The 72,089-nt window shown below is 38.1% G+C and overlaps 1 protein-coding gene across 1 annotated transcript; it reads right to left on the bottom strand.

Annotated features, from left to right (window-relative positions):
• Positions 1–20,835: 20,835 nt before the first annotated feature.
• Positions 20,836–68,156, bottom strand: LOC131900896 (zinc finger protein 431-like). The gene is made up of 5 exons (XM_059252219.1): positions 68,130–68,156; positions 23,716–23,842; positions 23,451–23,511; positions 21,830–22,249; positions 20,836–21,745 (listed from the first exon to the last, which is right to left on the bottom strand). The coding sequence occupies exons 1-5, from the start codon at positions 68,154–68,156 to the stop codon at positions 20,836–20,838; spliced, it is 1,545 nt and encodes a 514-aa protein (XP_059108202.1).
• Between the last annotated feature and the right edge of the window lie 3,933 nt (positions 68,157–72,089).

The following is a 72,089-nucleotide window of genomic DNA, read 5'->3' as shown; positions in this document are numbered from 1 at the left end:
TAATATTCTGAGTACAAGCCAAAGGGTAGATATTGTGCTCCCAATGATTAATGTTTTCTCAAAATATTTTAAATATGTTAATGTTAAAATACTTAAAAGAGAATAAAAAAAACATTAAACATTTCATGTACATATCCAAAGATACATTTTCTTCAATCTGAAAGAGATGTAATAATTTAAGTTAATCAGTAATCAACTGTATATTTCACAATATAATTTGATATATATAGATAGATATTGATATATAGATACATATTATTTGTAATTCCATGCCTCTTCATGTCCTCATCTGTTATCCATTTGGCACTTCATCTTGAAGTATTATCTTCTAAAGGAATTATTCAGTGATGCCACAAAATGTATTAATAGTAAGATTTACTTTATAATTTTCTTGATGTGTTTGTGTGTGTGTGTGTGTGTGTGTGTGTGTGTGTGTGTGTGTAATATAGGCCATGACACAAGTGTGGAGAATAGAAGAGCACTTTATGGCATCTACATTTGTCTATCTTCATATGGTGATCCTAATGAGGTCACAGCCTTGTACAACACAGACATTTCTAACAGAGCTGTCTCATTGATGCTCAGATAAGATTAGTTGTAAAACTGTAATATATTGTTTGTTGTGTTGTAAACATGTTTTCATTGAAATATAATGGAAAATAGGAGAAATTGAATAATAAATCCTATTTGTGAATGAAATGACATACTGTTATCATCTTTGTTTTTGTTTTTATTGCATGTGGAATCAATTAGTTAGTTAATTCTGAGGACCAAACATTTGTTTATAGCACTTTCTCAGAACAACAAATGAATGTCAGAGAATAATTTCTGTGAGTAAAGATGATTGCTGCTAATCCTGATGTCCTGAGTTCAATCTCTAGGAAACCCATACGATTCATACAAAATTTTATCTTCTTTCTACATTTGTGGTATGGCATATGCACACTCATATACCAGCACATACATAAATAATTTAAAAACCCAAACAAGTGCCACTGAGGTCACTGACAACCAAATGATTTCCTGTTTCCACAGACATGTGACCAATAATAACATATATAAAATGTGAATAAACATTTATATCCTAGGATCCAAATCTCTAACAGCCCTGGTTAACATACTATTTATCTCTGGGGTTTTTTAGAGGCAGTCCTATTTTAGCTAAGTTGTTCTTTGTGTAAATTATTATTTCCTAAGCATTGGTAAATCCTTTATAACACCAATTATAATCTTCAAAGTTTGCAGCTATTAAGAGAAGTGCTACCTAGTACATAAGATGCCATTTACAACTTCCTTAAATTAACTCCAAATGAATGTTACACCTACATGTCAAATGCAAAATGCAGAACTTTCAATGTACTTGAAACTAGGCCTTTCCGAGTTTGGCAACCTGCATAAGCTTTGGGAGGTTTCTCTAAGAACCTGATGTATAAAGCAAAAACGTCTCTACTTCCAATACTAGGAATAGGCTTTGGAGACCCGGTAAAAGAAAGGATTTCTTCATATCCTCAGAACCCCACACTTTCCACACAAGGGGCTGTGGTTATCAGTCCCAACACCACTGTGGACTTTCTTTATAATGTTCGTGAGTTATGCTGTGTTCTTCATTTTCAAAATTGTCTGATTAGCCTCCTTTTGACTTGATACACTTCATTTTAAAACTGAACCCATTAATTTTCATTAGCAAGAGACTTGCTGTTGAATTTGGCACAAATCTCAGGCAGCTGGGAAATGTCTGTCCTTAGATTGCAATGCTGGTCTGGGAACCACTGTGTTGTGTTCCTTCTGCTTACCTGGTCCTGTCACTCAGTCTTCACTAGCCAATCAGAGCCTCCAGTGGATCCATCAGTCACATGGGTGTGTTCTTTCTGGAGCCAGGCATCTGGTTCAGCTATTTTCCTTCAGAAATCGGAAGTAGTCACATGTGCTGTGTCTTGGGCTCCATCTTGGAGAGAGTGAGTCAGCTCAACAGCAGCACCATGGTGAGTGAGGAGTTACTCTCCACGGATGTGGAGGAGCATTGGACCAATATGAGTGAGGGGCTGCTGTCCCCAGGTGGGAAAGTGTGGAAAGCAAAGGTGAGTAAGAGGATGCTGTCCCCATGCAGGCAGGTGGATCAACCAACTGAGGCTCTGGAGCTGGTTTGGAGGGTCCTCCTCTGGCTGGGTGGGAAAAAGCTTCCAGACTTAGAGTTCAGCATGTTCTTGTCTGCCTGTGTCTGCCTGGTCCACCATGGACCTATGTTGTCCTTGTAAGTCCCTGGGTGGGGTTGGCTGCTTCTGAATAACTTCACTCCCTGGGCTGTATCTGCACAGAGCATTGGTAGCAGATCTCTACTGAGAACTGTCCTTGTTGTTAATGCCACTGTGAAATTCTGGTGCCTGTAGTGCTTATATTGTCAAATGTGGAGAAATTATACCAGATTTACCAAACTTGGAGGACGTCATGCCTGGGAAGAGGAATAGGATGTGCTCTGGGAGATTGGTAGATTTTACTAAACTACTGAATCCCCAGATTAGCTTCTTGTCTGACCATAGTATGGAAGGACACACCTGAGGTTTTTGCTCTCTACATCATTTGATCTCTGCACACGCATTAGGGTAACTACTAATGTCCCAAAATGCCACTGGGTAGTCCTAGCTAATGAGGGACTCAGAAAGATTTAGCAATCAGTAGCACCAGTAGGAGGTAGCTTACAGGTTCTTTCCAGGATTCTCCCCTTGTTTTGTTGTAGGGAGCTTTAAGGAAGCCCACAAGCCATGCCATGGAGTGTGTGAGGGCCACTGTCCCTAGACCAGCAGGAGCAGGTTGGTTGAGCTGTCAGAGCAGCTTGGAATGGGATGAAACATGAGCCAGACTGAGGTCTGTTGCTCCTGTGGTAACCTGAGTAGTGGCCCTTGTCCTCTGAACTTTGTGGAGTATGGATTTCCTGGGGATGGGAGGCTCTGCCATCCTGGCATGGGAGAACATGAGCTTGTATTACCACTGCATCCTGCTATGTAATTGAGAATTGCTTTGACCTCCTAATCCTGCCTTTGCTGCCCAGTGTTAGGTACACAGTCCTGCAAATCCCATCAGTCTGGATAATAGAATGTGCACATAAATGACCCTGTGTTTTGGATGAGGAATATGGAGTGCTCTAGGAGAGTGGAAAATGTCTTCTAAAATACAAACTTTCTTGACTAGGCCCTGTCTTCTGGGCTGGAATGCCAGAGCTGGAAGCAGTGTACTTTCTGAATTGTTTAATCTCTGAACACCCAGTAGGGGAGCTGTTAATATTCTGAGGCCCAGGAGGACAGGCTTAGCCAATGAGGGACTCTGGGAAGGCTTAGCAATGTGGAGTCCTGGTGGCAGGTAGCTTATAGTTTAATTCCAGGATTCTTCTCTGCTTCTGCTGTAGGGAGTTGTAAGGAAGACCAAAAGCTAAGCCATGGTGGGTATAGAGTGTTCAGAGCAGGTCTGTTGATCAGTCATTTGTGCTGGAACTCACATGGACCATGAGGCAGACTGTGCTTCTGTTGGTCCATATGGTGGCCTTGGCAGTTACCTTTGTCCTCGGAACTTCCCTGTGGATGGATTTCCTTGGGAGGGGAGACTCTGTAGCCTTGGCATGAGAGGATATAATGCTTGTAGTTTCACTGTTTAGTGTGCACACATAGACGTGCTTTTGGTGTGAAGTGAGAAGGCAGATTGGAAAACTGAAGGTCTGGTTTCTAGAAGTTCTGAACATTGCACTTCTCTTTCATGATTGTCTTATAAATGCTACAAATAATTTAGAAACTGATAGAAAAGTGGGGATGTGGACCATCTTTCAGTAATATGTGATTAGAACCTTCTAACTTTCTGCTACCACCAGCTACAAAAGTGTTTTTCAGTGAAATTTCATTCTAGGGGATAAAAAAAAAATCTGAGCTGCAGAGGTTTATCAGGTGTGCATGATGTTGGATGGGTGGATAGGGCAGAATCAACTCTTGGGCCATAATTCATGTGACAGGAAGTATTCATAACTAATAGGAAGACTTTGTTTCACAATTTGGGAGCTGATTGGTAGTTCATAAGAAAGTCTGCTCCATGCCCTCAATTACTGTCTCAAAATGGTTGTTTCATTTTTCTTATTTATATGTCTATGCACAGAAATAAATATGAGCTGCTGAGTCCATTTGGTATTTCTTCTATTTATATGATTTCAGTGCAGGCCACTTTGTTTTGGATAACCAACTAGGAGGCTCATCCCTGGGAAAAAGAATTCTCCCTCTTAATAGTCATTAGTTTTCTGTAGCACATTGTCTAGGGAGAGAATCTTAGACTCTTCCCCTGAAAATTCTACGTCAGTATGTGTACTGGCCATATTTTCTCCTTTACCTAAGATTTTCTTGCAGGGCTCAGGGTCTGTCTACCTTGCCAGCTGTGACTCTGGCTTCCCAGCTCCTGTATGATTCCAGTTCTGGAGGTCCAGGACTTTATCAGGGCCCTGTGGGTATACTGCATGGACTGTCCTGCTGTCTCCACTGACCTTGATCTTAGAGCAGCTTTTCAATTTACATGACAAGTACTCCTCATCGTGTATCTATCCTCAAAACTGAGGTTATCACAGGATCCTTAGGTCCTCTGAATGAGGCTAAAAATATTATCTAGCAGGGTATTTCCAGGGAGGGGGGAATGTCTGTGAAGCATGTTTTGTGGGTTTGTCTCTGAGGGTCTTGCCTGGGAGTGCATCTGGAGATTGCTGTTCTTGTGAGGAGAGGACTGATGTAATTTCTGTTGAGTTTGCCTCAGGGAGAAGTTATGATTAGTTGGTGATCTGCAGGCATGGCCCTGAGTGGAAGGAAGGCAGGGCTGCAGAAGCTCACAGGCCCTGTGCACCAACCCATCACTTGTCTTGCCTATCTCAAATGTCTGTGGAGCTGAAGGGGCTGTTTATAGAGTGGCCCCAGCCCTGATCATTTGCAGTCCTGGAACTATTCCATGCAAATCTCTAGAACCTGAATTGAGCAGGAAAAGGTGTTAACAAGGCTGGTGATGAAATCCTGGGAGGTGGAGGTCTTAGTGCTGCTGCTGTGGATGTTTAGAGTGGCAGGATGCAGGAAATAACCCAGAAACAGCTAGCTCTGTTCATATGGGTGAGAACCTGATAAAGGCAAATTGAGGTAGATGTCTACCTACCATTTTAAAGGACCTTCCTGCTACCAGGTTACCTTCTGATTCTTTAGCCTCTAATCCACTCTCCAGACCCTTCTTTGCATCCAAATTCTTTCCAAATACTTCCTGTTGCCCAGCTGCTTTACAGAGCTTTCCATGGGTCCCCAGTTTCTCTCAGATTTCAGGTATTGATATGTAACATAATGTTCCTTGGACTGCATGAGGTAAAACTGGAAATGTTATAAAGTAATAAGCTCATAACTATTGCTTTGAGACATTTGCTATTTTGTATTTAAAACACTCATTATATTGTCTATTATGAGAATAATGGAGCTTGATATTATAAATTATTACTGTTTCTATAGATTGTTGTTTTGGTGTGTTGGAAAGAGTTGTGGTAATTGCATTAAGAATGGCAAAGACCTGCCAAACAACTGACAACAAATGTTGAAGAAGACGTAGGGTAAAAAGATAATGTCATGAGCAAGAAAGATATCTGTAGTTAGTGTGACAAAAGTTATATTTTATGACGCTGATGGTCATCACACCAAGTTCACACTCGCGATTACTAAGTTCTTAAAACTCCTTTCTCAAGGCTGCTCACCTGTTCTAAGTAGGTTTGCTGAAGGTCAGGTCCAGTCTCTAACATACATCTGTTTTGAGGATTAGGATTATGGGAGTGCAGGCAGATGAGCCACAGAAGACCCAGCACCATGTACTCATGAGCCTTGACTACAAAAAGTAGTGATGGAACAGAAAAAGGCATCCTGGGAAAGGGAGTCAAACGCATACTGATATTGGACTGTTGTAAAGAAAGGCATGCTGGGAAATGACCTGAGGGGCATGATGGGAAATGTAGTTTGTAATACACTAATACTGAGAAAGGCATCCTGGGAAATGAAGTCCAACACCTAGTGATGATCTAATGTGAGTGAACTGGAGGTTTCCTCCCAACTCCAGAGCCATGACAGGATATGCAGTTTATAGAACAATGACAACGTAAAGAGAAAAGCATGATGGGAGATGAAGTCCAGACCTGAGAGACACCTAACCCTTATCCTAACTTTGACCCTGACCCTGACCTTACCTCCTGACCCTGACTCTGACCCTAAAACTAACCCTAACCCTAACCCAAAACTTAACCGTAACCCTAAGCATAACCTTAACCCTTAAACCTAATCCTGACCTCCTGACTCTGACCCCCTGACCCTAACCCCAGGACCCTGATCCCCTGACCCTAACCCCATGAACCTGACCCCCACCCTCACACTGCTGAGGGCACAACAAACCTGCAGATAGTCACGTCCATGAGCTGAGGACTGTGACACATGCTGAGGGCCCTGGACACCTGCTGAACAAAAGAGGAAACTCCTGAGGACACAGGACACCTGGGAAATGGAGTCCAAATGTCAGGGTGCTGTGGAGAAAGGCATTCAGGGAAATGAAGTCCAAAGCATACTGATAGTATAAAGAAGGAACAGGAAGTTTCAGTCTGCCTCAACAGGCACGATGGGAAATGTAGTTTTTAATATACAATACACAGAAAGGCATCCTGGGAAATTAAAGTCAAAGCATATGATGGTATTAAGAGGAAACAGGAAGTTTCTTTTTGACCCTAGAGGCATGATGGGAAATGTACTTTCTAGAACTATTCTAACGTACTGAAAAGGAAACTTGGAAAATGGAGTCCAATCCATACTCATGGTGTCATCAAAGGCATCCTGGAAGAGGACACAAGAGGTATGATGGGAAGTGTAATTTGTAGCACACTGGCAATGTAGAGAAAGGCATCCTGGGAAATGGAGGCCAAAAAGAAATGATGATATAAAGATAGAACAGGAAGTTTCCTTCCAACTTGAGATCCATGAGGGGATATGTAGTTTCTAGAACATTGCAGATGTAGAGAGAAAGGCATCCTGGGAGATGAAGTCAAGACGGAGAGAGCCCTAACCCTGACCCTGATACTGACAGTAAACCCGGAACCTACCCAGACACCGCTGAGGATAACAAACCTCCAGAAGGTCAGTTCCACCTGCTGAGGTCGTATACATGCTGAGGGCCCTGGACACATGCTGAAGAAAAGGGGAAAATCCTGAGGACACAGGACACCTGGAAAATGGAGTCCAACATGTCATGGTGCTGTGGAGAAAGGCATCCTGGAAAATGAAGTCCATAATATAGTGATGCTGAAGAGAAAGGCATCTTGGGATATGAAGTCCACAATGTCATGGTGCTATGGAGAAAGGCATCATGGGAAATGTAGTCCAACTATAGTGATGCCATAGAATAAGATATCCTGGGAAATGAAGTACATATGTACTGATGCTGTAGAGAAAGGCATCGTGGGAAATGGAGTCTAAAATATAGTGACACAATACACAAAGGCATCCTGGGAATTAAAGCACAAAACTCTGATACAATAAGGAGAGGTATTCTGGAAAATAACCCCAGTAGCATGATGAGAAGTGTAGTTTATAATAGACATACAATAAAAAGAAAGTCATCCTGGGAAATGGAGTACAAAGCACACTCATGGTATAAACAGGGAATAGGAAGCTTGCTTTTGACACAAGAGGCATGATGGGAAACATTTTGGCATAGATAATACATAGAAAAGCATGCTGGGAATGGGGTTCAACTGGTAGCGTTGCCAAAAGGAAAGGCATCCAGGGAAATGATGCGAGTGGCATGATGAGAAATGTAGTTTGTAATATAAGGCCAATATTGAGAAAAGCATTTTGGGAAATGGAGTCCAACATCGAGCAATGCTATAAGAAAAGGAATCCTAGGAAATTATCCAAGAGGCATGATGCAGTTTCTAGAACCATTCTAATGTACTGAAAAGGAATCCTGGGAAATGGAGTCCAATCCATACTGATGGTATCATCAAAGGCATCCTGGAAGAGGACACAAGAGGTATGATGGGAAATGTAGCTTGTAGCACACTGGCAATGTAGAGAAAGGCATCCTGGGAAATGGAGGCCAAAAAGAAATGATGATATAAAGATAGAACAGGAAGTTTCCACCCAACTTGAAATTCCATGAGGGGATATGTAGTTTCTAAAACATTGCAGATGTAAAGAGAAAGGCATCTGGGAGATGAAATCAAGATGGAGAGAGAACTAACCCTGACCCTGATACTGACAGTAAACCTGGAACCTGATCCTGACCATATACCTGGAACCTGACTCTAACACTAATACTAACCCAATACCTAACCCTTACCCTAACCCTAACCCTGAGGAGCAAAGGACACACCTATCCCTAACCAATAACCCTAACCAATAATCATAGCTGTAACACTGTACAAACACTAACCCTAACACTAAATTTAACCACGAACCCTAAAACTAGCCCTAACCCTAACCACAAAATCTCCCTACCATAAAAACTCGTAATCCTTAACCCTAACCAGAACCCAATAACAGTAACCCCTGACCCTAACACTAACCCTTATACATAACATTAAACCTAACTCCCTAACCCTAACCCTAATCCTAACAACCTGACCCTAACCCCCTGAACCTGACCCCTGACCATGACCCATACCCACACACTTCTGAGGCAAAATAAACCTGCAGAAGGTCAGGTTCACATGCAGAGGCCCTACACCTGCTGAGGGACCTGGACACCTGCTGAAAAAAGGGAAAATTCCTGGGGATACAGGACACCTGGGAAATGGAGTCCAAAATGTCATGGTGTTATGGAGAAAGGCATCCTGGAAAATGAAGTCCAGAGTAAAGTGGTGCTATAGACAAAGGCATCCTGGGAAGTGAAGTCCAACACCTACTGTTGCACTCAAGTGTGAACAGGAAGTGTCCTCAAAACTCAAGAGCAATGATGGGAAATGGAGTTTCTATTCCAATGCTGATATAGAGAAAAAGGCATCCTGGGAGATAAAGTCCAAAACATAGTGACAATATAGAGCAAGATATCCTGGGAAATGAAGTCCTGATCATAGAGACACCTAAACCAAACCTAACCCTAACCAAAACCATAAAAACGCATATAATTTACTGTAGCTAGAGTTTTCTTGCCTGGCCCACAGTCAGGACAAATCTCTGTCACTCACCAGTCCCACAGCTGCTCAGACCCTACCAAGTAAACACAAAGACTTATATTGCTTACAAACTGTATGGCCATGGCAGGCTTCTGGCTAACTGTTCTTATATCTTAAATTAATCCATTTCTATAAATCTACACCTTGCCACGTGCCTCGTGGCTTACCAGCATCTTCACATGCCACTTGTCATGGTGGCAGCTGGCAGTGTCTCCCTCCACTTTCCTGTTCTCTTAATTCTCCTCTTTGTTAGTCCCACCTATAATTCCTGCCTGGATACTGGCCAAACAGTGTTTTATTTAGAGACCAATCAGAGCAATACATTTGACATACAGACCATCACACAGCAATTTACCCTTACACTAACATTAACCTAACCCAAACCCGAACCCTAACCCTAACCATAAATTTAAAGACTAACTGTAATCGCAAACTCCCTCGACCAAAATCCTGAAAACTCGTAACCCTAACCCTAACCACAACCCACTGACCATAACCTGTGACTCTAACACTAACCCTAATGCATACCCCTAAACAAACCCCATAATCCTAAGCCCTTGACCATATCCCTAAAAACTCGTAACCCTTAACCCTGACCCTAACCCCTTACACTAAACACTGACACTAACACTAACCTTGACCATTAACTTTAACCCTAAACCTAACCCCCTAACCCTAACAATAACCCTAAACCTAAGACCCTGACCCTGACCCCCATCATCACACTGCTGAGGATAACAAACATTCAGAAAATCAGGTCACCTTCTGAGGCCCTACACCGGCTGAGAGCCCTGGACACCTGCTGAAAAAATGGGAAAACTCCTGAGGATATAGGACACCTGGGAAAAGGAGTCCAAAATGTCATGGTGCTGTGGAGAAAGACATCCTGAGAAATGAAGTCCATCATAGTGATGGCATAGAGAAAGGCATCCTGGGAAATGAGGTTCAACATGAAGTTGCACTATTGAGAAAGGTATCCTGGGAATTGAAGTCAATAAAGTACTGATGGTATACATAAAGACATACAGGGAAATGGAGTCCAATATGTAGTAATGCTGTAGAGATACGCATCCTAGAAAATAAAGTCCAAATGTACTGATGCTGTAGAGAAAGGCATCCTGGGAAATGAAATCACACATGTAGTGATGTTTTAGAGAAAGGTATCCTGGGAAATTAATTCCAGAATGTACTGATGCTATAGAGAATGGCAAACTGGGAAATGAAGTCCAAATATAATGATGCTCTAGAGAAAGGCATCTTGGGAAATGAGGTCCATATGTAATGACCCTATAAAGAAAGGCAACCTGGGACATGAAGTCCAGAGTGTAATCATGCTATCGAAGAGAGAGTCCTCAGAAATGAAGTCCAGTATGTACTGATGCTGTTCTTTTGCCATGATGTGTATGTAGCTGTGAGAGGACAACTTATGTGTCTGCTATCTATTCATCCTATGTGAGTTCCAGAGATGAAAGCCAGGTAATCACTTGGTTGCCAGTTACCTCAATGGCACCTATTTCTATTTTGAAATTATTTATGTATGTGCTGGCATGTGAGTGTCCATATGCCACATCAGAAGTTTAGAAATAAGAGAAAGATTTGTAGGAGTAATATGGGATTCTAGAGTATGAACTCAGGACACCAGGCTTAGCAGCAACCACCTTTACTCACAGAAACTACTCCCTGACATTGATTTGTTGTTTAGAGAAAGTGTTATAAAAAATGTTTGGTTCTTAGAATAAACTAACTCATTACACATGCAAGAAAAAGAAAAAAAGAGATATCAGTATATCCTTTTTATTTACAAATAGTATTTATTAGTCAATGTTTCCTATTTTCCATTATTTTTAAAAAAAATGTTTTCAATCAGAAAAAAACAGTAATTTCCTGTTTTAATCTTTCAGTTAATTTTATTTCAGCATCAATGAGACAGCTCTGTTAGAAATGTCTATGTTGTACAAGACTGTGACCTCATCTTGATCACCATATGAAGATGGACAAAAGTAGACCCCACAAAGTCTTCTATTCTTCACATATCTGTCATGAACTAAAAACCTATAGTCACATTACACACACACACACACACACACACACACACACACACACACACACACCAGACTTTTTTTTAAGTAAATGTCGCTGCTATTACATTAACTGGTACCTCTATAATTCACTTAGAAGGCAATACTTCAAGATATTATGCCAAATGGATAATTGTTGAGGACACGAAGATGCACAGAATATCAAATAATATATCCATATACATAGTACATCAAGTTCTACTGTAAAATACTCAGTTCATTACGGATTAACTTAAATTATTAAATCTCTTCCAGATAGATGAAAATGTTTCTTTGTATACAAACAAGTATTTAATGTTTTCATATTCTGAATTAAGAATTTTAACATTAACATTGTTAAAATATTTTGAGAAAATAAAAATTATTGGAAGTAAATCATCTATCCTTAGACTTGTACTCAGGAGACTGACACATGAAGATCATGAATTCATATATACATATACATATCTATGACTAATAACTGACATTCATTTGTTGATCTGAAAAACTACTATGAACAAATGTTTGGTCCTTGGAATAAACTAAATAATTTCACATTCAAAAAAAGGAAAAACAAAAGAGATAGCAATATATCATTTTCATTTACAAGTAGGATTTAGCATTCAATTTCTCCTAATTTGCATTATCTTTCAATGAAAATATGTTTACAATCTGAAAAGATGCTATTTTATTGATTTAATATCACCACTAATCTTATTTGAGCATCAATGAGACAGGTGTGCTGGAAATATCTTTCTTGTGCAAGTCTGTAATGTTATGTTGATGACTATATGAAGTTGGACAAAAGTAGACCTCACAAATTAAATCTCACTGCTATTACATTATCTGGCATCTCTGGATAATTCCCTTAGAAGACAATACTTTGGGATGAAGTGCCAAATGCATAACAGATGAGGACATGAAAATGCGTGGAACTTTAAATAATGTATGTATATTCATAGCACATTAATTTTATTGTAAAATATACAGTTGATTACTGACTCACTTAAATTATTACATCTCTTCCACATAGATGAAAATGTTTTTTTGGATATACATGGAGTATTTAATGATTTTTATATTTTCTATTAACTATTTTAAAATTAACATCATTAAAATGTATTTGTAAATAAATTGGTTGCAACAACTCTGGGTTTGGTCCCAGATTTTGCCACCAAAATATGAGTTTTGCAACTCTGAGGAAAAGTGTCTTGACTACTTGGAAGTCAGAAAACACCTTGAGCTACTTAGGACAACTCTGACAGCTGAAACTGCAAGGAAACAATTCAGTGCTGAAGGGCAAGATATCCTGGACACCTCAAGCTGCTCAGAACAATAGGTCTGCCCTGAAGGCGTCCTAGACACCTGGAGCTGTTTAGCACAGCTCTGATGGTTGGAACTGCAAGGAGACAGTTCAGCCTGGAGAGAAGTTTTTTTTTTTCTACTTCCTGGGAAAGGTAGGCCTGGAAGTGCTTCAGCAGCAAAGGATATCCTAATTGTTCAGGAAAGTCAGGGTATCCTGACTGTTCAGAGAAGTCAGGCTATACCTGGTGTGATGTGGGATGGTCTTCCTGCAGGATATAGCAATCCTGTTCCTCGCCTGGAGAACCACTACAGCTGAGCTTTACTCAGCCCCCACTTAAGGGGTCTTCCTAGCAAAGTTCTGCTTCTTCTGCCTAAAAAATTGCCAATATGTAGCAATCTCCTCCAGTTCAGGAGAAAAGTGTTGCTTTTTAGCTCTCCCTTGCTCTGTCCACTGACAGACATCTCAACAATGATAGTCTGTTCAGCTCGCCTTTGCTCAATCCAGTAAGTGATGCCTCAGCAAAGTTCTTCTGTTTATCTCCTTCTTGTCAATTGACTATGGGGGAATCTCAGTGAGGTTCTTCTGTTCAGCTCCCCCTTGCTCAATCCACTATGGGATATTCAGCAAGGATCTTCTGTGCACTAGTGAATGAAGGTCTTCACACCCAAAACTATTTTGAGAAAGTGATTTATTTAGGAAGGATGAGTCCAGGAGAGTAGCTGCCTCTACCAGGGTGGAGAGAACAGCTCACAACTGACCAGGCAGGGTGGTTTACATAGGATGTCCTGGGGGCAGAGTCCACCGTGATTGGTTAGTTTTTTTTTTCCAGGGATTGGCCAGTTTTGTGGGCTAGAGACAGAGATGGCCCTGATTTCAGGGTCAAACTGTGTTTATTTCACTGGCCGTTCTTGGCTTTTTAATACTACCTCTAAGACCAGGGCTTATTTCTTTCACTGACTCTGATTCTAGGGACCAAGAGTGTTATTTTATCACTAGAGTCAGAGTCAGGATATATTTCCTTAGTTCTGGGTTTGGGGATAAAGTGTACATTTCTCTGGCTCAGGTCCCAAACTTAGGCTTTGTTTCATTCCCTGGTCATGGGCCCTTGGGCCAGGGTTCTACTGTCCTACTCTGTGAATGGTTGGTTTCACAAGTCAGTTCACCAGGGGCAGAGATGGCTCTGATTTGAGCCAAACTGTGTTTCTTTCACTGGACTTATATGAGCCACCTTTTCCTCATTCTTAGATCCAGGGTCATATTGGGTTTCTTTAGCTAGCTTTTATCCCCTACATCCCCCTTTTTTGTTTAAAAATAAGCCACTGGGTGTTGGAAACGTAATAGGCAGCTGGGATGTGGAAAGGGTAATAAGCAATTAAAAGTTGGAAAGGGTAATAAGCAGCTAGGGGCTGGAAAGGGGATGAAGTTATTATTACACTGAGTCCTACTGATTTGGAGCATCGAGGTTCTAGGGACAATCTTGATCTTCCTCCTCAGGATGTAACCAGGTTCTGCAGATCTCTGGCTTTGTCAATAGGTCACGGTAATCCTATAATATTAACTGGTTCAGAGTTGGGTTAGAAATATTTTGGATCTGTTGTTGAAGAAATCTAACCAAGAAATGTATGAGGCAGGGTGCAATTATTATGGCTAGAAAAAGGAAGAAAAGAGGAGATAAGAAAGGCAGCATCCATTTCCATATCTGACTATTAGCACTCCACTGTCTGGGGGCATCAAGCTGTTTCTAGTTTTAAGATCCATCTGGTGTTGTTGGATCTTATCTTTCACTACCCCTGATTGACATAAAAGCAACACTCTTCCCCAAGAGACAAAGATCATCTCTTTCTCCTGTTAATACATGTAATCCTCTCTGATTTTGTAATACTACAGTGGCCAGTGAGTCTATTAGTTCCTGAAGAGTAAAGATGATCTGAGCTACTCATTAGAAATCCTGGATGAATTGTGAGGAAAGCTAATGGTAAATAGCTAGAGAAGTAGTCAGTCCTGCTATTCCAGTGGCTGTGCCTGCACTTATGCCCAGGGCTGCTAAAAGAGTATTATTTGGATGGCTCATTTGTCATGCCTTGCTGCTATGAACTTGGTGTTGGGAATTGGCATGGGTTCTTCACCAGGTACCATCCCTAATTTACAAAACAGGAATACCAGGGTTGGAGTTCCAGACCACCTAGCAGGTAAAGTGATAAACATGAGTACCACAGAGAATAGAGGCATTGTGAATGTTTGGACATAGGGGATGGGTGTTAGTACCAAGGGTAATAGTATTATTGCAGTCTGCAGAATACAGAGTACACACAAAGTGTATTCCTGAGGACTTAGAGCAGTCTGTAATGCAAAAGAAAGGAATGTGAGAGAGATAAGGGGTAGAAGAGACATTTAGCTTGAAGCAAATAACAAATGATAAGGTGAGAGAATCTAATAGGACAATGGGTGAGGCCACAAATGGTGAATGAGCATTTGACCCTGGAGGGACACATAACCAGCATTCTCCAAAGCTGTCAGGCTGAGCATCATTTCACAACTGATATGTGGTAGTTACGGTCTGAAAAAAGAGATGATGTGACAAGGAGGTTTGAATAAACATCCTCAAATAAGGGTGACATTCTGGATGTGAGAGGCTTTCAGATGCTTTGGAAATATAGAAGCAGTCTATCTATTCCTAGGGGTTGAGAGAGTAGGATATATTTTGAGTGTTACCAATGGTTTCCACTATGGGATGTCTCAGCAAGGATCGTCTGTTACATACCCCTCCCCTTGCTAAATCTACTATGTGACATCCCAGCATGGCTCTTCTGTACACCAGTGAATGAAGATCTTCACATCCCAAATTCTTTTGAGATATTTATTTGGGAAGGATGAGTCCAGGAGCGCATCTGCCTCTACCAGGAAGGAGACAACAGCTCACAACTGTTTATATAGGATATCCTGTGGGCAGAGTCAAACCGTGATTGGTTAATTTTTTTGTTTTTTGTATTGTTTGTTTGTTTGTTTTTTCTGCCTAGGGATTGGCCAATTATGTAGGCTAAGGACAGAGATGGCCCTGATTCCAGGGACAAACTGTATTTTTTTTCCTCTGGCCTTTCTTGGCTTTTTGACACTAAATCTAAGACCAGTGTTCATTTCTTTCACTGACTCTGATTCTAAGGAACAAGAGTGTTGTTTTGGCACTAGTTTCAGAGTCAAGACTTATTTCTTTGGTTCATTTCTCTGGCTCAGCTCCCAAACATAGGCTGTGTTTCTTTCCCTCTTCCTGGGCCCTAGTACCAAAATTCTATTGTCCTACTCTGTGATTGGTTAGTTTCACAAGTCACTTCGCCAGGGTCAGAGATGGCTCTGATTTGAGCCAAACTGTGTTTCTTTCACTGGCCATATCTGAACCATCTTATCCAAGTTCTGGGCTCAAGTGTCAGGGTGGATTTCTTTAGTCAAACCCTTTCCCTTACAGTTTTGACAAAACAATAATCAGTAGTACATCATCTACCCTTAGAATTGTACTCAAGAGACTGACACACAAGGATCATGAATTCTAATGTATTGATGAGTAATTACTGACATTCAAGCCAGGCTGGATAAGAAATATTTCAAGCGCATTTGTGAATATTAAATATTAAAAATACAACCATGAATATTAAATATTAAAAATACAACCAATAACAAAAATCCATCACCCTTTCATGAACACCCTTTCTTGTAAAATGTGATCACATACTGCCTGACAGTTAAATAAAAATGAACCACTTAGATAACAGCCATACCATTCTATACAAGGCAGCAGATAAATACTTCTGAATAAGTGAAAGTGCAAAAGAAGATGAACAAAAGCCGCAAAAGGAATATAAGGACCACAAAATAAACTTTACTAATTGAATTTGCCACACATATCCCACACTTCAATACTTTTCACATGTTGCAAAACAGAAACCACAATGGGATCTTCACATTAGTCTTTAGTGAACTTGGTTAATAAATTACTTACTTCAAATCTACAATAAAAAGACTTCAAACAAGTTTTTTTTCCTTGAAATTGAAAACTGTGTTGTCTAAACTCTTAACCAAATTGTTACATAAATAGGGTTTTCTTTTTTTATGAGTACCTATCTATTTCCTGACAACAAGATGATATAAAAACTTTAAAACATTGACAGTTATAGAGATATGACCAAGCCATTAATACAAGTTCATTTCCTGGACTAAGATCTGGTTCTCAAAGATGTTGAGTAATTCCTGCTACAAAAATCTCCAAGGGTCTAACCTTCTTGGAAACCAGAATGCACATACATACACCTAGAGGAAGTCACACACACACACACACACACACACACACACATAGCATAATTAAAATAAAAACAAATCTTTAAACTAATTTTCAATTATAAATTTTTTTCTATTATAATTCTGTTAACATGGGTTTTGAGGCATTTAAAGGATTACAGCCTTTTTCTCCTTCATGAATTGGTCCATGTAACAGAAAGCATGCATATAGGCTTAAAGTTGGAGTAATGTATCATTTTCAGATTTAAAAAATGGTACCCTGCTAGAAGAAATCAATTTTGAGGGTTGGCCTGAGCATTAACATCTGCACACCATTTCCAATTTACAGTTTTTGCTTTATGCTGCAGGCCGGGTAGTGGTGGTACACACCTTTAATCCCAGCACTTGGGAGATAGAGTCAGGTGCATCTTTGTGACTTCAAGGTCAGCCTGGTCTACAGAGCAAGATCCAGGAAAGGCACAGAGCTACACAGAGAAACTCTGTCTCGAAAAACCAAAAAAAAATGTGGTAGCTTGAGTTTTCCTAACTGGCCCACAGTCAGGACAAATCTCTCTCACCTGCCAGTCGCATAGCCGCTCAGCCACTCAGACCCAACCAAGTAAACACAGAGATTTATATTGTTTACAAACTGTATGGCCGTGGCAGGCTTCTGGCTAACTGTTCTTATAGCTTAAATTAATCCATTTCCATTAATTTATACCTTGCCAACTAGCTCGTGGCTTACCGGCATCTTCACATGCTGTTTATCATGGTGGTGGCTGGCAGTGTCTCTGACTCAGCCTTCCACTTTCCAGCTTTATTCTCCTCCTTGTTCCACCTATATTTCCTGCCTAGCCACTGGCAAATCAGTGTTTTATTTATTGACAAATCAGAGCAAAACATTGCCATATAAAACATCCCATAGCACTTCCCCCCCCTTTTTTTTTTCAAAAAGGAAGGTTTTAACCTCAACAAAGTAAAATTACATATAATTTTGGAATTTGGGCATAGCTTCTCTTACTACTTCCTGCTGGAGGGGGGCGCTGTATCTTATGGGGACACAAAGAAAATTTTAGGATTATGGAATAGTCCATGAGGCTGTATTGTCTAAGCCAGTTGACTTCAAACTACTCTGGATGTTGGATCATCATGGCCATGGTGTCATTGGAGACCTTTCAGGGGGTCTTGGCTGGTCAAACCTGATGAATCTTAGTCTGGAACAAATCCATAGCCTCTGGCTTTCTGTGGGAACAAAAGCAGAGTCTCCTTTCCAAAGCAACACATCCTTACATCCAAATTTTGAAGTCAAGGTATCTTTAAAATATACATATTGGTTTAACTCAACATCTTTTACGATCAAATGTTTTTCTGCAGTTAAAAATCTCAAAGACAACACAATCCAGATTCTCTGTGTAATATTCATCTTTACATGGCTTATTTTTTATATTAATTTTACTGTCTCTTTAAAGACTTTATTTTTTAAAACTATGTATTTGTTTATATAACTGTATATATCACCTTTTTTGTCTCTTTCAAGCCTACATATATTTTACACACATTGTAAACTATTACATCTGAATCTGTCTTATTGTGGATCTATTTCTTTATACTGCAGCATTTGTAAGACTGAAAAGGGGCTATGGCTGCTGGAACCGCCCACCTCAGCTTCCCAACATGGTGGTGGTAGTTTACCGCCAGCTCTGGGAGCTATCCGTGGGTCTATACTTTTATCCAAGCAGCATGTAGCCCAGAAACCTCATTTTTTGTTTTGTACTAGCAAAGGCTAAATCTACCATGCAGCTTAATGTGCCACTTGCAGAGGCCTCATTCCCACCATACAGCGGCAGGTCGAGCACTCACGCTAGGAACCCGCCAGTAGCTCAAACCTGCATGCTGAACCTCATTTGAGAGAGAAAATTAGGAAGCTGTTTTTAGCTCCATTTTAGAATCTTTTCTCAGGTTTTAGGTGGAAATTCTTGCCAACACTTGGGCACCATTTGTAGCTAGAGTTTTCCTGCCTGGCTCACAGTCAGGACAAATCTCTCTCACCTGCCAGTCCCACAGCCGCTCAGACCCAACCAAGTAAACACAGAGACTTATATTGCTTACAAACTATATGGCCATGGCAGACTTCTTGCTAACTGTTCTTACAGCTTAAGTTAATCCATTTCCATTAATCTATACCTTGCCACGTAGCTCGTGGCTTGCCCGCATCTTCACATGCTGTTTGTCATGGTGGCAGCTGGCAGTGTCTCTGACTCAGCCTTGAACTTCCCAGCTTTATTTTCCTCCTTGTCCCACCTATACTTCCTGCCTAGCCACTGACCAATCAGTGTTTTATTTATTGACCAATCAGAGCAACACATTTTGCATACAGAACATCCCACAGCAGAATGTGAATTCTTAGCTGTCTGCTTTAGCTGCCATGTCTGATACTTGTTTCAATGCGACTTTTTATGGAGTTCATGTATTGCTCTGGAACCAAGGGCCAAATTAAACCCTTTTCTAAGTTCACATAGATTTCATCCATTTTCAAAGCAACAAAAAAGCAATGATACACATCTATGAAATTTTACAAAATTTATTATTTCATGTATTTGAAGAGAAGTGTCTTCTAGAAGTATGTAGGTCAGTTAGCCTTCAAAAACAGATACTCAAAAAGATCAAAAGTGATGGGCATGGTAGGGCATGCCTTTAATCTCAGTACTCAGGAGTCAGAGGCAAGTGGATCTCCATCAGTTTGAGGCCAGCCTGCTCTACAAAGTGAGTTCCAGGACAGCCAGGGATATGTAAAGACCCTGTCTCAGTTACCTTATCATTTAAATTTATAGGCCTTTTGTCCATATTAGTTGACATGTGTAAACAAAATAAGAAGAGACATAATAATGCTTGAACAGATTGTTGATACAGTTTAGATTTTTTCCAAAATAATTAATTTTGTGTAATTGAATGTAAGTATGTGGCCTGAAATCATAACAATTCATATATATTCAGATTTCCTTTGGTATGAGTTTTTTTCAGATCCTCAAAGTCTAATGTTATATTCAAAGACTTTAAGAGACTAATTACACACTAGAAATTTTACAGTTATAGGGTTGCTCTGTGTTGTGAGTAGGCATTACCACATTGATTACATTCATAGGGTTTTTCTGCAGTATGTGTCCTTTAATATACTTGAAGATGACTGAGCTGTGCTAAGGCTTTACCACACTGTTTACATTCATAGGGTTTCTCTCAATTATGTGTTCTTTCATTAAATTGAAGAGCACTATGATGAACAAAGGCTTTACCACAGTGATCACAATTGTATGGTTTCACTCCATTACGTGTTATAGTATACCTTTGAAAATGAGTGTGATGAGCAAAGGCTTGCAGAACACTGATTACATTCATAGGGTTTCTCTCCAGTATGTGTAATTTCATGTCTTCAAAGATGACAGTGCTCTGCAAAGACTTATTCCCACTGATTACATTCATAGGGTTTCTCTCCAGTATGTTCTTTTATGCCTTTGAAGATCACTATGACATTCAAAGGCTTTACCACATTGTTTGTATTCATATGTATTCTTTCATGCAATTAAAGAGCACTGTTTTGAGCAAAGACTTTACCACACTGATTACATTCATAGGGTTTCTCTCCAGTATGTGTTCTTGTATGTACTTGAAGATGACTGGGTTGTGCTAAGGGTTTAGTACATTGTTTACATTCATAGAGTTTCTGTCCCGTATGTGTTCTTTCATGCAATTGCAGAGCATTGTGTTGAGCATAGGCTTTAGCACACTGATTACATTCATAGGGTTTCTCTCCAGGATGTATTCTTTCATGCAGTTGAAGAGCACTGTGTCAAGCAAAGGTTTTACCACACTGATTACATTCATAGAGTATCTCTCCTGTATGTGTTGTTTTATGTACTTGAAGATTATGGGGCTGTGCAAAGGCTTTATCACACTGATTACATTCATAAGGTTTCTCTCCAGTATGTATTCTTTTATGCCTTTGAAGATGACTATGACATGCAAAACTTTACCACATTGTTTTCATTCATAGTTTTTTCTCCCATATGTATTCTTTCATGCAAATGAAGAGCACTATGATGAGCAAAGTCTTTCCCACAGTGATTAGATTCATAGGGTTTCTCTCCTGTATGTTTTCTTTTATGTACTTGAAGATAATCAGGCTGTGCAAAGGCTTTACCACATTGATTACATTCATAGGGCTTCTCTCCAGTATGTGTTCTTTCATGCCTTTGAAGAGCACTGTTTTTAGCAAAGGCTTTACCACACTGATTACATTCATAGGGTTTCTCTCTTGTATGTGTTCTCTTATGTACTTGAAGATGACTGGGCTGTACAAAGGCTTTACCACATTGTTTACATTCATAGGGTTTCTCTCCTGTATGTATTCTTTCATGCAATTTAAGAGCACTGTGTCCAGGAAAGGCTTTACCACACTGATTACATTCATAAGGTTTCTCACCAGTATGTGTTCTTTCATGCAATTGAAGAGCACTGTGTTGAGCAAAGGCTTTACCACACTGATAACATCCATATGGTTTCTCTCCAGTATGTGTTCTTTTATGTACTTGAAGATGACTGGGCTGTACAAAGGCTTTACCACACTGATTACATTCATAGGGTTTCTCTTTCGTATGTGTTCTTTTATGCAATTGAAGATTACTATGATGAGCAAAGGCTTTACTACACTGATTGCATTCATAGGGTTTCTCACCAGTATGTGTTCTTTTATACCTTTGAAGAGCACTGTGTTGAGCAAAGGCTTTACCACACTGATTACATTCATAGGGTTTCTCTCCTGTATGTGTTCTTTCATGCAATTGAAGATTACTATGACGAGAAAAAGCTTTACTACACTGATTACATTCATAGGGTTTCTCTCCAGTATGTGTTCTTTCATGCCTTTGAAGAGCACTGTGTTGAGCACAGGCTTTACCACACTGATTACATACATGGGGTTTCTCTCCAGTATGTGTTCTTTCATGCCTTTGAAGAGCACTGTTTTGAGCAAAGGCTTTTCCACACAGATTACATTCATAGGGTTTCTCTCCATTATGTGTTCTTTTATGTACTTCAAGATGACTGGAATGTGTGAAGGCTTTACCACATTGTTTACATTCATAGGATTTCTCTCCAAGGTGTGTTCTTCTATGCAACTGAAGAACTTTCCAATGAGCAAAGGCTTTGCCACATTGACTACATTCATAAAGTCTTTTAACGGTATGTGTAGTTTCATGCCTTTGAAGATGACAGTGTTGTGCAAAGGTTTTACCATATTGAGTATATTCATAGGATTTCTCTCCAGGATGTGTTTTTTCATGCCTTTGAGGATGATTATGACATACAAAGGCTTTACAACAATCAGTATAGTCATGTGATTTCTCTGAAGTATGACTTTTTTCATGCCTGCAAGAATAATTGAAACATTTAAAAGCTTTACTACATTCATTATATTGTTGAGTCTTTACATCTGCATGAATTAATTTTACAATTTGGTCTAAACATAAAGAGAACTGTGATCTTAAGGTTTTAACAAGTTGTTTACACTCATGTTGTTCCCCTGCATTAAGGTTGACTTTGTATATTTCAACATGCCTGTGATGGTAAGAGCCTTTATTACCTGGCTCATATTTATGGCATCATTTTTCTCTGAGGTTTTTCACATATTTGAAGAGAAATGGGAGAATTTGGACATTTACCTCAGTTATTCCATTGATAAATTTTCTATACTGTGAGTCATGCTACATTTTCAAATTTGACCAGGACAAAGAGAAGCATTTACACAGTCCTAGAACTCATGGGGCTTTTCTGAGGTGTGTTTGTTGATCTATTCTGAATGAAGCTGGAAAACAAATTTTTTGTAAACTTGAATCACATTCAACAATTTACTCAACATGGGACTACTACGTATTTTCTAATTGTTCTGAGATTGAGAGATGTAAACTGCTTCTCTCCAAATCCTTATGTTAATAGAGCTGGTATCCAGAGTGACATATAATATAACTATTAATGAAAGAATAAAAACAAGAATAAAAACATTTCATTTACAGTTGGACTTTCTGTTCCTCATTGATATATGGTATAGGGAATAGTGTTTCTCTACAACAACCTCTCCCCTTTAACTTTTGACTCTAACTACCCATCTAACTAAAATTAGCAAAGACAGAACAACCATATGAGTAAATATACTATGGACTATTTGGTTATTACAAGGTTGTGTATATATTCTTATCACATATTCAATGAGTATATCTTTTGTAATATGAATACTATGAAACAAAACAGATTGTCAGTTGTACAGAATAGCTGTGATAAAGCTATTATTCCAATGGTATTTTCTTCTAAGACATTTATTTTTTGTCAGCCTTCTTAAAAGAATCAATTACAAACACAATTCACTTACCTGCTATTGAGGTAAATGTGTTTATGAGCATTTAACGATCATTGATGCATTTTAAGCTGTGATTGTTTACATTGCTTCATTTCTTTAAAACTTCCAGATATATATATATATATATATATATATATATATATATATATATATATATATATATATATATATATATGCACAGAGGCCCATTTCTATCAGCTTTTACAAGAAAATTACCTTGCATGATTTTGAGAACTTTGACAATGTTCTTCAACTTCAAAACGTTGCCAATTGTAGCCTAAAATATAGGAGAAGAAAAAAATGTATGAAATATTACAGGAAACTGAAAATTTTACTTTACTATCTTCACTGATCCTTACAATCAACTGTGATTTATTCACCTCACACTTCCTCATTCTCAATCAGAATTGCAGAAGAGCATCAACAACCAAGAAACTATTGTCCCCTTATTTAAAATGTGAAGGAAAATTTATAGTATTACCTATAGCTGTGAGGTTCATATAGGTCTCCATCATCACATCTTTGTAGAGATTCTTCTGTGAAGGATCCATCAATGCCCACTCTTCCTGAGTGATATCGACATGCACATCATTATATGTCACTGCATTCTAAAATATGCCATATATAAATATGCCATCCATATGTATAAAACAAAAACCATGATACAACATTGTAAATGTGTGCTTCTTTGACAAATAGCCACATAATTCTGATGACTGCAACATGTATTCTATACCTCACACATTATGATGAACTCATCTAATGATTTCACAAAGAAACTGAATAGGAGGATTACTTCTATTATTTCTGAATGCTTTGAATCGGACAGCATCTTGCAAGAGAAAAGCCTATTAACCGAGATAGAGATACAAGCAAACACTTCAACAGTACTGAGCACACATCAGAGAAATTGCATGAACCATTACTAACTACAAAGAAGTTTTGTAAGCTGGATGTATTGGCTCATGCCTTTAATCCCACAACTTAGAAGGTAGAGGCAGGTATATGTGTTTCTGAGTTGAAAGTTAGCCTAGTCTATGTAATCAGTTATAGGACAGAAAGAAGTAAATATTAAGAACCCATCTGCACTGTAAACTTTCATCAACAAACAAAAAGATAAGATGAACTCAGAGATTGTTTTACTGAAGTTTCTACAGAGTTAAGCATTTACTCTAGTTCTGTATTCATCTTCCAGAAATCTGAATTGTTCCAGTTTAAACTGTACTTGTATAAATAAAAAATTGACCACATGCTTGGTCACAAAACACATCTCAACAGATACAAAAATTTTGGAATAACCTCCTGAATCTTTTTGGACCATCATGCTTCAAAGTTAGATTTCAACAACAACAAAAATTATAGAAAGTCTATAATCTCATGGAAACTGAATAATGCCCATGTGAAACACCAATGGGTCAAGGAAGAAATAAAGTAAGAAATTAAAGATTTCCTAGAATTCAATGAAAATGAAAGTACAACATACCCAAATTATGGGACACTATGAAAGCAGTGCTAAGAAATTTCATCACTCTGAATGCACACATGAAGAAGATGGAGAAATATACCAATGACTTAACAGCACAACTGAAATCTCTAGAACAAAAAGAAACAAACTCACCCAGGAGAAATAGATGCCAGAAAAAAATCAAATTGAGGGATGAAATCAATGAAATAGAAACCAAGAGATCAATACAAAAAAAATCAATGAAACAAAAAGTTGGATCTTTGAAAAAATCAACACGATAGACAAACTCCTAACCAAAATAACCAAAAGGCAAAGAGAGAGCACCCACATTTACAAAATCAGAAATGAAAAGGGAGACATAAAAACAGACAACAAAGAAATCCAGAGAATCATCTGGTCATACTTCAAAAACCTATACTCCACAAAATCTGGATAGGTACCACAACCCAAAGCTAAATCAAGACCAGATAAACTTAAAAAGATCAATAACCCCTAAATAAATAGAAACAGTCATCAAAATCTCCCAACCAAAAAAAAAATCCCAGGACCAAATGGTTTCAGTGCAGAATTTTACCAGACTTTCAAAGAAGTACTAATTCCAATACTCTTCAAACTGTTCCACACAATAAAAACAGAAGAAACATTACCAAACTCTTTTTATGAGGCTACAATTACCCTGATAGCCAAACCACACAAAGGTACAACAAAGAAAGAGAATTACATACCAATCTCCCTCATGAACATTGATGCAAAATTACTCAACAAAATATTGGCAAACTGAATCCAAAAACACATTAAAAAATTATCCACCATGACCTAGTAGGCTTCATCCCAGGGATGCAAGGATGGTTCAACATACAAAAATCTGTCAATGTAATACACCATATAAACAAACTAAAAGAAAAAAAAACACATGTTCATCTCATTAGATGCTGAAAAAGCCTTTGACAATATCTAACACCTCTTCATGATAAAGGTCTTAGAGAGATCAGGAATACAAGGAACATTCCTAAACATAATAAAGGCAATTTACAGCAAGCCAACAGCTACCATCAAACTAAACGGGGAGAAATTCAAAACAATTCTACTAAAATCAGGAACAAGACAAGGTTGTCCACTCTCTCCATATTTTATTCAATATAGTACCTGAAGTTCTAGATAGAGCAATAAGACAACAAAAGAAGATCAAAGGGATACAAATTGAAAAGGAAGAAGTCAAACTTTCACTATTTGCAGATGATATGAAAGTATATATAATTGACCCAAACATTCTACCAGGAAACTCCTAGAGCTTATAAACTCCTTCAGAAAAGTGACAGAATACAAAATCAACTAAAAAAATCAATATCCCTCCTATACACAAATGATAAAAGGGCTGAGAAAGAAGTCAGAGAAACATCATTCTTTACAATAGCCACAAATAATATAAAATACCTTGGGATAACACTAACTAAACAAGTGAAGGACCTTTTTTGAAAAGAACTTCAAATCTCTAAAGAAAGAAATTGAAGAAGAAATCAGAAAATGGAAGTATCTCCCATGCTCTTGGATAGGTAGGATTAACATAGTAAAAATGGCAATCTTATCAAAAGCAATCTACAGATTCAATGCAATCCCCATTAATATACCAACACAATTCTTCACAGACTTTGAAAGAAAAATACTAAACTTCATATGGACAAACAAAAGATCCAGGATAGCTAAAAAAAAATCCTGTATAAAAGCAACCTCTAGAGGCATCACTGTCCCTAACTTCAAGCTCTGATATAGAGCTACAGTAATAAAAACAGTTTGGTATTGGTATAAAAACTGGCATACAGACCAATGGAATCAAATTGAAAACACTGACATTAATCCATGCACATATGAACACCTGATTTTTTACAAAGAAGCCAAAACTATACAATGGAAAAAAAGAAAGTATCTTCAACAAATGGTGCTGGCATAACTGGATGTCAAAATGTAAAAGATTACAAATAGATCCATATCTGTCTCCATGCACAAAACAAAAGTCCATGGGGATCAAAGACCTCAAAATAAACCCAGTTACACTAAACTTAACAGAAGAGAAAGTAGGAAGTACACTTGAACACATTGACAGAGGAGATTACTTCCTAAATATAACACCAGCAACACAGACACTGAGCATAACAATTAATAAATGAGACCTCTTGAAACTGAGAAGCTTTTGTAGGGCAAAAGACATGGTCAATAAGACAAAAAGACAGCATAGAGAATGGGAAAAGACCTTCATCAACCCCACATCTGACAGAGGACTGTTCTACAAAGTATATAAAGAACTCAAGAAACTACACATCAAAATACTGAACAACCCAGTTAAAAAATGGCCTAGAGAGCAAAACAGAGAATTCTCAAAAGAAGAATCACAAATGGTTGAAAGATATTTCAATAAATGCTCAACCTCCTTAATGATCAGAGAAATGCACATCAAAACCACTCTGAGATACTACCTTATACCTGTCAAAATGGCAATGATCAAAACCACAAATGACAGTCAATGTTGGTGAGGATGCAGACCAAAGGGAACACTCCTCCACTGTTGGTGGGAGTGCAAGCTTGTACAACCACTGTGGAAAACAGTATGGTGGTTTCTCAGAAAATTGGGAATCGATCTACCTCAAGACCCAGATATACCACTCTTGGGCATAAACCAAAGAATGCTCAATCATACCACAAAGATACATGCTCAACTATGTTCAAAGCAGAAGCTGGAAACAATGTAGATGCCTATCAACTGAAGAATGGATTAAGAAAATGTGATATATATACACAATGAAGTACTACTCCTCAGAGGAAAAAAAAATGACAGCATGAAATTTGCAGGCAAATGGATGGAACTAGAAAATATCATTCTGAGTGAGGTAACCCAAACTCAGAAGGAGAAACATGGTATGTACTCACTCATAAGAGGATTCTAGATATAAAGCAAAGAACAATCAGACGGCAACCCACAGAACCAGAGAGGCTCTATAGCATCAGGGACTCTAGGATGACTGTGACTTAAAATAAGTTTTGATCTTACTCAATTACTGGGCAAGCCTAAATGAAACATTTCACTCTTAGGATAAGACTTTATACTGTATCAAGCTGATAATAGAAAAATAAATAAATATATATGTATTTATTTATATATATAATTTATATATTATTTACCTATATATAAATAATATATATTATATAAATACATATGTATATTATTTATTTATTTTTCTATTATCAGTCTACCAAACTACATTATCACTGAATAGCAATAGCTTCTATTGTATGTGATTTTGAGAAAGTCTATAATGTTGGTAAACGCATTGTAGAACAAGAAGGAAGCTGGCTGATTAATTTTAACCACAAGACAGTACACAGAACAAACAGGAAATGTGCTGAAACTATAGAGATGCATATTACACTCCTAGTGAAAAATTTTATCCAGAAAGGCTCCTCCTACTAAAGGTTTCAAAACAATAGAAAGAAATAACCAAGGAGAAACATGTGTCCAAATACAGTATCTTATCTGGGAGGGTTTTTAATCAATTACATTTTGACCCAAGTCATTAAGGCTTACGGTCATTCATGAAGAAAATGCATTTAGTTACTTCAGTGATCCTCATAGTCTGCAACAGCTCTGACACTGTTCAAATGTCCAAAGTCTCTCCTGACACTCATGATGATCTCTTGACAGTGACATCTTGTAAAATTAGTAGAGTTACATCTTTTTTTTTTTTTTTTGGTTTTTCGAGACAGGGTTTCTCTGTGTAGCTTTGTGCCTCTCCTGGAACTCACTTGGTAGCCCAGGCTGGCCTCAAACTCACAGAGATTCGCCTGGCTCTGCCTCCTGAGTACTGGGATTAAAGGCGTGCGCCACCACCGCCTGGCATGTTACATCTTTTAAACATACAATGATACATAGTCCCATTCACATTCCAAAACAGTGAAATGGAGACACAGTGAGGGAAGGTTGAACCAAGGAAAGACTGAAGCACCACAAGACAAACAACAAATCCTGTATCTCTGTCTCAGATGCAAGGGACTTCAGTTCCAAAGGGCTTAGATGGCCCTTTCCCTGCAACTTCCCATACATCTCTCTCTCTCTCTCTCTCTCTCTCTCTCTCTCTCTCTCTCTCTCTCTCTCTCTGGTTACTTCTACTCCCCATATGCAGCTAAGTCTACATGGAAGATGTCTCATAGCTGAGGTATCTAAACATCTTGTGGTCACAAAATGTAACCCAGGTGTGTGGAATACTATTTTAAGATGTGTTGTATTTGTGTATGCTGTGGAACATTTGTTTTAATGATGCAAAGATGTTTTGCATTTTTTATGTTGCATTTGTTTAACTCTGTGAAGCTGTGTGCATTGCCTTTCTAAAATACTTGATTGGTCTAATGAAAAGCTGAATGGGCAATAGCTCAGCAGGAAAGGATAGGCAAGGATGGCTGTCAGAGATAATAAATGGGAGAAAAAAATCTGCATAGAAAAAAGGAAGAAGCAGCAAGAAAAAATAAAGAGAAGACACCAGGAGCGATCTACTCACCTACACAGCAAGCAATAGAATAAGAAGTAAAGAAAGCTAAACAGAATAGAGAAAGATAAACGCCAAAAGGTATATGGGATAATTTAAGGTGAGAAAAGCTGGCTAGAAACAAGCCAAGTTAAGGCCAGGCAATTATAAGAAAGAATAAGCCTCTATGGGTGTGATTTATTTTAGAACTAGGTAGCTGGACACCAAAAGAGTAATGAGTTTAAAAAGAATAAAAAACATCAAGCCTCATTGTCACAACTTTATGAAGTGAACCCTCCCAATATCCTCACTTGGTTTCTGTCTCTGCCAATCATAGATTCCTCCAAAAATGCTGTACTGTAACCAGAGGCTAAGAATCCATGACATTAAATATTGATTCTCTCTTGTTTCCAGGACTAGCAGATGATTGGGGATCCTGCAAAGTTTGACTTCTTGATTGGGATGGACATTAACATGCTTGGACCACAGGTGAAGCCTGTTTTGTATGAAGCTGCTTGCTGGGACTAGAAACCACTTTGCTTACTCATTTCATAACTTGAAGCAATAGGTAAATAGAGCATTAAACTTAGGGCACCTTCCATTACCCTTCATGCTTCCATTATCTGTATAATGGTGATAAAGTCTTTGAAAACCCTTGCCTGTTTCAACACTTCACTGCCCTCTGAAACTACCTTCTCATTTTCAATTGTTTCTGCCTCTCTTGTTTTCTTCCACTGTTAACCTGAATGAGTCTATAAAAACACTCCAACATATTCAATATTCCATTTAAGAAACTAGCACATTATTTTTTAATTCTGCATTAATAAATATCCTGGGCATTGACAGAATAAGAAATGATTTGGAGCCAAAATATGACACAAGTGACTCTTAGCCTAATTTTTACTGAGTCATTTTGACTGAAATTCAATAGCCTCAATCTCCATTTTCAGCCATTACTCTTAACATTCCCATATTCCTAGTCATACACAATGGACCAATAATGTTCTGTGTGTAACTTTCTATGGTGTTTGCCAACTAAGGTCCTGATATCTTCCACATTCTTCCAAAAGACAACATTCTCAGGTTCTACCTAGCAACAAAATCACTGTTGGTGTTACATATTTTGTTCTAACTTTCTTTTATCTTGCTACGATTAAAGCCTCTAATCAAAGACATATCAGGCAATGAATGGGTTTATTTGGCTGATTGTGTCAGATCACACTCCATCACCTTGAGAGATGAGGATAAAAACCCATGCTAAAAATTGAAGGCAAAACCCACAGGCAAAGATTGCTTTCCGGTGTTCTCTCTTGGCAGTAACTGTCTCATGCTCAGTTGGCTCCCTTTTCTAGCCCAGGCCCACTTTATTAGGGTTATTGTCACTGTAAGGAACATGTAAGATGTAGGGTGAACTGGAGTGATAAGCAATAGAATGACTTAAGTAAACCACAAATGGAGTAGGGATGAGCTATAATCTATGTGTGGAAGTTGGGATAAGACTAGAAACCTTGCCAGAAAGAGATATAAAATGAAGCCTCAGACCTGATCAACAGATCTCATCAGACCCTTGCATGAGATGTGAGATCCTGTCCCCAGTGAAGACATGGCTAACTGGAGGAAGGCTGACCCAAGATCCAAATAACAGATGTGGCGAGTCCGGACCTGTACACCTGGAGAGGTACTCCATTTCCATTTGGAAGACAGGATAAATATTACTTGTAATCTTAATGTGTGAATAAATGAGTGTTATACCATGTCTGAATCAAGAATGATTATTCCTCTCCTGTAACTTGGGTATGTTCTTGCTACAGTCACCCTAGATGGAATAGCCATTCCTGCTACCCTAGGTGGAGGAGCCTTCTCATTTTAATCATCAATCAGCAAAATCTCTCACAGACATAACAGTTTCTGGGTATTATAAATAAAGCCTCTATGAATCTAGTTGAGCAATTGTCCTTGTGGTAGGGTGGAGGACCATCATTTGGGTATATGCCCAAGCTGGGTCTTCATGTAGATTGACTACTCATTTTCAGAGGATTGCATATTTATTTCCCACAGTGGCTGTACAAGTTTGCACTTGTCAAAGCAGTGACTCCCCTGGCTCCATGTCCTTGCCAGCATTAACTATCATTTGTATTATTGATCTTCTCATTCTGGCAGATATAAAATGAAATCTCAAAGAAGTTTTAATATGCATTTCCCTGATGGCTAAGAATGTTGAACATTTCTTCAAGTGTTTCTCAGCAACGTTAGATTCATCTACTGAGAATTCTGTTTAGAGGTATATCCCATTGTAAATGGATTATTTAGTTTGATGTTGTCAAGATTCTTTAGTTATTTATTATCCTGAGTGAGTCAAACATGGTATGACAAACATGGTATGTACTCACCTATAAGTAGATATACGGTTGAGCCGGGCGGTGGTGGCACACGCCTTCAATTCCAGCACTCGGGAGGCAGAGCCAGGCGGATCTCTGTGAGTTTGAGGCCAGCCTGGGCTACCAAGAGAGTTCCAGGAAAGGAGCAAAGCTACACAGAGAAACCCTGTCTCGAAAAAGCAAAAAAAAAAAAAAAAGCAGATATAAGTAGTTCAGTAAAGTACAATCACAGTAATCACAGTTAATCACAGTAAAATTCATAGATGCTGTGGGGCTAAAGAAGAAACAATGGCCCTAGGAGAGATTTGCATCTCTCCCTTGGAAGAGGGAATAGAATAGATATTTTGGGTGCACTGATGGCAAGTTGGGATGGGAACAGGAAGGATCAGGTGAGTAAGGAAGAGACAAATGAGGAGAAGGTAGGGAGAGATAACTGGAATAGGGGAGCTTTTAGCAGGGGTTATGAAAATAGTACAATGTAAACAACCTGGAACCTGGGCTGGGAGATGGCTCAGTGTTTAAGGGCATTGACTGCTCTTCCAGAGGTCCTGAGTTCAATTTCTGGCAACTACATTGTGGCTCACAACCACTTGTAATGAGATCTGGTGCCCTCCTCTGGCCTTCAGGGACACATGTAGGCAGAATACTGTATAGATAATAAATAAATCTAAAAAAAAACATCTTGGAACCTATAAGGGTGACCCTAGTTAGGATTCCAAACAATTAAGAATATGGAGGCTGAACTAGCAATTTTCTGTAACTACATAAGGCTCCAGTGATGGAACTGGGACACCAAGACAGCCACAGAACATTCAACTGAAACTTGACCTGCCTATAATGTATGCTGGATCAAGGAGCCAGGCCACCAGCACATGAAATTTTCACAGTCCCTCCATTCCAATTAGTCTCGTCTGTCTTAATTCCCAACACTTCAATTAGTAAATGCTTAGAAATGACAAAATCACTCCTCCTACTATAATCAAGTTCTGTTTTTTTTTAATAATGGTGACTTCAGCAGCTTATTATCTACCCTCTTTTCTGCAGTAGTGTGCACAATATACTATTCCTTCTATTCTAGTCTGAATTAAAAATATGTCCCCAAGTTCGCCCTGGCCTTCTTTGAATCAACCAATGGGAACCCTGTAACTATGCTTCTCACTTCTGTAACCGTGCCTCTGCCCCTGGGATCCTATAAAAAGTCCCCTTTACCCAAGGAGGGCGCGCAAGTCCTCCGAGAGACTTTGTCGCCCCAGGTACCTGTGTGTCTGAATAAACCATCTTGCTGCTTGCATATGATCCATGGTTTCGGTGTGTTCCTTGAACTTGGGGTCTCTCCTGAGGGAAGATCTCCTCCGGGGGTCTTTCAAAAAGAGCACCTCCCATAGGGTTAAACTATGCTTAAAAACACAGTACAATAATTCCTAAGCCTGCCTTTCCCCAGACACAAAGATATTTTCTAAATCAGCAGATATCAGCATTTCAATAGCACTTGCCCCTGGCTCCAATAAAAACCCTGCTATCTTATTGCACTCCATAGGCACCTTCCCTTCTTCCCCCTGGACACAATGTCACTAGCTAGTGTGCGCAGCTCACTGTACTGTGTGGTGTGGGGTGATTCCCTGTCACACAGGTGGAAGGTTTTCCAGAATATTAACAATTAAAAAAAGATTTAAAGATAAAAGGATGTTTGTAAAACAAATTGCTAAATTGTCATATTAATAAAAATTCCAGAGCCAGATATTGGGGAGAAAACTTAAACATCATCAAAGCAGAACAAGCCACAACCAACCTTACCTCATCAACACCTCACACGATCCTGTTTCCACAAATCCTCACACTGAAAGCCTGTGAATCCTCACTCCTGAGGGGCTCAGTTGAACTTCTTAAAAGCATCTAGTTCCTTGTCCTCATGCCTTATAAAACTCTCTGCTTCCTCCCATTGCTTCCTGGGATTAAAGGTGTGTGCCCTCCCCAGGCAAAGACATGAGACCATAGGTGTCAGGATTAAAGGTGTGTGCTATCATGCCTGCCTCTGTTTGCAGTGTGGCCTTGAACTCACAAAAATCCAAATGAAATGTTGTTTGCTGAGTGATAGCATTTGTGTGTCCCAAAACTGTCTGGCCTCTATGTCTAACTAGTAGATGGCTCTGTCTTCTGATCTCCAGATAAGTCTTATTTACTAGAGAACAAATAAAATAATTTCATAGATGTTTGTTCTGTGACTTCACATTGAGTTCAGGTGAACTGAATGTACTTTTTGTCTGGTGGTCACAGGGAATTCAGACAACCAGGAAAGAAAGCAGGAACCAGATCACAAACAAGAAAATAGGTCTTTCTCCCAGCAGAAACCTGGGTGATGGCTCCATTGTTTTAGGAGATTTATTCCTAAAATTCAGAACAAACTCTTAGCAAATGCATAATAATAAAGATTAGTCTTCATGGAAAGTTGAATGTTTTAAGCATAGTTGAGCTAGGAAGGAATGTGTTTGCAAGCACTATTGTTAGCCAGGACATCTTCTTCCATGGGCAGGTGAAAACAAAACAAAACACTGCATTATTCAAGGTTCTCTGCATGAACAGGACTGGTAGAATGAACCTTCCATGTATGTAGAAAGTGGATTTATTAGAATGTCTCACAAGCTATGGTAGAGATAGTCAAACAATGGTTGCCTACCATAGAAATATGAAGAGTTCAGTAGTTGTTCATTCCATGAGGCCAGAGATCTAACCTGGTCTTCAGTATAAACCAAAATTCTAAGGAAGTAGCCTCCAATGTTAGTAAAAAGTGAAGTTGTTATCCAGATCTAGGACAAGCAGGCAAAGAAAGAACTTCCTTCTTTAATACCCTTTATATATGTAGGCTGACACCAAGAGTTGCTATCCAGATTAAAGGTGCATCTTATCCTTTGTTGTGAAAGGACCAAGCAGACATCATAACCACCTTCTCTGTCTTCTCTCAGGGATCAGATCTCAATTTCAGTTTCTTGAGAATTAAGCAAGCAGTTTCTGGGAGAGCTATGACTTATCCCTTTCTGCACATACTCTTACTGCTCAAGGTTCAGTCAACTGTTTAATGTCTGGGACCCCTCACCAACTTAGAGCTTTGTGCATGGGTCAAGGTGAATGTGCAAGGCCAGCCAGCCTCCATGGCAGCTCAAGGATAGAGCCTGGGCCACTGAGTCAGCCCCCACAGTCAGTAGGTACAAGGCCAGAGAGCCCCCATGGGAGCTCAAGGAGAGAGCCTGGAACTTGTTCAAGCCTGCCGAAAAATGATAACTGTATCTCCCAACCAGTAAATTCAAAGATTACACACTCTCATCCAATCATATGATGTTAAGGCTTGTACCACCATGATTGTGGTTTTTCCAATAAAAAGCCCCTCCCTCCCCATGCTCCTTCACCTGGTTAGCCTGTGTGTTAGACATGGACCAAGCTTGGGATTCCTTGTTATCAATAAATTCGTGTTTGTTTTGCATGAGATATTGGCTTTATGGTGGTCTTGCTGGGGTCTCACAATGCGGCCACAACTGTTGATTGGATTTTTGGTGTTTTCAAGACAGGGTTTATCTGTGTAGTCCTAGAACTCAGTCTGTAGACCAGGCTGGCCTCAATCTCAGAAAATCAAACTGCCTCTGCTTCCTGAGTACTGTCATTAGAGATGTGCATGACCACCAAGCAGCTGAAGGTGGATATCACCTGAAATGATTCAGATTAAAAATGGGTCTTTGTTGTTTTTGTTTTCAAGACAGGATTTCAATGTGTAGCTTTTGGAATCTATTCTGGAAATCATTCTGTAGACCAGGTAGGCCTAGAACTTACAGAGATCTGCCTGCCTCTGCCTTCTGAGTGCTGTGATTAAAGCGTCTTTAACTTTAAACCTTTAATAAAATCCCCTTACATGTGCACCAAACTCTTTGGGTTTTAGTTATTCCAGACTTAGTCTGTTTGATTACCAAGAACAGCCATCACAGCAGATGGGACAGATAAATTGAAAAAGATTTCTTACCTGCAGGAGGCAAGGTGAGAATGGGAGTTATTTCTAAAACAATGCTTTTCTAAACAAAGAATTGTGGGGACTTTAATTAGGTAATCTGGACTTGTTCATGTAGGGTTCTCCCTCTTTCAAGCATGCTCAGTTAACAAATACACTTCTGAACATTATCACAATGTACAAGTAAAGACACTGTTACTTCAAAGTCATGCAGAAACATAAATTATAAAAATGATCAAAAGAAAAGTCTCTGACATGTTCATCTTGCACCACAAGGTCTTACCTGAAAGTCAAGCAAAAGCCATAGTGAAAATAGATGGTTTTGGAGCCTATGTGACTGTCAATCTTGATATTTAATCTAAAAGGTAACATACCAATGCCACAATTCTCCCATACATGAAAGATAAAGAACACAAATACAGAAAGCATCAAGGAGAAGTCACCTAACAGCACTGTTTGCTCTGCTGCTACATGAACAGTTATGATGAGCTCTATTAACCTTAGAACAAAGGCTTGGGAGAAGGCCACAACTGCTTCCGTGCAAGACAAAAAGAGTTCATTTTAACTAGCCCTGGCTGCTGTGTGTCTCAGGGCTCTGACATTAATGGAGAGAAACCCATTCTTTCCTTACTTTTAAGAGATCCACCTGCCTCTGTCTCTCAAGTGCTGAAATTAAAAGCATGCACCACCACTGCCTGGCTGGAAGTAATTTTCAAAATTGGAAAAATGACTCATGTAACCCAGAAATTCTTTCTTCAGTGTCTGATCTCATGATTTCATCATGTACATGTGACTTTTTAATCTCTTTTTAAAATTGATGAAAGTTTAATTTATTTTAATGAATAAGGTATATTGTATTATTGATTATTATTATATTATTGATATAACCCTAACCTCTAACACTGACACCTTGACCGTGACCCCCACCCTCACACTGCTGAGGCACATCAATCCTGCAGAAGGTCACATTAACCTGCTGAGGCCCTACACCTGCTGAGGCCCTGGACACATGCTGAAGAAAAGGGAAAACTCCTGAGAATACAGGGCACCTGGGAAACGGAGTCCATGGTGTCATAGTGCTGTTGAGAAAGGCATCCTGGGAAATGAAGCCCATGTGAAATGATAGTTATAAAGGAAGGCAAGCTGAGAAATTAAGTCTATAATGTAGTGATGCTCTAGGGAAAGGCATCATAGGAAGTAAATTCCATACATAATGATGCTGTAGAGAAAGGCATCCTGGGAAATGAAATCTATAATGTAGTAATGCTATTGAAAAAGGTATCTTGGTAAATGAAGTCCAGATTGAAGTGATGCTCTAGAGAAAGGCATCCTGAGAAATGAAGTTCAGATTGTAGCGATGCTGTAGAGAACAGCAGCCTGGGAAATGAATTTCCACATGTAGTGATGATTTAGACAAAGGCATCCTGGAAAAAGATATCTATATGTAACGATGCAATACAAAAAGGCATTTTAGGAAATGAAGTTGATAACAGAGTAATGCTGTAGAGTGAGTTATCTTGGGAAATAAAGTAAAAAAGGTTGTGGTGCTATGGAGAAAGGCATCCTGGGAAATGGAGTTGAAAGCATGCTAATGTTATAAAGTTGAAACAGTAAGTTTTTTTTTTCTGACACAAACAGCATGATGGGAAAAGTAGTTTGGAATAGAAAACAATACAGGTAAAAGAATCTCAGGAAATGGAGTCCAAAACAGTAATGATATAAGGAAATCATCCAAAAGAATGATGGGAAATGTAATTTCTAGTAGACGTCCAATATACAGAGAGAAATCTTTGGAAAAGAAGTCCATCATAATTATACTATTGAGAAAGGGATCCTGGTGGAAAAAAGTCCAGAATGTACTGATGCTGTAGAGATATACATCCTGGGAAATAAAGTCCCACATATAGTGATACTGTAAAGAAAGGGATCCTGGGAAATGAAGTCCAAAATTTTATGGTGCTACAGAGAAAGGCATCCTGGGAAATGGAGTTTAAAGCATACTGACAGTATAAAGAAACAGTAAGTTTCCTTCTAACCCAAAAGGCATGATGGGAAATGTAGTTTGGAACAGAAGGACTATACAGGGGAATACATCCTGGGAAATGGAGTCCAACACAGAGTGATGCTATAAGGAAAAGCAACTTAGGAAATCGTTGAAGGGGTATGATAGGAAACATATTTTCTAGTACATGACCAAAACACAGAAAGGCAACCTGGGAAATGAAGTCCAAAAAGTAGAGACACATAACCCCAACTCTGACCCTAAGCTAACTCTATCCCTAATATAACCCTAATGCCTGACCCTAACCCTAATGTAACCCTAAATCCTGAACCTGACCCCCTGACTCTGACACCCACCCTCGTACTGCTGAGAGCCCAAAAAACCTTCAGAAATTCAGCGTCACATGCTGAGGACACTGGACACCTGTTAAAGAAATCGGTAAACTCCCAAGAACACAAGACACCTGGGAAATGAAGTCCACAGTGTCATGGTGCTGTGGAGAAAGACATGCAGGGAAATGAAGTCCAAACCTAGTGATGCAATAGAGAAAGGCATCCTGGAAAATGAAGTCCATAGGTAGTGATGCTGTAGAGAAAGGCATCCCAGGAAATGAAGTTTTTATGTAGTGATGCTATAGAGAAAGGACTCCAGGGAAATTTAGTCCAGAATGTAGTGATGTTGTAGAGAAAGACATCCTGGAAAATAAAATAGTGATACCCTAAAATAAAAAATACTGGGAAATAAAGTCTAAAATGTAATGGTGAACTAAAGAAAGGTATCCCGTGAAATAAAGCTGAAATGTCCTGATGCTATAGAGAAAGTCATCCTGGGAAATGAAATCCAGAATGCAATGATGCTCTAGAGAATATCAAGCTGGAAAATGAAGTTCCACATGTAGTGATGCTGTAGAGAAAGGCATCCTGGGAAATAAAGTTCAAATGTACTAATGCTACAGAGAAAAACATCTTGAGAAATCAAGTCCAGAATGGACTCATGCTATAGAGAAAGGCATCCTAGAAAATGGGGACCAAATTGTACTGATGCTGTAGAGAAAGGCACCCAGAGAAATGAAATCCTACATGTAGTGGTTTTGTAGTGCAAGGAATCCTGGGAAATGAAGTACAAATGTAGTGGTGCTGTAGAGATAGACATCCTGGGAAATGAATTCCAGAATGTAGTGATTGATGTTCCAGAGAAAGGCACCCTGGGAAATAAAGTCAATATGTAATGGTGCTATAGAGAAAGGCATCCTGGGAAATAAAGTTCAGAATATAGTGATATGCTCTAGAGATAGGCATCCTGGGAAATGAAGTCCAGAATATAATGATGCAGTAGAGAAAGACATCATGTGAAATAAAGTGCAAATGAACTGATGCTGAAAAAAGGCATCCTGGAAAATGAAGTCTAGAATGTACTGATGATGTAGAGGAAGGCATCTTGGGAATAGAAGTTGATATGTAGTGATGCTGTAGAGGTAGGCATCTTGAAAAATGAAGCCCTGAATTTATTGATGCTATAGAAAAAGTCATCCTGGAAAAAGGCGTCCACATGTAATGATCCTGTAGAGAAAGTAATCCTGGGAAATGAAGTCCGACCAGTAGTGATGCTGTAGAGATAGTCATTCTAGGAAATGAGGTCCAAATGTACTGATGCTATATAGAAAGGAATCCTGGGAAATGAAGTTCAGAATGTAGTGATGTAGAGAAATCCATCCTGGGAAATGAAGTCCAGTTTGTAGTGAATCCATAGAGAAAGGGATCCTGGGAATGAAGTCTTAATGTACTGATGCTATAGAGGAAGGCATCTTGGGAAATGAAGTTCAAAAAGTACTGGTGCTGTGGAGAAAGGCATCCTGTAAAATGAAGTGCAGAATGTAGTGATGCTCTAGAGAAAGGCATCCTGGGAAATGAAGTCCAGAATTGAGTGATGCAGTAAACTAAGGCATTCTGGGAGATGAACATACAGTGATGCTCTAGGAAAAGACATCCTGAAATATGAAGTGCGAATGATATTCAGAAAGACATCCTGAGAAATGAAGTACAAAAATGTCATGGTGCTATGGAGAAAGGCATCCTGGGAAGTAAAGTCCAACATATATTGATGCTGTAGAAAACATCATCCTGGGAAATGGAATTCAGAATGTACTGATGATGTAGAGAAAGGCATCTTAGGAAACAAAGTCCAGAATAAACAGATGTTGTACACTAAGGCATCCTGGGAAATGAAGACCAGAATGTTGTGATGCTCTCAAGAATAGCATCCTGGGATATCAAGTTCAGAATGTACTGATGCTATAGTGAAAGGTATCCCAGGAAATGCACTCCAGAATATGCTCATGCTGTAGAGAAAGTTATACTGGGAAATGAAGTCCCACATATAGTGATGCTGTAGAGAAAGGCATCCTGAATGTCATGATGCTGTAGAGTAAGGCATCTTGAAAAATAAAGTCCTGAATGTATTGATGCTATAGAGAAAGTCATTCTGGGAAATGGAGTCCAGAATGTAATAATGCTCTAGAGAAAATCATCCTCAGAAATGAAGTATGAAATGTAGTCATTCTCTAGAGACAGGCATCTTGAGAAATGAAGCCCAGAATGTAATAATCCTGTAGAGAAAGGGATCCTAGGGAATAAAGTCCCACCAGTAGTGATGCTGTAGAGATAGTCACCCTAGGAAATGAAGTCCAAATGTACTGATGCTATAAAGAAGGCATCCTGGGAAATGAAGTCCAGAATCGACTCATCCTATAGAGAAAGGCATCCTAGGGAATGGAGTCCCGAATTTAGTGATGGTGGAGAAAAAGGCATCCTGGGAAATGAAGTCCACAATGTAGTGATGCTTTAGAGAAAGGTATCCTGGGAAATGAAGTCCAGAATTTAGTGATGCTATAGAGAACAGCATTCTGGGAAATGAAGTCCATATATATAGTGATGCTCTAGGGAAAGTCATCCTGAAAAATGAAGTCCGAAAGTAGTGATACTGTACAGAAAGACATTCTGGGAAATGAAGTACAAAATGTCATGGTGCTGTTGAGAAAGGCATCCTGGGATATGAAGTCCATATATAATGACACTATACAAAAAGGTATCCTGAAAATGAAGTACAGAATGTTGTGATGCTGTAGAGAAAGGCATCCTGGGAAATGAAGTGGATATCTATTCATCCTATGTGAGTTCCAGAGAAGAAAGCCAGGAAAACACTTGGTTGCCAGTTACCTCAATGGCACTTATTTGTGTTTTGAAATTATTTATATATGTGCCGGCATGTGAGTGTCCATATGCCACACCAGAAATGTAGAAATAAGAGAAAGATTTGAAAGAGTGATATGGGTTCCTGGAGTATGAACTCAGGACACCAGGCCTAGTAACAACCACCTTTACTCACAGAGACTCCTCTCTGAAATTCATTTGTTGTTTGGAGAAAGTGTTATGAAAAAAATGTCTGGTCCTAAGAATAAACTAGCTCATTCTACATGCAATAAAAGACAAAAAGAGATATCAGTATATAGTTTTTGTTCACAAATAGTATTTATTAGTCAATGTCTCCTATTTTCCATTATCTTTAAAAGAAAATGTTTTCAATCAGGAAAAAAACAATATTTTACTGTTTTAATATTTCAACTAATCTTATTTCAGCATCAATGAGACAGCTCTGTTAGAAATGTCAGTGTTGTACAAGGCTGTGACCTCATTTTGATCACCATATGAAGATAGACAAAAGTAGACCCCACAAAGTTGTCTTCTATTCTTCACATTTTTGTCATGGCCTAAAAACACATAGTCATATCTCACAGATACACACACACACACACACACACACACACACACACACACACACACATACACACACACACCAGATTTTTTAAAGTAAATGTCACTGCTATTAAATTATCTGTCGCCTCTATAATTCTCTTTGAAGGCAATACTTCAAGATATTATGCCAAATGGGTAACTGTTGAGGACATGAAGATGCATAAAACCTTAAATAATATATATACATATACACAGTACATCAAGTTCTATTTTAAAATATTCAGTTGATTACTAATTAACTTAAATTATTAAATCTCTTCCAGATAAATGAAAATGTTTCTTTGGATACACACATAAGTATTTAATGTTTTTATATACTCTATTAACTATTTTAACATTAACATTGTTAAAATATTTTGAGAAAATAACAATTATTGGAAGTAAATCATCTACCCTTTGACTTGTACTCAGGAGACTGACACATAAAGATCATGAATTCATATATATTCATGACTAATAACTGACATTCAAGATATTCTCTCACATTCATTTGTTGATCTGAGAAACTGCTATGAACAAATGTTTGGTCCTCAGAATAAACTAAATAAATTGACATGCAATAAAAGGAAAAAAAAGAGATAGCAATATATCATTTTCATTTGCAAATAGGATTTATCACTCAAGTTCTCTTACTTTGAATTATCTTTCAAGGAAAATATGTTTACAATCTGAAAAGATGGTATTTTATTGATTTAATATTACAACTAATTTTATTTGAGCATCAAGGAGACAGCTGTGGTGGAAATGTCTTTCTTGTGCAAGTCTGAAATGTTATGTTGATCAACATATGAAGTTTGACAAAAGTAGACCCCACAAAATAAATCTCACTGCTATTATATTATCTGACATCTCTGAATAATTCCTGTAGAAGACAATACTTTGGGATGAAGTGCCAAATGCATAACAGATGAGGACATGAAGATGCATGGGACTTTAAATAATGTATACATATTCATAGCACATTAATTTTATTGTGAAATATACTGTTGATTACTGACTCCCTTAAATTATTACATCTATTCCGGATAGATGAGAATGTTTCTTTGGATACATACATGAAGTATTTAATGATTTATTCTTTCTTAGTTATTTTAAAATTAATCTCATTAAAATGCATTTGTAAGTAAATAGGTTGCAACAACTCTGAGTTTGGTCCCAGATTTTGGCACCAAAACGTGAGTTTTGCAAATCTGAAGAGAGGTGTCCTGACTACTTGAGAGTCAGAAAACACTTTGAGCTGCTTAGCACAGCTCTGATAGCTGAAACTGAAAAAGACAGATCAGTCATAGAGGGCAAGGTATCCCAGACACCTCAAGCTGCTCAAAACAACAACTCTGCCCTGAAGGTGTCTTGGACACTTGGAGCTGTTTAGCCCAACCCTGCAGGGAAGATTTTCTGACTTCTCAGGAAAGTCAGGTTTGGAAGTGCTTCAGCAGCAAAGGGTATCATGACTCTTCGGAAAAGTCAGGCTATACCTAGTGTGATGGGTGATGGTCTCCCTGCAGGATATAGCAATCCTGCTCCTCTCCTGAAGACCCACTACAGTGGAGCTTTGCTCAGCGACCTCTTAAGGGGGCTTCCTAGCAAAGCCCTGCTTCTTTGGCCAAAGAAATTACAAAAATGTAGCAATCTCCTCTGGCTCAGGACAAAAGTGTTACTTTTCAGCTCTTTTGCTCTGTCTACTCAGCAAGGATCTTCTGTTCAGCTCCCTCTTGCTCAATCCACTTGAAACATCTCAGTAAGGTACTTTTTTTCAGCTCCTCCTTGCTCAATACACTATGGTATATCTCAGTAAGGTTCTTCTATTCAGCTCTCCCTTGCTCAAAACAACTTGGGATATCCCAATAAGGTTCTTCTGTGCACCAGTCAATGAAGGTCTTCACACCGAAAACACTTTTGAGATTTTTATTTGGGAAGGAGGAGTCCAGGAGAGTAGTTGCTTCTATGAGGGTGGAGAGTACAACTCTCAATTGACTAGGCAGGGCAGTTTATATAGGATGTTTTGGGGATGGAGTCAACCAATTAGGTTTTTTTTTTTTCTGCCCAGTGTTTGGCCAGTTTTGTGGGCTAGGACAAAGATGGTCCTGATTACAGGGACAAATTGTTTTTCTTTCACTGGCCTTTCTTGCCTTTTTGACAATACCTTTAAGGGAAGGGCATATTTATTTCACCTACTCTGATTCTAGGGACCAAGAGGGTTATTTTGGCACCAGTTTCAGAGTTAGGGCATGTTTCCTCAGTTCATTTCTCTGGCTCAGGTCTAAAACATGAGTTGTGTTTCTTTCCCTGGTTCTGGGCCCTAGGGACAGGATTCTACTATCCTGTTCTGTGATTGGTTAGTTTCACAAGTTAGTTGGCCAGGGGCAGGGATGGCACTAATTTGAGCCAAACTATGTTTTTTTTTTTAAACCGGCCTTATCTGTGTCATCTTTCCCTAATTATGGGCTCCAGGGTCATTGTGGGTTTCTTTACCCAGCCCCCAATCATTGAAAGTACATCATCTACCCTTAGACTTGTTCTCAGGAGACTGACACACAAGCATCATGAATTCTAATGTATCCATGACTAATTAATGACATTCAAACCAAGCAGATAACAAACATTTCAAGGGAATTTATGAAAAAATATTAAAAATAAAAACATGAACAAAAATCCACCACCCTTTCACAAACACTCTTACTTGAAAAGTGTGATCACATACTGCCTGATAGTTAAATAAAAATGAACCACTTAGATGATAGCCATCCCATTCCATACAAGGCAGGAGATAAATACCTCTAAATAAGTGAAAGTGCCAAAGAAGGTGAACAAAAGCCACAGAATGAATATAAGTACCACAAAATAAACTTTACTAATTGAATTTGCCTTATATCCCATACTTCAGTATCTTACTCAAATGTTGCCAAATAGAAGCTGCAATGGGATCTTCATATCAGTCTTAAGTTAACTTGGTTAATAATTTACTTACTTCAAATCTACAACAAAAGACTTAAACAAGGTTTTTTTTTCCTTGAAACTGAAAACAACTGTGTTATTTAAACTCTTAACCAAATAGTTTACATAAATAGTTTTCTTTTATATGAGTACCTATCTATTTTCTTATATTAAGAGAATATAAAAAGCTTTAAAATATTGACAGGGATAGAGACATAATCAAGCCTTTAACACAATTTCATTACCTGGACCAAGATCAGGTTTTGGATGACTTCCAGTGATTCTTGCAAGAAGCTCCAAGGGTCTAACCTTCTTGGGAACCAGAATGCACATTCATATACCCAGAGGAAGACAGACAGACAGACAGACAGACACACACACACACACACACACACACACACACACACAAACACACACACATGCAGCATAATTAAAATCAAATCAAATCTTTAAACTAATTTTTAATCATGAATGTTTTTCTATTATAATTTTGGTAACATGGGTTTTGAGGCATCTAAAGGATTACAGAGTTTTTCTCCATCATGAATTAGTCCATGTAACAGAAAGCAAGCATGTAGGCTTGAAGTCGAAGTACTCTATCATTTTCAGTCTGTGAAAAGATTTGAGAAGATTTAGAAAATGGTACCCTGCTAGAAGAAATCAGTTTTGAGGGTTGGCCTGAGTATTTACATCTGCACACCATTTCCAATTTACACTTTCTGCATTCTGCTGCAGGACAAGAATGTGAATTCTTGGTTCATGTATTGCTCTGGAACCAAGGGCCAAATTAAACCCTTTTCTCAGTTCACTTAGATATGATCCATTACCAAAGCAACAGAAAAGCAATGATACACATCTATGAAATTTTACACCAGAATTTATTATTTCATCTATTTGAAGAGAAGTGTCTTCTAGAAGTGTGTAGGTCAGTTAGCCTTCAAAAGCAGAAACTCAAAAAGATGGAAAGTGATGGGCATGGTAGTGCACGCCTTTAATGCCAGTACTCAGGAGTCAGAGTAAAGTGGATCTCTATCAGTTTGAGGCCAGCCTGCTCTAAAAAGTGAGTTCCAGGACAGCCAAGGATATGTAAAGATCCTGTCTCAGTTACCTTATCATTTAAATTTATAGGCCTTTTGTCCATATTAGTTGACATGTGTAAACAAAATAAGAAGAGACATAATAATGCTTGAACAGATTGTTGATACAGTTTAGATTTTTTTTCCAAAATAATTAATTTTGTGTAATTGAATGTAAGTATGTGGCCTGAAATCATAACAATTCATATATATTCAGATTGCCTTTGGTATGAGTTTTTTTCAGAACCTCAAAGTCTAATGTTATATTCAAAGACTTTAAGAGACCAATTACACACTAAAAGTTTTACAGTTATAGGGTTGCTCTGTGTTGTGACTAGGCATTACCACATTGATTACATTCATAGGGTTTTTCTCCAGTAGTGTTATTTAATATACTTGAAGATGACTGGGCTGTGCTAAGGCTTTACCACACTGTTTACATTCATATGGTTTCTCTCAATTATGTGTTCTTTCATTAAATTGAAGAGCACTATGATGAACAAAGTCTTTACCACAGTGATATCAATTGTATGCTTCACTCCAGTATGTGTTATATATATATATATAACTTTGAAGATGAGAGTGATGAGCAAAGGCTTGTAGAACACTGATTACATTCATAAGGTTTCTTTCCAATAGGTGTAATTTCATGCCTTTGAAGATGACAGTGTTGTGCAAAGGCTTTTTTCCACCGATTACATTCATAGAGTTTCTCTCCAATACGTGTTTTTGCATGCCTTTAAAGATCACTATTACATACAAGGGCTTTAACACATTGTTTACATTCATAGGGTTTTTCTCCCATGTGTACTTTCATGCAATTAAAGAGCATTGTGACAACCAAAGGTTTTACCACACTGATTACATTCATAGGGTTATGCTCCAGTATGTGTTCTTTTATGTACTTGAAGATAACTAGGCTGTGCAAAGGTTTTACCACATTGTTAACATTCATAGTGTTTCTCTCCAGTATGTTTTCTTTCATGCCTTTGAAGTTGAGAGTGACAAGCAAAGGCTTTAGCACACTGATTACATTTATAGGGTTTCTCTCCTGTATGTGTTCTTTTGTGTACTTGAAGATTATATGACTGTGTAAAGGCTTTAACACATTGATTACATTTGTAGGGTTTCTCTCCAGTATGTGTTCTTTCATGCCTTTGAAGATCACTCTTTCGAGCAAAGGCTTTACCACACTGATTACATTTATAGGGTTTCTCTCCAGTATGTGTTCTTTCATGCAGCTGAAGAGCACTGTGTTGAGCAAAGACTTTACCACACTGATAACATTTATAGGGTTTCTCTCCTGTATGTGTTCTTTTGTGTACTTAAAGATTACATGGCTGTGTAAAGGCTTTACCACATTGATTACATTCATAAGGTTTCTCTCCAGTATGTGTTCTTTTAAGTACTTGAAGATGACTGGAATGTACAAAGACTTTACCACATTGTTTACATTCATAGGATTTCTCTCCAGTATGTATTCTTTTATGTAGTTGAAGATGACTGGAATGTACAAAAGCTTTACCACATTGTTTATATTCATAGGGTTTCTCTCCAGTATGTGTTCTTGCATGCAAATAAAGAGCACTGTGTTGAGCAAAAGGCTTTACCACACTGATTACATTTATAGGGTTTCTCTCCTGTATGTGTTCTTTTGTGTACTTGAAGATTATATGGCTGTGTAAAGGCTTTACCACTTTGATTACATTCATAGGGTTTCCCTCTGGTATGTGTTCTTTTATGTGCTTGAAGATGAGTGGGGTGTGTAAAGGCTTTAACATAATGATTATATTCATAGGGTTTCTCTCCAGTATATGTTTTTTCATGCCTTTGAGGATGACTATGATATTCAAAGGCTTTACCAAACTCAATATATTCATATGATTTCTCTGTAGTATGACTTCTTTCATGCCTGCAAGAATAATTGAAACATTTAAAAGCTTTACTACACTCATTACATTGTTAAGTATTTATATCTTCATGAATTAGTTTTACAATTTGATCTAAGTATAAAGAGAACTGAGATCTTAAGGTTTTAACATGTTGTTTACACTCATGTTGTCCCCCTGCATTAAGGATTACTTTGCATATTTGAATATGCCTTGTTGGTAAGAGCATTTATTACCTGGCTAATATTTGTGGCATCATTGTTCTCTGTGGTTTTTAACATGTTTGAAGAGAACTGGGAAAATTTTGACATTTATGCCCCTTGTTCCATTGATAAAGTATGTGAGTCATGCTACATTTTCAAAGTGAACCAGGACAAACAGAAGCATTTACACAGTCATAGAACTCATAGGGCCTTTCTAGGGTATTTTTGTTGATACATTCTCAATGAAGTTGGAAAACCAATTGTTTGTAAACTTGAATCACATTCAACAAGTTTACTCAACATAGGACTACTACATGTCTTGTAGGTGTTCTGAGATTGAGAGATGTACATTGCTTCTTCCATGTCTTTATGTTTTTATGGCTGGTATTCAAAGTGACATAAAACTATTAAAGAAAGAATAACAACAAGAATATTTCCACATTTCATGTACAGTTGGACTTTCTGTCCCTCATCAACATGTGGTATAGGGAATAATGTTTCTCTACAACAACCATCCCTTCACTCTTGACTCTAACTACCTATTTAACTGAAATTAGCAAAGACAGAACAACTATATGAGTAACTATACTATGGACTATTTGCTTATTACAAGGTTGTGTATATATTCTTATCACATATTCAATGAGTATATCTTTTGTAATATGAAATAATATGAAGCTAAATGGATTGCCATTTGTACAGCATAGCTTTGATGATGCTATTATTCAAATGGTGATTTGTCATAGGCATTTTTTGTCTTTCTTCTTAAAAGAATCACTTCCAAACACAATTCACTTACCTGCCATGTGTCTTTATGAGCATTTAATGATCATCAATGCATTTTAAGCTGTAATTATTTACACTGTTTCATTTAATTAAAACAGCCACATAAATTATATATATCCAGAGGCCCATTTCTATCAGCTTTTACAAGAAAATTACCTTCCATGTTTTTGAGAACTTTGACAATGTTCTTCAACTTCAAGATTTTCCCAGTTGTAGCCTAAAATATAGGACAAGAAAATGTATGAAATACTACAGGATACTGAAAATTTTACATTACTATCTTCAGTGATCCTTAGAACCAAATCTGATTTATTCACCTCATTTTTCCTCATTCTCAATTAGAATTGCAGAAGAGCATCAATAACTGTGAAACAGTTGTCCCTCTATTTAAAATGTGAAGGAAAATTTATAGTATTACCTATAGCAATGAGGTTCATATAGGTCTCCAGCATCACACCTTTGTAGAGATTCCTCTGTGAAGGATCCATCAATGCCCACTATTCCTGAGTGATGTCGACATGCACATCGTTATAGGTCACTGCATTCTAAAATATGCCATACATAAATATGCCAACCATATGTATAAAAGAAAAAAGCATGATACTACATTGTAAATGTGTGCTTCTTTGAGAATATAGCTACATAATTCTGGTTAGAGCTACACAAATTCTATAACTCAGACATTACAATGAAATCAAATTACTTCACAAATAAACTGAATAGGAAGTTGACCTCTATAATTTCTGAATGCTCTGAACAGGATACCACCTTGCAAGAGAAATGCCTATTAACAGAGATAGAGAGGCAAGCAAACACTTCAACAGTAGTGAGCACCCATTGGAGAAATTATATGAACAATTATTAACTACAGAGAAGATTTGTAAGCTGAGTATATTGTCTCACCCCTTTAATCCCAGAACTAAGAAGGTAGAAGCAGGTATATGTGCTTCTGAGGTGAAAGTTAGCGTAGTCTATGCTAACTGCATCTGCACTGAATCTTCAATTCAAACAAACAAAAAAGATAAGATGAACTCAGAGATTTTTTTTTTTTTACTGAAGGTCCTATAAAGAGGTTGGCATTCACTCCAGTTCTCTATTCATTTTCCAGAAACCTGAATTGCTCCAGTTTAAACTGTACATTAATAATTCTTATTAAAAGGAACTGTGCATTTAAACAGTTACAAATAGAAAGAAGATAACATTAGCAATATCAATGATGATCATAAATAATCAACACAGGGGGGCTGGAGAGATGGCTCAGAGGTTAAGAGCACTGACTGCTCTTCCAGAGGTCCTGAGTTCAACTCCCAGCAACCACATGGTGGCTCACAACCACTTGTAATGAGATCTGGTGCCCTCTTCTGGTCATACATGCTGTATACAAAATAAATAAATCTTTAAAAAAATAATAATCAACACAGGGAATGAGAGATGCTTCAGAAGTAAAAGACTTCTTACTGGTCTTGCATACAGATGGGCTCAATAGTCAGAACTTATATGGGGGAATAACACAACTGTTCATTATTCCAAGATTGTGGGTTCTAAGACCCTCATTGGACTACTGTGAGGACAGGTGTACATGTGGTGCACATCCATGTATATAGACAAAAGGATCATATTCATTAAAAAGAAACATCAAAACAAACACAAAAAAGCAAGAAGAATGTCACACAATTATAATCCAATGACTCAGAAGGCTCAGACACTACATCTAGGAAGAGAATAGTATCTTCTGCTGAATTTCAAAATTGAAACTGGGGGGTAAAGCTCAGCAAAACAACAAATGCTTGACATGTACAAAAACATATACTCTAGGACGATCACCCAATAATATATATTTAAAAAACCTGAAATGTTGAACAACCTTTAATCTCAGCATGTGGGAGCAAGAGTCAGGTGAATCTCTGAGTTGGAGGCCAACTTGGTTTACAGAGCTACTTTTAGGAGAGTCAGGGCTACTCAGTCAAAGCTTTTCTTCAGAAACAAAAATAGGAACAACAAAATTTTACAAAATTCAGGCTAGCAAAGTGGCTTAGCATTGAATACCAATTCCATCAATTGTATTTTATGTGATTTGATGATACTATCTATACTGGTGGTGAAGTCATGGCAGCACAAGAAGGAAGCTGGCTCATTCATTTCAACCACAACATAGTAGAAACATAGAAAAGGAAATGGGTTGAGGCTAGAGAAGAATATATCACCAGCCCCAATGAGATATTTTATCGAGAGAGGTTCCACAAGTACCCCAAAGAAAGTCATCAAGGAGAGACACATGTGCAAATACCTCATCCATCTGGGAGCTTTTTATTCAATTAACTAGATTCTCACCCAGGTCACTATAGGCTCAAGTGTCTTCCATAAAGAAAATGCATTTAGTCACTTCAATGATTCTCATAGTCTGCAACAACCCCTTTACTGTTGAAATGTCCAAAGTTTCTGTTGACACTCAAGACAAATTCTTTACTGTGTCATATTATAAAATCAGAAAACAATTTAAATATTTCCAACATGTGAAAGGCACAGAAAATCCATTAGCATCCCAAAGGAAAGGAACTAAGACACAGTGAGGAAACACTGGACCAAGGGAAGACTGAAACCCAGCAGGGCAACCATTGAATATGGTAGCTAGCTCTGTGTCAGAGACATGAGGCTTCATTTTCAAAGGGCTTAGATGGCTCTGTCTCTCCACAACTTCCCATACATCTCTTTCTATGGTTACCTCCATTCCCTATATGTAGCTAGCTCTCTATGTAAGATATTTCATAGCTTAATTATCTCAACATCTTATGGTCTCAAAATACAACTCAGGCTTCATTCTCATAGTATCATGCAAAGAACTCAGACAGTCCTCTCACTGGAGCACTTACCATACCAAACACAGATGCCTACAACAGAGCTGAACTGAAAATGCAGACTAAAAATATATAATCTTAAATTTTACATCATTCTGGTCTCCAGAACAAGTTCAACATCAATGATTCTCCCAAATTTGGTTTCTAAGTTGTGATGGCCTTTGTCATGCTTGGACCAGAGTTGCAGCAGGCTTTGAATAAAATTGCTTCCTGGGAATGGCAATCACTTTGCATAATCCCTCTATTAACTGAGGGCATATAAGGATGAATTCTTACCCTTGGGACACTTTGCTAGGCTTCTGATGTAGAATGAGGGCCTTCTTTTTAATGGTGATAATCTCCCTGAGCATTCCTGACTCTGTTCAGCATTTGACTACCTTCTTCAAATTCATAGTGCTCTTTTTCTCTCCAACCAATAGACTTTTTATTTATTTATGTCCACTTCTGGATTTTTTAATGTAGTACTGAATGAATCATAAGTAATAGCTATCCAAGACAGTCAATATTCCATCTAAGAAATCAGCCCCATTATTTTTTTTTAAAGATTTATTTTATTTACTATGTAAGCAGTGTTCTTTCTGGAAGTTTGTCATATGCCAGAAGGGGGCATCAGATCTCATTATAGATGGTTGTGAGCCACCATGTGGTTGCTGGGAATTGAACTCAGCACCTCTGGAAGAGCAGATACTGCTCTTATCCTCTGAGTCATATCTCCAGCCCTCATTATTTTTTTTTAATTGTGCCTTACTCAATCAGCTTCTTGAGGGCATGGGAAAATAAGAAAAGTTAGGGTCCAAAATATCACATACATGACCACTATTTTAATTCCCACTGAAATCCTTTGACTTCTACCTCCACTGTTTGAAATAATTTTAACAGTATTTTATTCAAAGTATTACAAGAATAACCAATTAAGCTCCAAATGCAGCTTTCTTTGTCTTTTGCCATCCAAATTTTGATATGTTCAACATTCCCCCAAAAGTCACCATTCCCAGTACCTTTGAACAATAAAATCACTTTGGGTTTATCACCTTCTCATATAACTTGCTTTTTTCTGGCTCTGATTCAATTCTCTACACAAAAGTACCTTAGGTAACAAACGTGCTTATTTGGCTCATTCTGCCAGATAACAATCCATCATTGTCAGTGTTTAGGATAGATATTCAGTCTATTAACTGAAGGCAAAAACCATGAGGAATCTTTGTTTCCAGGCTTTGTCTCTAACGTAGTCATTGTCTTTTATGCCATGCTTGCTGTCTTATCTAATGCAGGTCAACTTTCTTAGGGATATTGCACACTCAGTGGAAGAGCTATCACCCATCAGTCATCAATCAAAATCTCTCAAAAACTTAGCAACTAGCTACTCTGATGGGGTACATCCTCAACAGATGTTCCCAAAGGTGACTGTGAGCTTGGAAATGTTGACATCTGAAAGTAACTAGGAAACAGAGACAATAATATATGAGACTTTACAAACCAAAGCCCAATGATTCAACTACATCAATAACTTAAAGAGGGAAAAAATAATGATGATAACAAGTAGCAATACAGATACACCAAGAAAGGAAGAAATACAAGTTTCTAAGATCAAGAAGAAAAAAACTAAAATTGTTCCTCCACAGAAAGTCTCCAAATCAAAAACCTACGGGACTCCTAACATAATATAGCAATTTTCCATAAAATAAAAATAAGTGAAGTTCCATCTTTTGCCAGAGAAACAATATAACTATATCATAACTAATAAAAATTCACACCATACAAATGGTACCACTGATAAATGGGGATAAAATGACAGAAAAAGATGGACCTACAAATATAACATTGTCCCTTTAAAAGGAATTATAAGTTTCTAATAAAAATCAAAATCAAAAAAATCACTGACTACCACTCACCCTATGCACTCCAGTTCTCTCCTTCACAAATAATAGAAAATGGTTTGGGTGAGGAGACTGTTCCACCAAATTGAAATCACTTACTTGAAGCCTGATATTTCTACATTGTAGAAAATAATTTTGGCTACTAATACTATCTCATTCTCCTTTGATTAAAAAAAAAGATGTATGTTAGAAAATTTCGAAATAATTTTGCTTCCTGTGATTGAAGATTAGATGTAAACCTGTATCAGAGTGAGGAAATGAATTTTTTTAAATAAATGAAAGACAATAGTTTTTTAAAGATATTGTATGACTTTATTATATATTTGAAGCAACCAGATTTCTCTAATTGTTTTATAAGTCATAAGAGCTTTTGAAAACAAGTCTAAACCCATTGTATGTGTATATTTGTATGTGTGAGAAAGAATATTTTCAATGTGTGTATAGGTGACAGAACAAAGAGCATGTCAGATCCCTTGGATCTGGAATAGTAGTTGATTATAAGCCTCCAAACTTGGGTGCTCATATCTGAACTCCCCCAAGAAGAATACTTGCTAACTGGCCTTTTCAGCCCAAATACTACTTTTTTTCCCAATGAACTAGATGTCTTTCACAGATTAGCCACAGCAGAAGCCTAAATAAGTAAATAAATGATCCCTGGGAACCTAATGAATCAGTATTAATATGTTGGGTATGGGACAAGGAAGACTATCCACAGATGTAACCAATTCTCAGGGATTCAATACTCAGGACTGCCCTGGGGGCTGAAACAGAACTCCAGCTGCAGCTTCTCCTCTCCCTTTTTATGTCTCCTGTGGATTCCAAAGACCATCCCCACCTATCCTTCCCTACTCACCTCATATCTGAGTCCCACCACCCAACTGGGGTGGAAACCCTCTGGTCATTTACTCACCACATCTTCCAGAAGACCAGTTATGATGTCTGCAGATCTACCACATTGTCTCTTACACCACACCTGATTTAAAAAGTTGCTCCTATCAGTGGAGTAGAACATCAGAGGCAGCTTACTCTCTTCCCTCTCCATCCCTCAGTGCATCTGAAAATCATCTCCCCTGAATTCCTCTTCTCCCAGTTCCTAACACCATCAAGCATTCTCCTTTGAACACACCAGCCAAGAAGGCCAAGAAAAAGGCAACACCCATTCAACAAACACTCTGAAACTCCAGAGAACAAACACAAACCCAGGAACAAAACTGCCATCCAACAAAGATGATGTTATAAACCAGCACTTAGACCTATTATCACCCTAAATCCAGATGCCTAGCAGAGGAACATAATTAATAAAAGTCAGGGCACTATGTCACCACCAGAACCCAGGTGTCCTACCGCAGCAGGCCCCAAATATTCAAAAATAATTGAAATACAAGGGCAAAAACTTAAAACCAAATATATAGAGATGATAGAGGCCCTTAAAAATGAATAAATACATTACATAAATTCATGAAAGCAGAAACAAACAATGGGAGGAAATTAATAAACTCTTCCAAGAAAGCTAGGAAAATGCAAACAATTGGAGTAAAACAATAAACCTCTTATATAAAGCCAAGAAAAAACAAAAAATCATTAAAGAAAACAAATACTACTGTTTAAGACCTGACAATTGAAATAAAAACAATAAAAAAAAGAGAAACTGAGGGAATTCCAGAAATGAAAAATTTAGGATTACAAAGAGGAATTACAGAAGCAAGCTTTACAAATAGAATAGAGAAATGTTAAATGTTAACCTCAGAACAAAACTGCTTTCCTCTCTGAGCAGGCTGGCTTAGCAGAAGGTCACAGCTGCTTCCATGCAAGACCAGCAGGAGTTCATTTGAATGAGCCCTGGCTTTTTTTCTGGCTCAGGGTTGTGACATCACTGTAAAGAATTTCATTCTTTCCTTTTTATAACTTAAAAAAATTATTTATAAAGTGCTTTCTCTGTATGTGTCTGTGTGTTGTGCCCACCAAAGCCAGAAGAAAGCAGGAGATGCCTGGGACTAGAATTACAACAAATGGCTAGCTACCATGTGGGTTCTGTGAATGGAACCTGGGTCCTCTACTAAAACACCCAGTGCTCTTAATTGCTGAGCTGTCAATCTAGCTCCTTTTTTATTTAAAATTTATTTTCATATTTTTTAAATAAAATATATTACATCACTCTTCCCTTTTATCTCTTCCTTCCATCCCTTCCCAAATCCTTTCCAAATTCTCCCTTTTTAAGTGTGGGTGAATAAATATGCTGAAATACATTAATACAATCTGCTGCATCCATATTTATTGGTTTTATATATATGGATAATGGGCTGACCATGTTGTATTGGCTAAATAATTAGGGAGCTCATCTTTGTCTGAGGTTAATTCTCTCAGGAGAATTCTACTTTTTAGTCAGTATCTAGTACCTGACCCTGCCTGGGCTACCTTGGACAGGAAACATAATCAAAAATAGAAAACTTAGGTTGGAAAATACCTTACCAGTTAAGGGCACTGAAGATTCTTTCAGAGCATCCAGCTTCCATTACCAGTACATACAGATAGTCACTAATATCTCCAACTCCAGTATCAGGAGTTCTGACACCATCTCCTTGCTTCCCTGACAACCATAAGAAGAGGAGTCTTCAACCATAAAAATTATTTTTCAAGATGCGAGCGGTAGTACGTTCTTTCACTGCCAGCATACTGGGCACAGAGGCAGGAAGATCATTGTGAGTTTTAAAGCCTGTGCCACAGTCTACACACACACACACACACACACACACACACACACACACACACACACACAGAGAGAGAGAGACAGAGAGACAGAGAGACAGAGAGACAGAGAGACAGAGACAGAGAGAGAACTGAATTACATGCAAGAAAAGGAGCATTAGAGAATTAAAATATAATACCTCCTAAAGCCATTTGAAGTGTCTGGCACTGATGCCCATAAAATCATTTTCAAAAATAAATATGGCCAAGCATGAGAGCACACCCCATTAATTCCAGTCACTGGGAGAAACTGAACATTTGACAGTGGCCACCACCTTACCGTGTGACCTGAACTGCCCATTGTCAGCTGGGTGTTATCCAACACACCAAGTCATAAAGTCAGACATGCACAGCTACTGTGGGATTGTCTTTCTGTATTCTGTGAACATATGTTGCTTCCACTGGTTAATAAAGGAGCTGCTATGGCCTATGACAAGGCAGAACAGAATGAAGTGTGTAATCTGAGAGAGATACATCAAGAAGAAAGGTGGAGTCAGAGGAGATGCTGTGACCCAAAACAGCTGTGATTGTGGTGCACACTTGTAATCCCAGCACTTCTTGAAACACTGAAGAAGGAACAACATTTCAAGGATTCAAATGAGGTCAAGATCACTATGGGCTACCCAAGAGCCTGTTGGAAAAAAAACTCAACTAAATACACAATAGCAATAAAGTCTAACAGAGATAAGATCAACCAGATTTCCTATAATGTGGGCAAAAACTGAGGGGATGTAGCAAAAGCTTAGCAAGTAACAGCAGTGATTACTTTTATTGGGGACCTGGGGTTGATTTCTAGCATTGACATGGAAGCTCATAGTCATCTTTAATTCTAGTTGCAGGGAATCTGACATCCACTTCTGGCTTTGATAGGTACCAGAAATACAAGTGCTACACAGACATACATGTAGTCAAACTACAAACACAGGAAACCTTAAATTAAAGCTCCTATCTTCTAGTAAGAAATATGCAAAGAAAAAAAGGGGATCAGCAGTGGCTACATATTGTGTGGATTATAAACATAAAAAGGCAATAGTGTAAAAACAAGAACCAGGATTGCATACACAATTTTAGTAGGCTGGAGTTCAGACAAGTAGCACTCTTGGATTCTGGCTATGCATAATTTTGTGTTCACCTCCTTCTTAACCCAGGGCCCCTACATTCACAGAAAACACCAAACTGGTCCTAAAAGCCACACTGGATAAACAGATTTATCACTGTGACAAAACAAGTCTCTGAGTTCCCCTACAAGGAGCATAACCTGTTTTCAGTGTCCGAGAAGAACATTCTCTGGGAGTGTAGGAAAACTTTATTCCTTAATTTGTATTTGTCTGGACCATTCTGGGACATTGTTTCTGTTATAGAAAAGTAATAATAGCATCACTTAAATATACATAATGCCTCCAAACTACCATAGGACTGAAAATGTGTCCTGAATTTAAGTAATCTGATCTCAAAAATCCTAACTAACTTCTGACTAAAGAATAAAAAAAAAAAATCTAGCTCAATGATTATTTACTTGAAAGCAAGATCTGCATTTGTTAGCTGATTTCACATTTGCTGCAATACACAATTATTTAATAAGACATTTATGAGGGGAGAAAATAACTGGAAAGTAAATGATAGTTTATTGGACACACAGCTGTAATCCCAGCTCCTGGAAGGTAGTAGGATTACCCCAAGAATGAGACTAGTATGATCTGTATTGATGAATTCCAGGAAAGTTACCCAACAAAACAAGCTCAGATATATTGATTAATTCATTATTTATAATTTTAAAAACAAGCTAAATATAATTTAGCTACAAATTTTTTTAGACTTTGTGACAAAATGAAAGACGATTCCTTACACAGTCTCAATATTATCCACAAGAAAATCATGACTCTTTATTCAAAGACAAGATATATGAAACAAAAAGCCTTAAAAACTGAGAAATGAAGTCATCTAATAGCAAAATTTTCTACTATAAGAAACGTAGAGAAAGTAAAATCTCATACAAAAGATTTACTAAGCAAAGAGCTTTATCTATTTACTGAGATCATACCAAAAAAATGTTCAAACATCACACAAGTATTTCTAAGGAAGAAAGCAGCTCAGTGCAAGAGCTACTGCCTAGCTTGAGCCCTGACTGGGTTTCACTCCAAGAAGAAATTTTCTACAATAATAAACCTTAGATATAAAAAAACATATTTCTAAGAGCAAATAAGCTTTTTAAAAGAAAAGCTGAGTGATAATGATGATTTAGAACTAATTTGTGAATACATGGGTCACAAAGGTCAAACAACAAACAAAAATCAAGCAGATGTGAATGAAAAACAAGATTTCTTCAACTGTGAACCAAAACCCGTGCAGTATCAAAAAAGGAGCAACATTTTCACAGTTTACATGTTTAAATCATATCCTGGGCAGTGACTTGTGTGGGGCTAAGAGCTACAAGAAAAGGCTATCCTCTCATGAATATGGAATTAAAAGCTACCTCAGCCTACTAAAGACCAGGACACAAAATAAGTAAGCCTGGCCCAAAATTGTTAGCCCCCTGGTATTACTCTGCTTTTTCAAAGTACAACCTACATTGACATTTAGTGGTCATATAAAGAATATCTCAGCCAGATGTGGCAGTATAGACTTTAATCCCAGAACTCTGGAGTTCAAGGCAAGCAGATCTCTGAGCTTTAAGCCAGCCTGCTCTACTCAGCAATGCCAGATCCATCAAGGATACATACTGAGACTGTTTCAAAGAACCTAAATGAAGACCAGGCATACTGGTGTAAGCTTTTATTCCCAGCACTTGTGAGTTAGAGGCAGGAGGATATTTGTGTAAGTTCAAGGCCAGCCTGGTCTATATGAAAGTTCCAAGACAGCCAGTGCTACAGAAACAGAATGTGTCAAAAATGAAACTATATCCCAACAAAGTGTACTTTTATTAGATCAAAATATAAAATTCTTTATTACTTAAGCTTCAAGAGTCTTTAAAATTTCAGTGTCTCCAAGAGTAACAGCCATTTTTTTTTAGGATTGATTTATTTTTAACATTTAAAGTATTTTTCCATCTTACATACCAACCACAGTTCCCTGTTCCTCCTCTCAACCTGCTCATTACAACTTCACCCACCCGATCCCTTCCACTCCTCAGAGAGGTCTCCAATGCAGATTTGACCAAGTCTGGCATATCAAGCTGGGGCAGGACCAAGCCCTCAACCCCTCTGCATCGTGGCTCAGCAAGGTTTCCCTCCATAGGCAAAGTGCTCCAAAATGTCTGCTCATGCAATAGGGATAAATCTTGGTCCCACCTTCAGAGATGCCACACACTACAGAATACTCACACCTGTCAGCCACATTCTGAGGATCTAAAATTTGGTCTTATTGAGGTTCTTCAGCTGACAGTCCAGAGTCCTTGAGCTCCCACGTTAGCTGTATCTGTGGGTTTCCCCATCATGATCTTCTCATGTAATCCCTCCTCTCTCTCTTTGACTGGACTCCAGGTGCTCAGCCCATTGCTTACTTATGAATCTCTGCATCTGTTTCCATCATTCACAGTCACAACCTCATGTGGTACTGATAAAGATTCAAAATCATTCTTCTAAACCACTAATTTTAAATGCAAAAATATTGTATGCAACTTCTCCTCATAGTAGCCAAAGTATTCAAAGTATCACACTTGACAAATATTTATGTTATGGGTACCAGGAATGACTACTTTTATAAGGTAAGTCCTTGTCAGAACATGCTGTTATGTCATACAAATAAAAAAATAACAAACCAAAGAAAAACATCCAGTTCTGTGCAAATTTATTCAACACATATCTGAAGTGTTCTTTAAATACTAATACTGTTTTTAAAATTTCTTTGAGGGTGTATGTGTGTATATTTGTCTGTGTATATCTCTTTGTGTGAATTGTGTGTGTTTGTGCATGTGATTGTGTGTATGTGTTTGTGTGGTGTGTGTGGTTTGTGATCTTTGTCTCTGTTTATGTTTTTGTGTCTTTATGTTTGTGCACGTATTTGTGTGTATGTGTGTTTTTGTGTTTGTGTGTATAGTTTATGTTTGAGTGCAGTGTGTGTATTTTTGTGTGGTGTGCATGTTTATATATTCATTGTGCATCTATTTGTATACATGTGTGCATGTGAAAGAAAGAGGTGTGTGTTATGTGGGTATCTGTTTGACGGGTAGTGCACATTCATGCTAGACCTCACATACAGTGGCCAATTAACAACTTTGAGGACTTGGTTCTCCCTATCATGTGTTCCCAGGAACAAGCTTATGGCACGTGAATAGCTATGTGCTATAAGTCATCTCAAGATCTCATTAATACATGTAAATAAACTTTATATAAAATAATTGCAGGCACCTAAAGTCAATGCAAATATATTGTCTTGTGTGATTGCTTTTTGAACAAACAAGAAATAACTCAGGTTTACTACTGAACCATCTTAAGTGAATTTCATAACTGGGGAGATTTTAGTGATTAATATTATTTTATCTGAAGCAACAGTGGCTACAGTTACCCAAATTCCCTATATCCACTGGTCTACAAAGCTGTTAACACCACTTTGAAACTTCTCTAGTGCTAAACGTTAGATAGATACTTTTGTCACAGGACAAAGTTGGCAACTCTAGATATACAAATTATAATACCATCCATTAGTATTGGCAGGTGATAGTGAAGTCCTTAAACTTTAAAATATACAGAACACATGTACTAGCAAATAATCACTCTAGTGTGAAGATCCCACATGATGCTAACTTGAGATTTTCTACTTCTCTGAAACTCTCAAGGGCTGCAAATTGCAAAAACCAACATTAAATAATTCTTATTTAAAATTCCATTTTCTAGGATCCATCTCCTAACTGGTATGAGTCAGAGTAACTCAGATGGTGTTGAGTAAGCTGGAGTAAGCTCTTCTTGCAATCCTGACAAGCAGGATAACTTGGTTACCATTATCCTAAACTTGAGTATTTGTTTTCAAATCCCCCATGTCATTCCCTCATTATGTGAATGGCACAATGGATGTGAACAAATGCCCTCAGTCTCTGTGGATTCTCTTATATAGCTCTACTGGCTGAGCCACTTTCCTTTCTAACCCTAAAAGAAACAGTAAACTCAGACCTTCTGATTTAACACTAACCTTTTATTCTTAGTAGAATCACATGATATATAACCCCAGCATTCAGAAGCTGGGAGGAAAGATGCCATGAATCAGTGGCCTCCCTGGGCTAGAAAACAAAACAAAATAATTCTATTCAAGATAGTAAGGAGAGGCCAAACAATTACAAGTCTTTTGCAGTCAGAAAAATCACATTTTAGGTACTTTTTTTTCATTCCAAAATTCTTCTCTGTTGTTGGGATTAAATTCTCTAACCAGAAGTAACTCAGATAATTATGAGGTTTTTTTGTTTTTTGTTTTTTTTTTGGTTAATACCCCTTGGCCATAATCCCTCCTTGTGGGAGCTTAGGATAGAAACTCAAGCTAATAAATGAAGGGAAAATATAAAGAAACATTGCTTCCTGGCTTTCTCTCATTCTTTGTCACAGTCTCATGCTAAGCTAGCTCTCTTATCCAGTCCAGGCCCACTTTCTTAAAGATATTACCAACTCAGTGGAAGAGACTTCCCACATCATTCAAAATCAACTCAATCTCCCTCAGACTTAGCAACCAGATATTTTTGTCTGGGAACACTCTCAACTGATGTACCCTGAGATGAGTCTAGGCTATGTCATGCTTACAGCTGAAGCTAATTAGGAAAAAAAAGACAACAGTATATGAGGAGGTTTTAAAGATCCAAACCAATGTTTTAATTATATCAGTCACTTAAGCTGCAAAAACAGAAACAAGAAGATAGCAACAACCAGAAACCACAGATATACCTGGAATTGGGAAGAGGCAAGCCTCTAAGATCAAGAAGAGAAAACTAAAACTATATCTCCACACAAAATTCATAAGCCAACAAATAAACAATGAACTCATAACAAGAAATTTTCAGAATACAAAAATGTTGAAGATCTATCATTTTTCATAGAAACAACAATGTAATGAGATGATAATAAAACTAACAACATACATGGCACCACAAAAAAAGAGTTGGAAAAAAAACCCTACAAATATATCAAAAATATAAACATATAAAAAAAATACAAACATATAAAAAAAATATATGTTTTGTTAAACAATAACAAAAATATTCTAATAAAATCAATCTATAAAAAAATCACTGACCAGCACACATCCTGTACAATAATTCTCTTCTTTGCCAATAATAGAAAATGTGTTGTGTGAGGAGGATTTGCCACCAAAATTGGAGAAATTCACTTCAAGTTTTCTGAAGTTTTAATATTATAGAAAATAGTTTGACTTCTAAAAGGATCTCATTCTTTTATGATAAAGAAAAGGAAGTCTGTTAAGAACACTTAGACACCATTTTCCCTCTATGATCGATGATTGCCTATAAGTCTGAATCAAAGTGAAGAAATAAAAACTTTTTAAAACAAAATAAAAAACAATAGATTTTGAATATATCAGTGTACACCTAAAACAACTTGTTTTGCTCTAATTGCTTTAGAAGCCATAAGTATTTTGAAAACAAGTTTTTTGCAATTTTTGCATATGTTTGCGCAGGAGAAAGAACATATACAGCATCTGGAATAGTAGATAATTATGAGCCTCTCAACCTGAGTGTTGGTATCAGAACTCAGTTCATCCTCAAAAAGAATATGTATTGAGCCACCTGCCAAAACCATAACATGTTTTATCCAATTAACCAAAAGTCTTTCACATATAAACAACAACATAAATAAATATAGAAGCAAATAATTGATCCTTGTGAACATGATGCATCAAAATGCAGTTTTTACTTATGGTAAATTTGCAGCATAAAATGAACACAGTACAATAACAATGCCCAACAATTTACAACAAGATAACTGATTACAAAGCTATTTTCACAATGAAAACACTCAAAGTGATCATTGGAATTAGGAAAAAATTTTACACAGGTTGACATAATATGATTTCTATACTTACTACTAAGCTACAGTAATCAAGAATGAGTGTAATATTTGTGAAAAAATAAAGATAGAGAAAAACAAAAAAACAAAGCCTGAAAAATATAGTCAACAATAAATCAGAGACCAAAGAAAAATTAAACAGGAAAAATGTGATATTGAACAATGTTACCCAGTTACCTATAATTCTATGTGTATAGAAAGTAAATAAGCACAGACTTCACAACCACAACAAAAATAACTCAAAGTGACCCTTGAACAATTTATTTTAACCTGAAAACTACTGATATTTCTTACAAAGGCAGAAGCCCCATGCTCTAGACCGCTCTCTGCAAAAGGAGGTTATCTTATGCTATGTCTCTGCAGTGCCTTATGACTCCTTGTGGTTTCAGGTAAGACCAGCCCCACTGATGTCCAATCCGAAGCAAAATAGAAGAATAAATTATAATCTGCTTTATGTCACATGGATTATGGCACTAAATGTGAATTCTGTCCTATCTATCTACCCAACACCATGCACACCTAAAAAACCTCTGTAGCTCATAAACTCCTTTGTCCGCTAGAACTAAACTTTGCTGAATCACACCATTGCAGCTGGTGGTAGCAGAAACTGAAAAGTGTTCTGATAATGTACTGCTGAAACACAATCCACATCACCATCTTTTTACCAGTTTCTAAAATACTGAAAACATTTATGAGAGAAACCTAAAATTGGAATGCAATATTCAGAACTTTTAGAAACCAGACATTCAGTGTTCTCATGTGTCTTCCAATTGCACACCAAAAGCTTGCCTGTGAGTACACACTGAACAGTGATATTACAAGAGTCACATCCTCCTATGCCAGGACTCTACTCTCCCCCTACCCTAGAAATCCATTCACAGTGATGCTCAAAGTACAAGGACCACTGCCCAGGTCACCACATAGTCCAACAGAACCACAGTCTGGCTCATCATCCATCCAAATACCAACAGATATAACAGCTCAACAGCTGGGCAATGGTGGCGCACACCTTTAATCCCAGCACTCGGGAGGCAGAGCCAGGCAGGTCTCTGTGAGTTCGAGGCCAGCCTTGGCTACCAAGTGAGTTCTAGGAAAGGCACAAAGCTACACAGAGAAACCCTGTCTCGAAAAACCAAAAAAAAAAAAAAAAAAAAAAACACACACAAAAAAAAACCAAAACAGCTCAACAGACCTGCTCTGAATACCCTATCCTCCTCATGGCATAGCTGGTGATCTTCCCTACAACTATTTACAGCAGAAGCAGAACATAATCCTGGAATGAATCTGAAAGCTACCTGCCACTCTTATTATTGATTGAAAAGCATTCCATAAGTCTTTAATTGGCTAGGGTCACCCAGGTGTGCCTCAAAATACAAGCAGCTCTCCTACTGGGTGATCAGAGATCGAAGGACACAGAAAGCACAGTCCTTTCAGCTCTGTCCTTCCAGCCCAGGAGACAGGGTCCTAGTCTAGAAAGTTCCCATTTTTTGTGGACATTCTTCTACTCTCTTAGAGCATATCCGCTTCCTCATCCAAAGCACAGGTTCCTTTGGGAGTACATTTAATTATATACTCAATACGCAGTGCAACCAACCCATTGCCTCATCATAGCTGGGAAATTGTGTAGCCAAAAAAGGTCACATTCACACAGTAACTGTTGTTACTGCATAATTGTTAATAAAGAAAAACAGGCCATGCATTAGAAAACAATGAATGGTCATGGTATGGCTTGGAGACAGGAAAGAGGATGTGGTTATGATGTAGATAAAATCTCAAAAATATGTTTTGAAAAGTTGAAATGAGTATAATGGCCATGTGCTCCAGAGTCTGGGGATTTGTATTAGAACACATGAAAGATTTCTCAAACCTTTATTTCTGGGTGTATATCTAAAACTCAAAAATAACAGTCCCATCAGGCATGGCCACATTTTACTTACATATATTTTGATTGTAGTACTGTAACTATAGCAATTTGATTTCATGATAATGTCAGTCCTTTATCCAGATTCTTGATTGCCCTTGTCTGTGGACCCCAAGAAATGGCCAATAAGGACATTTATGGAACATCAAAATTTGATTACCTAATTCCACATAGCTATTCTCAAGTACTCTTGAAGTAGGAAATCTATCAACCCCCAACCTGCCTCTCCCTCTCTGCACTGTGACTCCACCAGCTTCAAAGTTGACCAATGAACTCAATTCTTGCACAGGTCCCTCTTCATTTATAACTCTCCACTAAAAGAAAGAGAGATAGGAGAATACTCATTAACTGGTTTATTTTTTCTTCTTACTGACCAGTCAAGGCCCAGAATGGAAGAAATTGGAGGACTTTTTTCCCAGCACTGGGCAGCAGAAACAGGATTATCTGTTCAATGAAATTCTCAATTACATAGAATGAGGAAAGCTTAAACTAAGGGAGATATTGCTCTACACAGAAATTAATAATCAACATCACTTGAGAGAAAAGGAATAAAACTACTGATTACCTAGAGACATTGGAGAACACAAACAAATAGAGATAAGAGCAGTAATCCACTAAAAAATGATACCAATATGTAATCTTAAAAATGATATAAATAATGTATTTTTAAGATGAAAAATTAAGCTATATTGATTTTGAAAAAGAATAGGCCCTTCCCTAGTGGAGGGGATGTCATTAATATGAAATAGATTGATCCTGCTCATTTGCATATGTTGGCCGCTGAGATCTATAATTGGCACATTGAGTTATAATCATTGACCTCTTTCTCAAACCTTTGAGCTGGCATAACTGTGTCAAGCAGGATTTGACAGATCTGCATAGGAGAATTGACTAATTGCAAATTAAATATTCATTAGCTTAAGATAATTTTCGGATACTCTACACTCACACAATCTGGTCTGTGATCATTCATGTGACATAAATTAAAACATGATGAGAAATTATAAAACAACTCCTCCTACTATAATCAGGTCTTTTTTATAATAGTGACTCCAGCAGGTGATTGTCTACCCTGCTTCACCCTGGAGTGTGCACAATAAACTATTTCTGCTTTTTGGTCTGGAGTCAGAAGCAATGCTCCACATGAGAAACTTTTTCTGTTGACTGTATTGGATAGTCAACTACATGACTCAAATGAATAATTTTATAACTCTGAGATGCGACAGTCATTTAATTTAAGCATTTTGAAGGTGTAGTATAGAGAACAGTGAGATCTTTGGCTTGGAGGGCAAGAGAATGGAATCAAGGACACCTGAGTCAACATAAAAGAGCTTCTCTCCAAAATATTTTTCTAACAGAATGGAAATTTGGCTGTCCTAGTATTAATATGACTTCCCAGGGAGAAATCATACCTAGGATATTAATAAAGAAAAATACCATTAATGATAGTATGCATCCATCTCTGGCAAATGCTTAAATAGGAGACATCTTTGACACATTTTGCATTCAACATGTGCATTCATCCTTGTGTCTTTTAACTTCATGCTCCAGGTTGCACTTTGAACAATGTAAATAGAGACAGGCAACTTGTAGGTCTAGCCATTTGGGCAGATGGGTCAGTTAGATACCAAAAATATCACCAGAATTATTTCTTAAACATACCAGACACCTGAGACAGCAGATCACTCTTTAGTGACATTGTGCTGGGCTAAAGCTGAGAGAGGATGAGAATTATGGGAAAAGTGGAAAGTAGTAAAGATAAGAGCTGGGTTGGGGTGGTCTTGCACAAGCTATATTGTATGTCATGTAAGCTTCTTAAGAAAAATAGCATCTTGTATAATACTTCTAGGGGGGAAATGGAAGGTAATGGATGATTTCATTGAAGTCAGCAGAAACTATTATACCATAGGACAGACTCAGGAGGAGGCTAATCAAACAGTGCCATAAAGGGGAACACAGAGCATCTCAAGAACATTACTGAGTAAGACCACCAGTGGTCTTGTGTTAATAACCACAGCTCCATGTGGGGTCTGAAGCCACCCGACCATAAAAGGTCTGGTTCCAGAACATTAGCAGTTCAGCCAAACATATTCCTGATCTTAGGGAAGGAGCTCTGTTCTATTGTCAATATATCAGGCTCTTAGGGTAAGCTCCCAAGGCCTAGGCCCCAAGCTCTCCCAAGAATGTTTCACCACCTTAACAGAGGGCCCAAAAGAAAGCCTTGCTTGATTAGGCCAGTCTTTAAAACAACAGTATTTTTTTTTCAAATAAATATCACCTGGTGTCATATTGCCCATGTGGCAGAAGTATGCTTTTCTCAAAAAAACTGGAACTTTATGGCATGCCAGGCTTTAAGGTTTTCTGAGACCCTATAATGCCTCAATAAGCAGCTTGTTATAATTTAATTCTTTGATACATTTGGTCCTAGTGGCTTATTATATATCTGTATTGGCACCTTTGTGATGTTTTGGAGCCAAATGTCTGGACAATCTTGGTGAATGTAAGTATATTTTACCCTTCTAATCTCTAACCGGCCTGGGTAGCATGTGCTTATTGTTGGGGTGTATTAGAGGCAGTCCTCCCTCCTCAGAATTCTATTTTTGAGAATTCCTATCTCCTAAGCATTAGTAAATTCTTTAAGTCACCAATTCTATTCATCTACATCACACCTTAGTAGGGAGTGCTACCCAATGCATAAGATGCCTTTTACAACCCTCCACAAAATTAACTATAAATGGATATTACATGTAAAAATTAAATGCAAAACACTGAATCTCTATATGTTAATAGAAAGTATTCTATAAATTTGGCATCCTGCTTTCCACGGGTTCACAGAAAGCATGTTGAAGTTCAAAAATTTTTGTTTTTTTGGGTTTTTTTTTGTTTTGTTTTTCGAGACAGGGTTTCTCTGTGTAGCTTTGTGCATTTTCCTGGAACTCACTTGTCAGCCCAGGCTGGCCTTGAACTCACAGAGATCCACCTGGCTCTGCCTCCCAAATCCTGGGATTAAAGGCATGCACCACCACCACCCAGCTATTTTTGGTTTTTTGAAACGGGATTTCTCTGTGTAGTTTTGGTGCCTGTCCTGGATCTCACTGTGTAGAACAGGCTAGCATCAAACTCACAGAGATCCACCTGGCTCTGCCTCAAAAGTGCTGGCATTAAAGGCTTGTGCCACCACCACCTGGCTCATGCACCACCACAGCCCAGCTTCATTGATGTTTTAAAGCACAGCTCCCTACTTCCAGGTCTGTGAGCAGATACTGCCCATAGAGCAGTGATTCAGAGGCCTGCCCCTGGGTCTGGGGAGTTTTGAGTACCACGTGGGACCTCAGAGGACAGAGATTCTACAGACAGATTTCCACCAGGTCCTTGGAGAACTGACCACAGTGAATTTAATACCTCACCATCTGCTTCAACCTATCTGGAGACAGAAGAAACTCACTCACCTTGTCATGGTTTCCCAGGTCAGCCATGCTCTCTGCTCAACTCCCTGCAGCAGGGCTCACAGGAGAGCACACAAAGCAAATAGCACCAGCTCTTCTTGAAAGCCAAGTCTGAAACCTATGGCATCAGGAAGAACGCTGCTCCACTCTTGACTGGCAGGTCACCTGGAGGACCTGATTGGCTAATGAGACCTGAGTGACAAAAGCACATCCCATAGGGTTGCAATGTGCTTAAAAGCAGAAAAATTGGTTCCTGTCCCTCCCTTCCACCACAGACAAAGACATTTTCTAGATCAGCAGAAATATGCATTTCAATAGCTCTTGCCCCAGGCTGCAAAGCAGACTTGCTTTCTTCCTGCTCTCAATAGGTACTTTCTCTTACTCCTCTTGGACACAATGTGGCTAGCTAGCTTGTCCAGACCACTATGTTTTGTGGGGTGGAGTGATTTGCTGCCACACAGGTAGAAGAGTGCCCATAATAATAACAACTAAAGAGATATTTAAAGACACACATTGAGAATGTTTGTTGTGCGACTTAACACTGACATCAGTTGAACTGAAGGTATTTTTTTTTAACCTGGTTTTCACAGGGACTGCAGACAAACAGCAAAGAAAAGCAGAAACTAGATCACAAACAAGATAAAAGGTCGTTCTCCCATCAGAAAGCTGGAGGATGGCTCCATCCTCCTTAAAGAGTTTTATTCCTGAAATTCAGAGCAAAGTTTTGGCAAAATAAATAATAATAAAGAGTAGTCGTCATGGAAAGTTGAATACTTAGAGAGTAATGGAGCCAGGGAGAATGCATTTATGAGCACCATTGTTAGCCAGCACATCTTTCTGCATAGACAGGTGAAAAAAAAAAACACAACTATATTATTCAAGCTTCTGTACATAATCAGGACTGATAGAATGAATCTCTCCATGTATGTAGAAAGTTGATTTTATAGAATGTCTTACAAGCATGCAGGATCGGGAGACAAATGGAAAAATGAGAAGCCATCTTGAGATATGCTTCCCCCTCCCCTCCTCCAAAGGTTTTTGCTGACCAGCAGTTTTAGAAGTTAGCAAAAGTTGAACTTTTAAGGCTGGGACAATAAATCTATGTATCCTAGACTTGGCAAAACAACATATAGGGAGTAATGGGCTCAATTGAACAGAAGTTGAACTCAGGAGAGTAGGACAGGAACAATATATCTGAATGTACATATCCTGGTTTCAACAAAAGCAGGACATAGGGAGTAAAAATTTATGTCTCTGTAATACCGTGAATCCTGTTAGTCATCAGTAACCTCAAGGTTATAGTTCAGCCTGTAACTTCAAAGAACTACCTCACACCTAGCCCCCTCGTCCAATCCCAAGCTGCATGTAAACTTTTCATATATAAATCCCTTAAAGTGAGTGCTCAGGGCCATTCTTCACCACCAACTGTGTCAGATGATGAACGTGACCAAGCTTGCTTGTTTTGTTATTCAAAACTTGTGTGCTTGCATCAGATAATGACTCTCTGGTGGTCTTGTTTAGGGGTCTTGCGACCTGGGTACAACAGAGATCATTTTAACTTGCTCTGGCTGCTGTCTGTCACAGGGCAGTGACATCATTGCAGAGGATTCCATTTTTTAAGCTTTATTTTATTTCATATGTATAGATGTTTGCCTCCAGGTGTTTGTACAGAGTACTTGCAAAGGCCAGAAGAGAGTTACAGGAGATGGCTAGTTAAAATGGAACCTGTGTCCTATGTAACAACAACTGGTGCTGCTTTTAATTGTTAAGCTATCTCCCTAGGCCACTTCTTTATTTAAAATTTATTTTCATATATTTTAATTTGTTGTGCCCAGATCGTGACCCCCAGAGAGACCACCAAAGATGAGCATGCCTGAATGCAAAAGCAAGGTTTAATTCTGGATATCGAATACAAGCCTAGGCAGGGACTTCATCCAATACATCCAATGCAGTGGAGGCTGGAAGAAGTTCCCACCTATCTCCAAGCTTAGCTTTAAAGGAAAAAATCACAAGGTTACATCATTTAGGGGTGCTAGTATGGGTTCAATTCTGATTGGCTCGCTTCTAGTGGCTTTCTAGAAATCATGGCTTAATCTTACTTCTAAGAGGGTGGTTGGCCGCCACCATTGCTCATTGGCTGCCCTCAGGTGGGGACATTTTTATGGTCTGTTACCCTGGAAAGCAGGGTTGGACCATTCTATAGTCTGGCAGTCATTACCTCGTGACTACCTTGTGACTCTGTACTATTACACTTCCTGGTTTCTGGAATCTGGACTGACTTGTTTCAGTAACTATTGGCCTATTCCTTGAAGGAGAAATATTAGGCCTTAGTTTTTGGGTGAAAGCATTTTGGTCTTATTTCTAAGATGGCTCATTTTGGTTTCACACATTAATATGTATTAAATCATTTCCCCCTTCTTTTCCTCTCTTCATCCCTACCCAAATTTTTCCCTTCCAATTTGTTCATTGTTAAGCATGTGAGAATATGTATACCCAAATATATGAATAAAACCTGTGGAGTCCAATTCTGGTGGTTGTGTTTATAAAGATTCAAGGATGAACACATTATATTGGATAAGCAAATAGGGAGCTCATCCCTGCCCAAGACTAATTTGCCCACCTGCAGGAGAATGCCACTATTTAGTGAGCAACACGAGTTTTATCCCCAAGTAATCTAGGTGCCTTGGACAAAAAAACATTCTCAAGAATAGGAAAACATTATAAATAATAGTAAACTTGAGGTAGTAAATACCTCAGCTAACAATTGCTGTTGCCTTGGCCTTGAATTTCTGGAGCTGCAGGGAAGACTATGGACATTGTCCCCCCAGCCAATCAGTTTCCCTTGGTTTTATGGTCCTCCAACCATAACCCATTGACCATTCTCATTTTGGATGACATTGAAAACCTGAAATTCCTACCTCCACATTCGAAGTACCATGATTGTACACCTGAGCCACCATGTCTAGCCTAAGTTGCTTCAAATGCATTTAATGAGACATTAGAATGATGGGGTGAGTTACATGAACAATTTACTTAACTATATTAAAAAAATACTTATCTCTGTGAGCCTGGCTTGCACTGTCTGCAGAATAAGGACAGAACTCTTCTCAGGTTATTGATGAGTTATAACAGACTCAATAATAAAGAAAAACAAAATTTCTTACAGTTGGAAGACAGTGAACATTAAGGCAGGTAGCCTACATTTGATGGGAACCTTCTTTTGTTACTGAAGTACCTGTGTCCTGGCTACACTAACTAGGCAGGCACAGCCACTCATCCTCAGTAAGCGAATTAAATGAACCAAGTTATCCAGTGAGCAACATGCCTCCTATAATGCAGGAACTCTGGAGTCAAGGTGAACAGATCTCTCTGATGTCCTAGGATAGACTAGTCTGTAGTTGAGTTCTTGGCCAGGCAGGGAGTCATAGTAATACTATTCTTTACAAAATGAAAAGAGAAAATGTAAAAAAAGCAAATTATTAATGAAAATTTAAAACATATTTATTCAAATTGACTAATGTAGAACAATAAAGAAAATATAAGATAACTAATCCATCCTTGAGGTCCTCAGAGGTTTAGATAGAAGGCAAAAGATATGCAAAACCAAGTAATCGAATGAATCCATGTAATTATTTTTTCCCATCTTAAAACCATCCTGAATTATCATCTGGAGGATTCAAGTCCTTTCCAACAATAAGATGCCCAGTGAAATTACAATTTCTTTCTTTCTTTCTCTTTCTTTTTTTTTTTTTTTTGATTTTTCGAGACAGGGTTTCTCTGTGCAGATTTGTGCCTTTCCTGGAAAGGCATCAAGGCATCTAGGAAGCAGAATAGGATTCCATTCAGACAAGTCAGTCTTCATGCTTGCTATTTCCTCTCCTCTCCTTACAAGAAGCATCAACTCCAGCAAGGGTACACCTGCCAATTGTCCTTGTGGGCTCACATTGCTGCTCAATTTTTTAG

Source organism: Peromyscus eremicus, unplaced genomic scaffold (genome assembly GCF_949786415.1).
Source record: "Peromyscus eremicus unplaced genomic scaffold, PerEre_H2_v1 PerEre#2#chrX_unloc_1, whole genome shotgun sequence".
In the NCBI taxonomy this organism is placed as follows: Eukaryota; Metazoa; Chordata; class Mammalia; order Rodentia; family Cricetidae; genus Peromyscus; species Peromyscus eremicus.
This window is presented reverse-complemented; position numbering and strand designations above follow the sequence as displayed.

Bases quoted from the DNA above. Each gene is read 5' to 3' on its own strand.
- LOC131900896 (XM_059252219.1), bottom strand. From the start codon at position 68,156: ATGGCTGACCTGGGAAACCATGACAAG. The intron at 23,843-68,129 runs GTGAGTGAGTTT...GGCATATTTTAG, and splicing joins ACCTGGGAAACCATGACAAG to AATGCAGTGACATATAATGA. The intron at 21,746-21,829 runs GCATGAAAGAAC...TGCTCTTCAAAG, and splicing joins CAAAACAGTGCTCTTCAAAG to GCATGAAAGAACACATACTG.